General features: G+C 46.9%; 2 protein-coding genes across 2 annotated transcripts; one reads left to right on the forward strand and one right to left on the reverse strand.

Moving 5' to 3' along the window:
• Nucleotides 1-17,525: 17,525 nt before the first annotated feature.
• Nucleotides 17,526-52,770, forward strand: LOC139367387 (protein LKAAEAR1-like). The gene is made up of 4 exons (XM_071105582.1): nt 17,526-17,733; nt 37,931-38,292; nt 39,197-39,319; nt 52,632-52,770. Exons 1-4 carry the CDS (start codon nt 17,526-17,528, stop codon nt 52,689-52,691), a joined length of 753 nt encoding a protein of 250 aa, XP_070961683.1. The 3' UTR covers nt 52,692-52,770.
• Nucleotides 52,771-66,420: 13,650 nt separating this feature from the next.
• LOC139367796 (neuropeptides B/W receptor type 2-like) lies at nt 66,421-67,455 on the reverse strand. Its single transcript, XM_071106131.1, has one exon. It carries the CDS (start codon nt 67,453-67,455, stop codon nt 66,421-66,423), a length of 1,035 nt encoding a protein of 344 aa, XP_070962232.1.
• Nucleotides 67,456-72,089: the final 4,634 nt, after the last annotated feature.

Raw genomic sequence — 72,089 nt, forward strand, 5'->3', positions numbered from 1 at the left:
AACAACCAGTAGACCCTCTGATATAAAGGACACAACAACAACCAGTAGACCCTCTGATATAAAGGACACAACAACCAGTAGACCCTCTGATATAAAGGACACAACAACAACCAGTAGACCCTCTGATATAAAGGACACAACAACCAGTAGACCCTCTGATATAAAGGACACAACAACAACCAGTAGACCCTCTGATATAAAGGACACAACAACAACCAGTAGACCCTCTGATATAAAGGACACAACAACAACCAGTAGACCCTCTGATATAAAGGACACAACAACAACCAGTAGACCCTCTGATATAAAGGACACAACAACCAGTAGACCCTCTGATATAAAGGACACAACAACCAGTAGACCCTCTGATATAAAGGACACCACAACAACCAGTAGACCCTCTGATATAAAGGACACAACAACAACCAGTAGACCCTCTGATATAAAGGACACAACAACAACCAGTAGACCCTCTGATATAAAGGACACAACAACCAGTAGACCCTCTGATATAGAGGACACAACAACCAGTAGACCCTCTGATATAAAGGACACAACAACAACCAGTAGACCCTTTGATATAAAGGACACAACAACCAGTAGACCCTCTGATATAAAGGACACAACAACCAGTAGACCCTCTGATATAAAGGACACAACAACAACCAGTAGACTCTCTGATATAAAGGACACAACAACCAGTAGACCCTCTGATATAAAGGACACAACAACAACCAGTAGACCCTCTGATATAAAGGACACAACAACAACCAGTAGACCCTCTGATATAAAGGACACAACAACCAGTAGACCCTCTGATATAAAGGACACAACAACCAGTAGACCCTCTGATATAAAGGACACAACAACCAGTAGACCCTCTGATATAAAGGACACAACAACAACCAGTAGACCCTCTGATATAAAGGACACAACAACCAGTAGACCCTCTGATATAAAGGACACAACAACAACCAGTAGACCCTCTGATATAAAGGACACAACAACCAGTAGACCCTCTGATATAACTGACACAACAACAACCAGTAGACCCTCTGATATAAAGGACACAACAACCAGTAGACTCTCTGATATAAAGGACACAACAACCAGTAGACCCTCTGATATAAAGGACACAACAACCAGTAGACCCTCTGATATAAAGGACACAACAACAACCAGTAGACCCTCTGATATAAAGGACACAACAACAACCAGTAGACCCTCTGATATAAAGGACACAACAACAACCAGTAGACCCTCTGATATAAAGGACACAACAACAACCAGTAGACCCTCTGATATAAAGGACACAACAACCAGTAGACCCTCTGATATAAAGGACACAACAACCAGTAGACCCTCTGATATAAAGGACACAACAACCAGTAGACCCTCTGATATAAAGGACACAACAACCAGTAGACCCTCTGATATAAAGGACACAACAACCAGTAGACCCTCTGATATAACTGACACAACAACAACAACCAGTAGACCCTCTGATATAAAGGACACAACAACAACCAGTAGACCCTCTGATATAAAGGACACAACAACAACCCGTAGACCCTCTGATATAAAGGACACAACAACCAGTAGACCCTCTGATATAAAGGACACAACAACCAGTAGACCCTCTGATATAAAGGACACAACAACAACCAGTAGACCCTCTGATATAAAGGACACAACAACAACCAGTAGACCCTCTGATATAAAGGACACAACAACAACCAGTAGACCCTCTGATATAAAGGACACAACAACAACCAGTAGACCCTCTGATATAAAGGACACAACAACACAACAACAACAACCAGTAGACCCTCTGATATAAAGGACAACAACAACCAGTAGACCCTCTGATATAAAGGACAGACACAACAACCAGTAGACCCTCTGATATAAAGGACACAACAACAACCAGTAGACCCTCTGATATAAAGGACACAACAACCAGTAGACCCTCTGATATAAAGGACACACAACAACCAGTAGACCCTCTGATATAAAGGACACAACAACAACCAGTAGACCCTCTGATATAAAGGACACAACAACCAGTAGACCCTCTGATATAAAGGACACAACAACCAGTAGACCCTCTGATATAAAGGACACAACAACCAGTAGACCCTCTGATATAAAGGACACAACAACAACCAGTAGACCCTCTGATATAAAGGACACAACAACCAGTAGACCCTCTGATATAAAGGACAACAACAACCAGTAGACCCTCTGATATAAAGGACACAACAACAACCAGTAGACCCTCTGATATAAAGGACACAACAACCAGTAGACCCTCTGATATAAAGGACACAACAACCAGTAGACCCTCTGATATAAAGGACACAACAACAACCAGTAGACCCTCTGATATAAAGGACACAACAACAACCAGTAGACCCTCTGATATAAAGGACACAACAACCAGTAGACCCTCTGATATAAAGGACAACAACAACCAGTAGACCCTCTGATATAAAGGACACAACAACAACCAGTAGACCCTCTGATATAAAGGACACAACAACAACCAGTAGACCCTCTGATATAAAGGACACAACAACCAGTAGACCCTCTGATATAAAGGACACAACAACAACCAGTAGACCCTCTGATATAAAGGACACAACAACCAGTAGACCCTCTGATATAAAGGACACAACAACCAGTAGACCCTCTGATATAAAGGACACAACAACAACCAGTAGACACAACAACCAGTAGACCCTCTGATATAAAGGACACAACAACCAGTAGACCCTCTGATATAAAGGACACAACAACCAGTAGACCCTCTGATATAAAGGACACAACAACAACCAGTAGACCCTCTGATATAAAGGACACAACAACAACCAGTAGACCCTCTGATATAAAGGACACAACAACCAGTAGACCCTCTGATATAAAGGACACAACAACAACCAGTAGACCCTCTGATATAAAGGACACAACAACCAGTAGACCCTCTGATATAAAGGACACAACAACCAGTAGACCCTCTGATATAAAGGACAACAACAACCAGTAGACCCTCTGATATAAAGGACACAACAACCAGTAGACCCTCTGATATAAAGGTAGACCCTCTGATATAAAGGACACAACAACCAGTAGACCCTCTGATATAAAGGACACAACAACCAGTAGACCCTCTGATATAAAGGACACAACAACAACCAGTAGACCCTCTGATATAAAGGACACAACAACAACCAGTAGACCCTCTGATATAAAGGACACAACAACCAGTAGACCCTCTGATATAAAGGACACAACAACAACCAGTAGACCCTCTGATATAAAGGACACAACAACCAGTAGACCCTCTGATATAAAGGACACAACAACAACCAGTAGACCCTCTGATATAAAGGACACAACAACCAGTAGACCCTCTGATATAAAGGACACAACAACCAGTAGACCCTCTGATATAAAGGACACAACAACCAGTAGACCCTCTGATATAAAGGACACAACAACAACCAGTAGACCCTCTGATATAAAGGACACAACAACAACCAGTAGACCCTCTGATATAAAGGACACAACAACAACCAGTAGACCCTCTGATATAAAGGACACAACAACAACCAGTAGACCCTCTGATATAAAGGACACAACAACCAGTAGACCCTCTGATATAAAGGACACAACAACAACCAGTAGACCCTCTGATATAAAGGACACAACAACAACCAGTAGACCCTCTGATATAAAGGACACAACAACCAGTAGACCCTCTGATATAAAGGACACAACAACCAGTAGACCCTCTGATATAAAGGACACAACAACCAGTAGACCCTCTGATATAAAGGACACAACAACCAGTAGACCCTCTGATATAAAGGACACAACAACAACCAGTAGACCCTCTGATATAAAGGACACAACAACAACCAGTAGACCCTCTGATATAAAGGACACAACAACAACCAGTAGACCCTCTGATATAAAGGACACAACAACCAGTAGACCCTCTGATATAAAGGACACAACAACCAGTAGACCCTCTGATATAAAGGACACACAACAACCAGTAGACCCTCTGATATAAAGGACACAACAACAACCAGTAGACCCTCTGATATAAAGGACACAACAACCAGTAGACCCTCTGATATAAAGGACACAACAACAACCAGTAGACCCTCTGATATAAAGGACACAACAACCAGTAGACCCTCTGATATAAAGGACACAACAACCAGTAGACCCTCTGATATAAAGGACACAACAACCAGTAGACCCTCTGATATAAAGGACACAACAACAACCAGTAGACCCTCTGATATAAAGGACACAACAACAACTGATATAAAGGACACAGTAGACCCTCTGATATAAAGGACACAACAACCAGTAGACCCTCTGATATAAAGGACACAACAACAACCAGTAGACCCTCTGATATAAAGGACACAACAACAACCAGTAGACCCTCTGATATAAAGGACACACAACAACCAGTAGACCCTCTGATATAAAGGACACAACAACCAGTAGACCCTCTGATATAAAGGACACAACAACAACCAGTAGACCCTCTGATATAAAGGACACAACAACCAGTAGACCCTCTGATATAAAGGACACAACAACCAGTAGACCCTCTGATATAAAGGACACAACAACCAGTAGACCCTCTGATATAAAGGACACAACAACCAGTAGACCCTCTGATATAAAGGACACAACAACAACCAGTAGACCCTCTGATATAAAGGACACAACAACAACCAGTAGACCCTCTGATATAAAGGACACAACAACCAGTAGACCCTCTGATATAACTGACACAACAACAACCAGTAGACCCTCTGATATAAACCCCTCTGATATAAAGGACACACAACAACCAGTAGACCCTCTGATATAAAGGACACAACAACCAGTAGACCCTCTGATATAAAGGACACAACAACCAGTAGACCCTCTGATATAAAGGACACAACAACCAGTAGACCCTCTGATATAACTGACACAACAACAACCAGTAGACCCTCTGATATAAAGGACACAACAACCAGTAGACTCTCTGATATAAAGGACACAACAACCAGTAGACCCTCTGATATAAAGGACACAACAACCAGTAGACCCTCTGATATAAAGGACAGAACAACCCGTAGACCCTCTGATATAAAGGACACAACAACAACCAGTAGACCCTCTGATATAAAGGACACAACAACAACCAGTAGACCCTCTGATATAAAGGACACAACAACCAGTAGACCCTCTGATATAACTGACACAACAACAACAACCAGTAGACCCTCTGATATAAAGGACACAACAACAACCAGTAGACCCTCTGATATAAAGGACACAACAACAACCAGTAGACCCTCTGATATAAAGGACACAACAACAACCAGTAGACCCTCTGATATAAAGGACACAACAACCAGTAGACCCTCTGATATAAAGGACACAACAACCAGTAGACCCTCTGATATAAAGGACACAACAACCAGTAGACCCTCTGATATAAAGGACACAACAACAACCAGTAGACCCTCTGATATAAAGGACACAACAACAACCAGTAGACCCTCTGATATAAAGGACACAACAACCAGTAGACCCTCTGATATAAAGGACACAACAACAACCAGTAGACCCTCTGATATAAAGGACACAACAACCAGTAGACCCTCTGATATAAAGGACACAACAACAACCAGTAGACCCTCTGATATAAAGGACACAACAACCAGTAGACCCTCTGATATAAAGGACACAACAACCAGTAGACCCTCTGATATAAAGGACACAACAACCAGTAGACCCTCTGATATAAAGGACACAACAACCAGTAGACCCTCTGAACAACAACCAGTAGACCCTCTGAACAACAACCAGTAGACCCTCTGATATAAAGGACACAACAACAACCAGTAGACCCTCTGATATAAAGGACACAACAACAACCAGTAGACCCTCTGATATAAAGGACACCACAACAACCAGTAGACCCTCTGATATAAAGGACACAACAACAACCAGTAGACCCTCTGATATAAAGGACACAACAACCAGTAGACCCTCTGATATAAAGGACACAACAACCAGTAGACCCTCTGATATAAAGGACACAACAACCAGTAGACCCTCTGAACAACAACCAGTAGACCCTCTGATATAAAGGACACAACAACAACCAGTAGACCCTCTGATATAAAGGACACAACAACCAGTAGACCCTCTGATATAAAGGACACAACAACAACCAGTAGACCCTCTGATATAAAGGACACAACAACAACCAGTAGACCCTCTGATATAAAGGACACAACAACCAGTAGACCCTCTGATATAAAGGACACAACAACAACCAGTAGACCCTCTGATATAAAGGACACAACAACCAGTAGACCCTCTGATATAAAGGACACAACAACCAGTAGACCCTCTGATATAAAGGACACAACAACAACCAGTAGACCCTCTGATATAAAGGACACAACAACAACCAGTAGACCCTCTGATATAAAGGACACAACAACCAGTAGACCCTCTGATATAAAGGACACAACAACCAGTAGACCCTCTGATATAACTGACACAACAACAACCAGTAGACCCTCTGATATAAAGGACACAACAACAACCAGTAGACCCTCTGATATAAAGGACACAACAACAACCAGTAGACCCTCTGATATAAAGGACACAACAACAACCAGTAGACCCTCTGATATAAAGGACACAACAACCAGTAGACCCTCTGATATAAAGGACACAACAACCAGTAGACCCTCTGATATAAAGGACACAACAACAACCAGTAGACCCTCTGATATAAAGGACACAACAACCAGTAGACCCTCTGATATAAAGGACACAACAACCAGTAGACCCTCTGATATAAAGGACACAACAACCAGTAGACCCTCTGATATAAAGGACACAACAACCAGTAGACCCTCTGATATAAAGGACACTACAACCAGTAGACTCTCTGATATAAAGGACACAACAACAACCAGTAGACCCTCTGATATAAAGGACACAACAACCAGTAGACCCTCTGATATAAAGGACACAACAACCAGTAGACCCTCTGATATAAAGGACACAACAACCAGTAGACCCTCTGATATAAAGGACACAACAACAACCAGTAGACCCTCTGATATAAAGGACACAACAACCAGTAGACCCTCTGATATAAAGGACACAACAACCAGTAGACCCTCTGATATAAAGGACACAACAACCAGTAGACCCTCTGATATAAAGGACACAACAACAACCAGTAGACCCTCTGATATAAAGGACACAACAACCAGTAGACCCTCTGATATAAAGGACACAACAACCAGTAGACCCTCTGATATAAAGGACACAACAACCAGTAGACCCTCTGATATAAAGGACACAACAACCAGTAGACCCTCTGATATAAAGGACACAACAACCAGTAGACCCTCTGATATAAAGGACACAACAACAACCAGTAGACCCTCTGATATAAAGGACAGAACAACCAGTAGACCCTCTGATATAAAGGACACAACAACCAGTAGACCCTCTGATATAAAGGACACAACAACAACCAGTAGACCCTCTGATATAAAGGACACAACAACCAGTAGACCCTCTGATATAAAGGACACAACAACCAGTAGACCCTCTGATATAAAGGACACAACAACCAGTAGACCCTCTGATATAAAGGACACAACAACAACCAGTAGACCCTCTGATATAAAGGACAGAACAACCAGTAGACTCTCTGATATAAAGGACACAACAACCAGTAGACTCTCTGATATAAAGGACACAACAACCAGTAGACCCTCTGATATAAAGGACACAACAACAACCAGTAGACCCTCTGATATAAAGGACACAACAACCAGTAGACCCTCTGATATAAAGGACACAACAACCAGTAGACCCTCTGATATTGATGATATAAAGGACACAACAACCAGTAGACCCTCTGATATAAATGACACAACAACAACCAGTAGACCCTCTGATATAAAGGACACAACAACCAGTAGACCCTCTGATATAAAGGACACAACAACCAGTAGACCCTCTGATATAAAGGACACAACAACCAGTAGACCCTCTGAACAACAACCAGTAGACCCTCTGATATAAAGGACACAACAACAACCAGTAGACCCTCTGATATAAAGGACACAACAACAACCAGTAGACCCTCTGATATAAAGGACACCACAACAACCAGTAGACCCTCTGATATAAAGGACACAACAACAACCAGTAGACCCTCTGATATAAAGGACACAACAACCAGTAGACCCTCTGATATAAAGGACACAACAACCAGTAGACCCTCTGATATAAAGGACACAACAACCAGTAGACCCTCTGAACAACAACCAGTAGACCCTCTGATATAAAGGACACAACAACAACCAGTAGACTCTCTGATATAAAGGACACAACAACAACCAGTAGACCCTCTGATATAAAGGACACAACAACCAGTAGACTCTCTGATATAAAGGACACAACAACCAGTAGACTCTCTGATATAAAGGACACAACAACCAGTAGACCCTCTGATATAAAGGACACAACAACCAGTAGACCCTCTGATATAAAGGACACAACAACAACCAGTAGACCCTCTGAACAACAACCAGTAGACCCTCTGATATAAAGGACACAACAACAACCAGTAGACCCTCTGATATAAAGGACACCACAACAACCAGTAGACCCTCTGATATAAAGGACACAACAACCAGTAGACTCTCTGATATAAAGGACACAACAACAACCAGTAGACCCTCTGATATAAAGGACACAACAACCAGTAGACCCTCTGATATAAAGGACACAACAACCAGTAGACCCTTTGATATAAAGGACACAACAACAACCAGTAGACCCTCTGAACAACAACCAGTAGACCCTCTGAACAACAACCAGTAGACCCTCCACCCACACAGGCAAGATGGTGAAGAAGGCGCAGCAGCGCCTCTTCAACCTCAGGAGGCTGATGAAAATTCGGCTTGTCACCAAAAACACTCACAAACTTTTACAGATGCACAATCGAGAACATCCTGTCAGGCTGTATCACCGCCTGGTACGACAACAACACCGCCTGGTACTCCCCCCACAACCGTAAGGCTCTCCAGAGGGTAGTGTCGTGATGTTGTATTAGTTAATGTGACGACTGTTGCTCATCGAATGATTACAAGTTTGTAATTGCTTAATTAACTGAATCAAGCAATAATTATCTCATTAACCTGGGGCACCATGGGAAAATATGTTGTTGTAAAATATCGATTTAACAACAGCCGCTAATTAATCAGTTACCGCTACAGTCTTGTTCTGAACGTCGCATAATCTGGGAATCTGCATGGACCCGGGTCTCACCAATGAGTTCGGACCCGGGTCTCACCAATGTGTTCGGACCCGGGTCTCACCAATGAGTTCGGACCCGGGTCTCACCAATGAGTTCGGACCCGGGTCTCACCAATGAGTTCCACACCAATCTTAGTTGAGTATTTATTTACTAGAAAGCTAAAATGATGATCAAAGATACACATACACAAAAACACATTCTAGGCTACCGATTAGAACTTAGTATAACGGGCCAACACACTATGACGCGTGTTGCCCAAAATGGGGATTTAAAAGAGAGAGAAAAAGAGAAAGTACACGAGAGAAATATACATTTGGGTGCATTTGTCGGCTATGCTTATTCTAACCTTAGCCTTGCCCCAAACTGCCGCTCTTATGGGTCAGAATATAATGATGTAATTACATGAGGAAGTTCGCTGTGGATCCTCCGCATGAACCGTTCAGGCTGCTCAATGACGCACTTCTCCTGCGCTCCTCTCTGGTCGTCCTCACGATGTCAGTGTCCTTTTGGCTTAGGAGTCTGTTCCCTTGCCCTTGTTCTGGAAGGGGTCTTCTGTAGCTCAGAGCTCACAGCGTAGGAATGAAACAGTGTAAATACCACAATTCAATGGGAGGTGGAGGCTAGGTGGTTCGACTTGAATTCACTCGCTTAGACACAGCTGCTCATCCGTAGCTTGGGTAGAAAAAGATGTCTTCAAACTTGTGTTGCGTTTTGGGTTCGTTGACTTTTTAGACTTCGGCTGCAGCTTGGGTCACGTAGTCTTATCTGGAAATTCTTTACTCACAGGTTTTATACCCTCGTGTCAGAAGTGGGCGTAACCGCCTTTAGGGCACTTCTCTGGGCCTACCAAGTTGTGGGCAAGGTCTAGATTTGACTCAAATCCAATGTTATTGGATGTTATCTATTAACCTTTAATAACAGAACAAAATGACAAACATTTTCATATTCCATCTATCGTCATGACCACCAAATGACATACATTTTCATATTCCATCTATCGTCATGACCACCAAATTACATACATTTTCATTTTCCATCTATCGTCATGACCACCAAATGACATACATTTTCATATTCCATCTATCGTCATGACCACCAAATGACATACATTTTCATATTCCATCTATCGTCATGACCACCAAATGAACATTTTCATATTCCATCTATCGTCATGACCACCAAATGACATACATTTTCATAGTCCATCTATCGTCATGACCACCAAATGACATACATTTTCATAGTCCATCTATCGTCATGACCTGTGGCTGACGGAAACCATTGTTCCAAAGTCCCTTTATTTCATGTTTAATGTTCTGAGGCTGGTTCTCCATAGTAACAGGACAAAGGAATGTGTCTGTGGCCTGAGATTTACCAGGGGCGTGAGGGGCCATAAAACCCCCACATCTTCAGACCCCTAGATCTCTCCTCCTCTGTTGGGGTTGAGAGATAATCTGTAGGGTTGTGGTCTCCTGTAACCTGACCTGATCAGGACAGTCATGACAGTAGTGAGGTCTGCACAACGCATCACCGGGGGCAAACTACGTGCCCTCCAGGACACCTACACCACCCGATGTCACAGGAAGGCCAAAAAGATCATCAAGGACAACAACCACCCGAGCCACTGCCTGTTCACCCCGATATCATCCAGAAGGCGAGGTCAGTACAGGTGCATCAAAGCTGGGACCGAGAGACTGTAAAACAGCTTCTATCTCAAGGCCATCAGACTGTTAAACAGCCATCAATAACATTGAGTGGCTTCTGCCAACATACTGACTCAATCTCGAGCCACTTTAATAATTAAAAATTGATGTAATAAATGTATCACTAGTCACTTTAAACAATGCCACTTCATATAATGTTTACATATCCTACATTACTCATCTCATATGTATATACTGTACTCTACACCATCTACTGCATCTTGCCTACGCCTCTCTGTACCATCACTCATTCATATATCTTTATGTACATATTCTTATTCATTCCTTTCCACTTGTGTGTATAAGGTAGTTGTTGTGAAATTGTTAGGTAAGATTTCTTGTTAGATATTACTGCACGGTCGGAACTAGAAGCACAAGCATTTCGCTACACTCGCTTAACATCTGCTAACCGTGTGTATGTGACAAATAAAATTGGATTTGATTTGATTTGAGAAGACCCCCAGTGGTATTAGTCAAGAGGACCCAGTGGTATTCATCAAAAGAGTAGTGGTAATTGTACAAGTGTGTGTGTGTGTGTGTGCGTGTGTGTACGTGTGTGCGTGCTTGTGTGTGTGTGTGTGTGTGCGTGCTTGTGTGTGTACGAGCTTGTGTGTGTGTGTGTGTGTGTGTGTATGCGTAGAAACCCGAAAGGTAATTGTCACAGAGGTGTCTCAGCTCTCCCACTCATATTAACAACAGTTTAACTGGTTCTGGTGGGAATCGGCCTGATACAGACTCTCCGTGACATTGCATTAACACAGCCATGGCATATCTCACTTCACCCGTTAAACCGTATGGCGCTGCTGTGTTTAATCAAGTCATCTCAGCCGTAGGCGACAGTTTTCAATAGAGTGGTGTTCTCGGGCATATCAAGGTATATTTGCTGGGAATTAACATCAAATTCAAGGACAGGAGGAGGTGTAAGGTTGAGGATATCGTAAAATAGACACTGCGGTAGTGACAGACATTTAGCAGTGACTAGTCATTCACTATGATGAGCAATTCCATGGGCATCATTTATAACCAGTAGCAATAACATGGGCCTCATTTATAACCTGTAGCAATACCATGGGCATCATTTATAACCAGTAGCAATACCATGGGCCTCATTTATAATCAATATCAATACCATGGGCCTCATATATAACCAACAGCAATACCAAGGGCCTCATTTATAACCAATAGCAATACCAAGGGCCTTATTTATAACCAATAGCAATACCAAGGGCCTTATTTCTAACCAATAGCAATACCAAGGGCCTCATTTATAACCAATAGCAATACCAGGGGCCTCATTTATAACCAATAGCAATACCAGGGGCCTTATTTATAACCAATAGCAATACCAGGGGCCTCATTTATAACCAACAGCAATACCAGGGGCCTCATTTATAACCAATAGCAATACCAGGGGCCTCATTTATAACCAACAGCAATACCAGGGGCCTCATTTATAACCAATAGCAATACCAGGGGCCTCATTTATAACCAATAGCAATACCAGGGGCCTCATTTATAACCAATAGCAATACCAGGGGCCTCATTTATAACCAATAGCAATACCAGGGGCCTCATTTATAACCAATAGCAATACCAGGGGCCTCATTTATAACCAACAGCAATACCAGGGGCCTCATTTATAACCAACAGCAATACCAGGGGCCTCATTTATAACCAATAGCAATACCAGGGGCCTCATTTATAACCAATGCGTACATTTCTCAAAACAATTCACACAAAGGTGAGGAATTTATTCTGCAGTGGTTCAATAAAATAAAATAAATCATTTCCTCAGAACACCCTCATCAGCCCACTTCCTGTTGTTTACGAAGCATTTGGCAAATACATTTGATTTGACTAAAGGTGATTGGTTTGGGAATTCAACCAGTGATCAGGAGATCCGGTGCTGTTTTCAGGTAAGCTACGCTACGTCAGGTCAGTGGGATAGGTAGGAGTTTACGTAGAAATAAGAACGAGCACAATACTCACAATACTCACTATATGCTGATGACTGCAGCCCCAGGACTCACACTATTTAACACAGAGGTGGAATACCTGCTATATGCTGATGACTTGGTACTTATATCACCAACCAAAGAAGGTCTTCAACAGAACATTAATATTCTGGAGCAATACTGCCATAATTGTTCCCTGGCAATACATTTCCAAAAAACAAAAATCATGATTCCTCCCCCCCCATCCAGGGGGTGTAGTTGTGTATCAAGGGGTAAGGCCCTGTGATACGCTAGTGTCCAGGGGGTGATGTTGTGTATCAAGGGGTAAGGCCCTGTGATACGCTAGTGTCCAGGGGGTGATGTTGTGTATCAAGGGGTAAGGCCATGTGATACGCTAGTGTCCAGGGGGTGATGTTGTGTATCAAGGGGTAAGGCCCTGTGATACGCTAGTGTCCAGGGGGTGATGTTGTGTATCAAGGGGTAAGGCCCTGTGATACGCTAGTGTTCAAGGGGTGTAGTTGTGTATCAAGGGGTAAGGCCCTGTGATACGCTAGTGTTCAAGGGGTGTAGTTGTGTATCAAGGGGTAAGGCCCTGTGATACGCTAGTGTTCAAGGGGTGTAGTTGTGTATCAAGGGGTAAGGCCCTGTGATACGCTAGTGTCCAGGGGGTGTAGTTGTGTATCAAGGGGTAAGGCCCTGTGATACGCTAGTGTCCAGGGGGTGATGTTGTGTATCAAGGGGTAAGGCCCTGTGATACGCTAGTGTCCAGGGGGTGATGTTGTGTATCAAGGGGTAAGGCCATGTGATACGCTAGTGTCCAGGGGGTGATGTTGTGTATCAAGGGGTAAGGCCCTGTGATACGCTAGTGTCCAGGGGGTGATGTTGTGTATCAAGGGGTAAGGTCCTGTGATACGCTAGTGTCTAGGGGGTGATGTTGTGTATCAAGGGGTAAGGCCCTGTGATACGCTAGTGTCTAGGGGGTGATGTTGTGTATCAAGGGGTAAGGCCCTGTGATACGCTAGTGTCTAGGGGGTGATGTTGTGTATCAAGGGGTAAGGCCCTGTGATACGCTAGTGTCTAGGGGGTGTAGTTGTGTATCAAGGGGTAAGGCCCTGTGATACGTTAGTGTCTAGGGGGTGTAGTTGTGTATCAAGGGGTAAGGCCCTGTGATACGCTAGTGTCTAGGGGGTGATGTTGTGTATCAAGGGGTAAGGCCCTGTGATACGCTAGTGTCTAGGGGGTGATGTTGTGTATCAAGGGGTAAGGCCCTGTGATACGCTAGTGTCTAGGGGGTGTAGTTGTGTATCAAGGGGTAAGGCCCTGTGATACGCTAGTGTCTAGGGGGTGTAGTTGTGTATCAAGGGGTAAGGCCCTGTGATACGCTAGTGTCTAGGGGGTGATGTTGTGTATCAAGGGGTAAGGCCCTGTGATACGCTAGTGTCTAGGGGGTGTAGTTGTGTATCAAGGGGTAAGGCCCTGTGATACGCTAGTGTCTAGGGGGTGTAGTTGTGTATCAAGGGGTAAGGCCCTGTGATACGCTAGTGTCTAGGGGGTGTAGTTGTGTATCAAGGGGTAAGGCCCTGTGATACGCTAGTGTCTAGGGGGTGTAGTTGTGTATCAAGGGGTAAGGCCCTGTGATACGCTAGTGTCTAGGGGGTGTAGTTGTGTATCAAGGGGTAAGGCCCTGTGATACGCTAGTGTCTAGGGGGTGTAGTTGTGTATCAAGGGGTAAGGCCCTGTGATACGCTAGTGTCTAGGGGGTGTAGTTGTGTATCAAGGGGTAAGGCCCTGTGATACGCTAGTGTCCAGGGGGTGATGTTGTGTATCAAGGGGTAAGGCCCTGTGATACGCTAGTGTTTAGGGGGTGTAGTTGTGTATCAAGGGGTAAGGCCCTGTGATACGCTAGTGTCTAAGGGGTGTAGTTGTGCATCAAGGGGTAAGGCCCTGTGATACACTAGTGTCCAGGGGGTGTAGTTGTGCATCAAGGGGTAAGGCCCTGTGATACGCTAGTGTCTAGGGGGTGTAGTTGTGTATCAAGGGGTAAGGCCCTGTGATACGCTAGTGTCTAGGGGGTGTAGTTGTGCATCAAGGGGTAAGGCCCTGTGATACACTAGTGTCCAGGGGGTGTAGTTGTGCATCAAGGGGTAAGGCCCTGTGATACACTAGTGTCCAGGGGGTGTAGTTGTGCATCAAGGGGTAAGGCCCTGTGATACACTAGTGTCCAGGGGGTGTAATTGTGCATCAAGGGGTAAGGCCCTGTGATACACTAGTGCCCAGGGGGTGTAGTTGTGTATCAAGGGGTAAGGCCCTGTGATACACTAGTGTTCAAGGGGTGTAGTTGTGTATCAAGGGGTAAGGCCCTGTGATACGCTAGTGTCCAGGGAGTGTAGTTGTGTATCAAGGGGTAAGGCCCTGTGATACGCTAGTGTCCAGGGAGTGTAGTTGTGTATCAAGGGGTAAGGCCCTGTGATACACTAGTGTCCAGGGAGTGTAGTCGTGTATCAAGGGGTAAGGCCTTGCGATACACTAGTGTCCAGGGGGTGTAGTCGTGTATCAAGGGGTAAGGCCTTGCGATAAATTAGTCTCCAGGGGGTGTAGTTGTGCATCAAGGGGTAAGGCCCTGTGATACACTAGTGTCCAGGGGATGTAGTTGTGCATCAAGGGGTAAGGCCCTGTGATACGCTAGTGTCCAGGGGGTGTAGTCATGCATCAAGGGGTAAGGCCTTGCGATACACTAGTGTCCAGGGGGTGTAGTCGTGTATCAAGGGGTAAGGCCTTGCGATAAACTAGTCTCCAGGGGGTGTAGTTGTGCATCAAGGGGTAAGGCCCTGTGATACACTAGTGTCCAGGGGATGTAGTTGTGTATCAAGGGGTAAGGCCTTGCGATACACTAGTCTCCAGGGGATGTAGTTGTGCATCAAGGGGTAAGGCCCTGTGATACACTAGTGTCCAGGGGGTGTAGTTGTGCATCAAGGGGTAAGGCCCTGTGATACACTAGTGTCCAGGGGGTGTAGTCATGCATCAAGCTGTTTCCTACATATCCTCAGACAGTATAAAACTGACTGGAAATATGCATCCATCAAAAACAGATATGCAAATGTTGTTTTATCAATGTGGCTCGTACGTTAAGAGAACGGAGATCAATCCATTGGTCACAGACGTCTAATTCCACGTTGGTTCAACATAAGTTTGTTTAAATGACGTGGATACGACATTGCTTCCACCAGTGTGTGTGTCCATTTGGAAGAGAGTCAATTCAACTTTCTAACAGACTAAACAGACTGTGTGTGTGTGTGTGTGTGTGTTTTGTGTGTGTGTGTTTTGTGTGTGTGTACGTGTGCGTGTGTGTATCAGTCTGTCTGATGTGATGTGCCAATGACTTGTGAGCAGTGAGCTGTGAGCAAATCCAATTGATTGATCTGTGGGCTGAAGGAAACAGACTGATGATCTAACAGCACCAATCTGACACGGTTCATCCATCACGTATAGACTGTTTCCCCAGCCGATACGGCCTAGACGTCAGCCTTGGAGCGTGTCAAATCCTGGTCACGTCGAAGACCATTCTAAAGTTCCTCCAACAGTATCCAAGAACACTATGCACCAACGGACAGAAAAAAAAACCTACCAAGTCTGAACCAACTCTGTACACCAACCACAGAGAAAACAAACAAGAACTGTTCTAATAGAACATTCAAGAACTATTCTAATAGAACATTCAAGAACTCTTCTAGTAGAACATTCAAGAACTCTTCTAGTAGAACATTGAAGAAGTATTCTAGTAGAACATAGAACATACAGGAACTCTCCTCTAATAGAACATTCAAGAACTCTTCTAGTAGAACATTCAAGAACTCTTCCAGTAGAACTTTCAAGAACTCTTCTAGTAGAACGTTCAAGAACTCTTCTAATAGAAGGTTCAAGAACTCTTCTAGTAGAACATTCAAGAACTCTTCTAATAGAACATTCAAGAACTCTTCTAGTAGAACATTCAAGAACTCTTCTAGTAGAACATTCAAGAACTATTCTAATAGAACATTCAAGAACTCTTCTAGTAGAACATTCAAGAACTCTTCTAGTAGAACGTTCAAGAACTCTTCTAGTAGAACATTCAAGAACTCTTCTAGTAGAACATTCAAGAACTCTTCCAGTAGAACTTTCAAGAACTCTTCTAATAGAACATACAGGAACTCTCCTCTAATGGAACATACAAGAACACTTCTAATAGAACATACAGGAACTCTCCTCTAATGGAACATACAAGAACTCTTCTAATAGAACATACAGGAACTCTCCTCTAATGGAACATACAAGAACACTTCTAATAGAACATACAGGAACACAAGGTATACACTACGGGAATATCAAAGTTCCAGAATGAGATGGATGTAGGATTTTCTAGAACCTCATTCATTGCCTCCACAAGGCAATCAAACAAGCGAAATGCCGCTATATATATGTATAGGCACAAAGTGGAGTCGTAATTCAATGGCTCAGACACGAGGCGTATGTGGCAGGGTCTACAGGAAATCACGGAACTACAAAAAGAAAACCAGCCATGTCACGGACACCAAAGTCATGCTTTCAGACAAACTAAACACTTTCTTTGCCCGCTTTGAGGATAACACAGTGCCACCCCCGCGGCCCGCTAAGAAGGACTGCGCCCCCCCCCCCACTCCCTTTTCTAGTGGCCGACGTGAGTAAAACATTTAAACGTTCTAACCCTCGCAAGGCCGCTGGTCCAGACGACATCACTAGCCACGTCCTCAGAGCATGCGCAGACCATGTTTACGGACTTATTCAATCTCTCCCTATCCCAGTCTGCTGTCCCCACATGCTTCAAAATGGCTACCATTGTTCCTTTACCTTTACTAAATGACTACCGCCCAGTAGCACTCACTTCTGTCATCATGTAGTGCTTTGAGAGACTAGTCAAGGATCACCTCCACCCTACCGGCCACTCTAGACCCACTTCAGTTTGCATACCGCCCCAACAGGTCCACAGACGATGCAATCACCATCACACTGCCCTATCCCATCTGGACAAGAGGAATACCTATGTAAGAATGCTGTTCATTGACTAAACCTCAGCATTCAACGCCATAGTAGAATTCAACACCATAGTAATCCTCCAAGCTTATCATCAAGCTGGAGACCCTGGGTCTCAACCTCGCCCTCTACAATTGGGTCCTGGCCATTCTGATGGGCCACCCCCAGGTGGTGAAAGTAGGAAACAACATCTCCACTTCGCTGACCCTCAACACTGGGGCCCCACAAAGGTGCGTGCTCAGCCCCCTCACGAGGGAGCGTGCTCAGCCCCCTCCTGCACTCCCTGTTCACCCACGACTGTGGCCATGCACGCCTCCAACTCAATCATCAAGTTTGCAGACGACACAACAGCCTGGGGCGTCAGGGTAGCCTAGTGGTTAGAGCGTTGGACTAGTTGCAAGGTTGCAAGTTCAAATCCCCGAGCTGACAAGGTTCAAATCTGTCGTTCTGCCCCTGAAGAGGCAGTTAACCCACTGTTCCTAGTCCGTCATTGTAAATAAGAATTTGTTCTTAACTGACTTACCTGGTTAAAAAAATATAATAATTACCAACAATGACGAGACAGCCTACAAGGAGGAGGTGAGGGCACTCGGAGTGTGGTGTCAGGAAAACAACCTCTCACTCAACGTCAACAAAACAAAGGTGATGATTGTGGACTTCAGGAAACAGCAGAGGGAGCAGCCCCTTATCCACATCGACGGGACAGCAGTGGAGAAGGTAGAACGTTTTTCAACCTCAAGAGGCTGAAGAAATGTGTCTTGTCAACCAAAACGCTGACAAACTTTTACAGATGCGCAATCGAGAGCATCCTGTCAGCCTGTATCACAGCCTGGTACGGCAGCTGCACTGCCCACAACCGCAAGGCTCTCCAGAGGGTAGTGAGGTCTGCACAGCGCATCACCGGGGGCAAACTACCTTCCCTCCAGGACACCTACACCACCCGATGTCACAGGAAGGCCAAAAAGATCAGCAAGGACAACAACCACCCGAGCTACTGCCTGTTCACAGCGCTACCATCCAGAAGGCGAAGTCAGTACAGGTGCATCAAAGTTGGGACCGAGAGACTTAAAAACAACTTTTATCTCAAGGCCATCAGACCGTAAACAGCCATCAATAACTCAGAGAGGCTGCTGCCTACATTGAGACCCAATCACTGGCCACTTGAATAAATGGATCACTAGTCCCTTTAAACAATGCCACTTTAAATAATGCCACTTTAATAATGTTTACACATCTTATTTATGCATATCGCGGCACCTCCTCTGCAGTGCAGGGGCGGTTCCTCCTGCAGGCAGAGGAGGGTCGTTAGTGATTGGCGTCACCTGGGATCAGAGTATTTCATCTCTCTCTCTCTCTCTCTCTCTCTCTCTCTCTTCCTCCAGGTATGAACCTGTTTTGTTTGTTCTGTTGTAGTTTTCACTCAGTCATTCACACACACAGATTCACGCATCCCTGCACTTTACATACACCTTACATTATGATACTTCCACACCTCATTCCTTTTTCTTACTTTAAAGTTAATCGTTTTTGTTACAATAAAGAACATGTTTTGATTGGCTGATGTTTGATGTTTTGATATACCTGTTGTTCGCCTCCCCTCATTTTTGCCACAGGCTATGAGCCAGCCTGTGACAATATGTATATACTGTATTTTATACCATCTATTGCACCTTGCCTATGCCACTCGGCCATCGCTCATCCATATATTTATATGTACATATTCTCATTCCATCCCTTTAGATTTGTGTGTATTAGGTAGTTGTTGGGAAAATGTTAGATAACTTGTTAGATATTACTGCACTGTCGGAACTAGAAGCACAAGCATTTCACAAGAATCGCATTAAAAATCTGCTAACCATGTGTACGTGACCAATAGAATTTGATTTGATGTGATTTGACTGTGTAGACTGTGTAAGACAAAACCCACAAAGAGACAACAGGCAAATACATACGAGGTCTCAATGTCTACACAGCGACAGCAGGGCGAGTTCAAACCGCAGTAGGATGGCTCTTCTCACAGGTGAGTGAATCAGCTGAGCGCATGTTTGTGAATAATAATAATATTAACCCATTTTATGTGGCGGAGGCCTGTCAGGGTCCTCAAAGGCCTACATACAGTATGAGCCCAGTGCAGTACGTCAGGAGGCCTACATACAGTATGAGCCCAGTGCAGTACGTCAGGAGGTCTACATACAGTATGAGCCCAGTGCAGTACGTCAGGAGGCCTACATACAGTATGAGCCCAGTGCAGTACGTCAGGAGGCCTACATACAGTATGAGCCCAGTGCAGTACGTCAGGAGTCCTACATACAGTATGAGCCCAGTGCAGTACGTCAGGAGTCCTACATACAGTATGAGCCCAGTGCAGTACATAAGATCATTCCATCAATTTCATCAATCAAAGTCAAATTTGATTCAAAGGACCAGACAAAACAGGACAGATAAAAAGAGGATGGGGGGGGGGGGTAGAGGATACAAACCTGGTTTAGGGTAGAGGTTACAAACTGGTTTAGGGTAGAGGATACAAACTGGTTTAGGGTAGAGGATACAAACTGGTTTAGGGTAGAGGTTACAAACTGGTTTAGGGTAGAGGTTACAAACTGGTTTAGGGTAGAGGATACAAACTGGTTTAGGGTAAAGGTTACAAACCTGGTTTAGGGTAGAGGATACAAACTGGTTTAGGGTAGAGGTTACAAACCTGGTTTAGGGTAAAGGTTACTAACCTGGTTTAGGGTAGAGGATACAAACCTGGTTTAGGGTAGAGGTTCAAGTGTTGGGGTTGGGATATGAACCTGGTTTGGGGTAAATGTTTAGGTGGTGGGGTTGGGATATGAACCTGGTTTGGGGTAAATGTTTAGGTGGTGGGGTTGGGATATGAACCTGGTTTGGGGTAAATGTTTAGGTGGTGGGGTTGGGATATGAACCTGGTTTGGGGTAAATGTTTAGGTGGTGGGGTTGGGATATGAACCTGGTTTGGGGTAAATGTTTAGGTGGTGGGGTTGGGATATGAACCTGGTTTAGGGTAAATGTTTAGGTGGTGGGGTTGGGATATGAACCTGGTTTGGGGTAAATGTTTAGGTGGTGGGGTTGGGATATGAACCTGGTTTGGGGTAAATGTTTAGGTGGTGGGGTTGGGATATGAACCTGGTTTGGGGTAAATGTTTAGGTGGTGGGGTTGGGATATGAACCTGGTTTGGGGTAAATGTTTAGGTGGTGGGGTTGGGATATGAACCTGTTTTAGGGTAAATGTTTAGGTGGTGGGGTTGGGATATGAACCTGTTTTAGGGTAAATGTTTAGGTGGTGGGGTTGGGATATGAACCTGGTTTAGGGTAAATGTTTAGGTGGTGGGGTTGGGATATGAACCTGGTTTGGGGTAAATGTTTAGGTGGTGGGGTTGGGATATGAACCTGGTTTAGGGTAAATGTTTAGGTGGTGGGGTTGGGATATGAACCTGGTTTAGGGGTAAATGTTTAGGTGGTGGGGTTGGGATATGAACCTGGTTTAGGGTAAATGTTTAGGTGGTGGGGTTGGGATATGAACCTGGTTTGGGGTAAATGTTTAGGTGGTGGGGTTGGGATATGAACCTGGTTTGGGGTAAATGTTTAGGTGGTGGGGTTGGGATATGAACCTGGTTTAGGGTAAATGTTTAGGTGGTGGGGTTGGGATATGAACCTGGTTTGGGGTAAATGTTTAGGTGGTGGGGTTGGGATATGAACCTGTTTTAGGGTAAATGTTTAGGTGGTGGGGTTGGGATATGAACCTGGTTTGGGGTAAATGTTTAGGTGGTGGGGTTGGGATATGAACCTGGTTTGGGGTAAATGTTTAGGTGGTGGGGTTGGGATATGAACCTGGTTTGGGGTAAATGTTTAGGTGGTGGGGTTGGGATATGAACCTGGTTTAGGGGTAAATGTTTAGGTGGTGGGGTTGGGATATGAACCTGGTTTGGGGTAAATGTTTAGGTGGTGGGGTTGGGATATGAACCTGGTTTAGGGTAAATGTTTAGGTGGTGGGGTTGGGATATGAACCTGGTTTAGGGGTAAATGTTTAGGTGGTGGGGTTGGGATATGAACCTGGTTTAGGGGTAAATGTTTAGGTGGTGGGGTTGGGATATGAACCTGGTTTAGGGTAAATGTTTAGGTGGTGGGGTTGGGATATGAACCTGGTTTAGGGTAAATGTTTAGGTGGTGGGGTTGGGATATGAACCTGGTTTAGGGGTAAATGTTTAGGTGGTGGGGTTGGGATATGAACCTGGTTTAGGGTAAATGTTTAGGTGGTGGGGTTGGGATATGAACCTGGTTTAGGGTAAATGTTTAGGTGGTGGGGTTGGGATATGAACCTGGTTTAGGGGTAAATGTTTAGGTGGTGGGGTTGGGATATGAACCTGGTTTAGGGTAAATGTTTAGGTGGTGGGGTTGGGATATGAACCTGGTTTAGGGTAAATGTTTAGGTGGTGGGGTTGGGATATGAACCTGGTTTAGGGTAAATGTTTAGGTGGTGGGGTTGGGATATGAACCTGGTTTAGGGTAAATGTTTAGGTGGTGGGGTTGGGATATGAACCTGGTTTAGGGTAAATGTTTAGGTGGTGGGGTTGGGATATGAACCTGGTTTAGGGGTAAATGTTTAGGTGGTGGGGTTGGGATAAGAACCTGGTTTAGGGGTAAATGTTTAGGTGGTGGGGTTGGGATATGAACCTGGTTTAGGGTAAATGTTTAGGTGGTGGGGTTGGGATATGAACCTGGTTTAGGGTAAATGTTTAGGTGGTGGGGTTGGGATATGAACCTGGTTTAGGGGTAAATGTTTAGGTGGTGGGGTTGGGATATGAACCTGGTTTAGGGTAAATGTTTAGGTGGTGGGGTTGGGATATGAACCTGGTTTAGGGTAAATGTTTAGGTGGTGGGGTTGGGATATGAACCTGGTTTAGGGGTAAATGTTTAGGTGGTGGGGTTGGGATATGAACCTGGTTTAGGGGTAAATGTTTAGGTGGTGGGGTTGGGATATGAACCTGGTTTAGGGGTAAATGTTTAGGTGGTGGGGTTGGGATATGAACCTGGTTTAGGGGTAAATGTTTAGGTGGTGGGGTTGGGATATGAACCTGGTTTAGGGGTAAATGTTTAGGTGGTGGGGTTGGGATATGAACCTGGTTTAGGGGTAAATGTTTAGGTGGTGGGGTTGGGATATGAACCTGGTTTAGGGGTAAATGTTTAGGTGGTGGGGTTGGGATATGAACCTGGTTTAGGGGTAAATGTTTAGGTGGTGGGGTTGGGATATGAACCTGGTTTAGGGGTAAATGTTTAGGTGGTGGGGTTGGGATATGAACCTGGTTTAGGGGTAAATGTTTAGGTGGTGGGGTTGGGATATGAACCTGGTTTAGGGGTAAATGTTTAGGTGGTGGGGTTGGGATATGAACCTGGTTTAGGGGTAAATGTTTAGGTGGTGGGGTTGGGATATGAACCTGGTTTAGGGGTAAATGTTTAGGTGGTGGGGTTGGGATATGAACCTGGTTTAGGGGTAAATGTTTAGGTGGTGGGGTTGGGATATGAACCTGGTTTAGGGGTAAATGTTTAGGTGGTGGGGTTGGGATATGAACCTGGTTTGGGGGTAAATGTTTAGGTGGTGGGGTTGGGATATGAACCTGGTTTAGGGGTAAATGTTTAGGTGGTGGGGTTGGGATATGAACCTGGTTTAGGGGTAAATGTTTAGGTGGTGGGGTTGGGATATGAACCTGGTTTAGGGGTAAATGTTTAGGTGGTGGGGTTGGGATATGAACCTGGTTTAGGGGTAAATGTTTAGGTGGTGGGGTTGGGATATGAACCTGGTTTAGGGGTAAATGTTTAGGTGGTGGGGTTGGGATATGAACCTGGTTTAGGGGTAAATGTTTAGGTGGTGGGGTTGGGATATGAACCTGGTTTAGGGGTAAATGTTTAGGTGGTGGGGTTGGGATATGAACCTGGTTTAGGGGTAAATGTTTAGGTGGTGGGGTTGGGATATGAACCTGGTTTAGGGGTAAATGTTTAGGTGGTGGGGTTGGGATATGAACCTGGTTTAGGGGTAAATGTTTAGGTGGTGGGGTTGGGATATGAACCTGGTTTAGGGGTAAATGTTTAGGTGGTGGGGTTGGGATATGAACCTGGTTTAGGGGTAAATGTTTAGGTGGTGGGGTTGGGATATGAACCTGGTTTAGGGGTAAATGTTTAGGTGGTGGGGTTGGGATATGAACCTGGTTTAGGGGTAAATGTTTAGGTGGTGGGGTTGGGATATGAACCTGGTTTAGGGGTAAATGTTTAGGTGGTGGGGTTGGGATATGAACCTGGTTTAGGGGTAAATGTTTAGGTGGTGGGGTTGGGATATGAACCTGGTTTAGGGGTAAATGTTTAGGTGGTGGGGTTGGGATATGAACCTGGTTTGGGGGTAAATGTTTAGGTGGTGGGGTTGGGATATGAACCTGGTTTGGGGTAAATGTTTAAGAAGAATGAATCAAATAAATCATCACAACAAAGGAATGTAGCTATTGAGCTAGAAATGAAATGAACATCCCGACAGTGTAAACAATGACAACACTTAGGATAGAGGCAGGGTGCTGGGCATCCTACAACACTTAGACTGACGGGGATAGAGGCAGGGTGCTGGGCATCCTACAACACTTAGACTGGCGGGGATAGAGGCAGGGTGCTGGGCATCCTACAACACTTAGATGGGCATCCTACGACACTTAGACTGGCGGGGATAGAGGCGGGGTGCTGGGCATCCTACAACACTTAGATGGGCATCCTACGACACTTAGACTGGCGGGGATAGAGGCGGGGTGCTGGGCATCCTACAACACTTAGACTGGCGGGGATGGAGGCGGGGTGCTGGGCATCCTACGACACTTAGACTGGCGGGGATAGAGGCGGGGTGCTGGGCATCCTACAACACTTAGACTGGCGGGGATGGAGGCGGGGTGCTGGGCATCCTACAACACTTAGACTGGCGGGGATAGAGGCAGGGTGCTGGGCATCCTACAACATTTAGACTGACGGGGATAGAGGCAGGGTGCTGGGCATCCTACAACACTTAGACTGGCGGGGATAGAGGCGGGGTGCTGGGCATCCTACAACACTTAGACTGGCGGGGATGGAGGCAGGGTGCTGGGCATCCTACAACACTTAGACTGACGGGGATGGAGGCAGGGTGCTGGGCATCCTACAACACTTAGACTGGCGGGGATGGAGGCAGGGTGCTGGGCATCCTACAACACTTAGACTGACGGGGATGGAGGCGGGGTGCTGGGCATCCTACAACATTTAGACTGACGGGGATAGAGGCAGGGTGCTGGGCATCCTACAACACTTAGACTGGCGGGGATAGAGGCGGGGTGCTGGGCATCCTACAACACTTAGACTGGCGGGGATGGAGGCAGGGTGCTGGGCATCCTACAACACTTAGACTGACGGGGATGGAGGCAGGGTGCTGGGCATCCTACGACACTTAGACTGACGGGGATAGAGGCAGGGTGCTGGGCATCCTACAACACTTAGACTGGCGGGGATAGAGGCGGGGTGCTGGGCATCCTACGACACTTAGACTGGCGGGGATAAAGGCAGGGTGCTGGGCATCCTACAACACTTAGACTGGCGGGGATAGAGGCAGGGTGCTGGGCATCCTACAACATTTAGACTGACGGGGATGGAGGCGGGGTGCTGGGCATCCTACGACACTTAGACTGGCGGGGATAGAGGCGGGGTGCTGGGCATCCTACAACACTTAGACTGATGGGGATAGAGGCAGGGTGCTGGGCATCCTACAACACTTAGACTGACGGGGATAGAGGCGGGGTGCTGGGCATCCTACGACACTTAGACTGGCGGGGATAGAGGCGGGGTGCTGGGCATCCTACAACATTTAGACTGACGGGGATGGAGGCGGGGTGCTGGGCATCCTACGACACTTAGACTGGCGGGGATAGAGGCAGGGTGCTGGGCATCCTACAACACTTAGACTGGCGGGGATAGAGGCAGGGTGCTGGGCATCCTACGACACTTAGACTGGCGGGGATAGAGGCAGGGTGCTGGGCATCCTACGACACTTAGACTGGCGGGGATAGAGGCAGGGTGCTGTGCATCCTACAACACTTAGACTGACGGGGATGGAGGCGGGGTGCTGGGCATCCTACAACACTTAGACTGGCGGGGATAGAGGCAGGGTGCTGGGCATCCTACAACACTTAGACTGACGGGGATGGAGGCAGGGTGCTGGGCATCCTACAACACTTAGACTGACGGGGATGGAGGCAGGGTGCTGGGCATCCTACAACACTTAGACTGACGGGGATGGAGGCAGGGTGCTGGGCATCCTACAACACTTAGACTGACGGGGATAGAGGCAGGGTGCTGGGCATCCTACAACACTTAGACTGACGGGGATGGAGGCAGGGTGCTGGGCATCCTACAACACTTAGACTGGCGGGGATAGAGGCAGGGTGCTGGGCATCCTACGACACTTAGACTGGTGGGGATGGAGGCGGGGTGCTGGGCATCCTACAACACTTAGACTGGCGGGGATAGAGGCAGGGTGCTGGGCATCCTACAACACTTAGACTGATGGGGATAGAGACAGGGTGCTGGGCATCCTACAACACTTAGACTGGCGGGGATGGAGGCGGGGTGCTGGGCATCCTACGACACTTAGACTGGCGGGGATAGAGGCAGGGTGCTGGGCATCCTACAACACTTAGACTGGTGGGGATGGAGGCGGGGTGCTGGGCATCCTACAACACTTAGACTGGCGGGGATAGAGGCAGGGTGCTGGGCATCCTACAACACTTAGACTGACGGGGATAGAGGCAGGGTGCTGGGCATCCTACAACACTTAGACTGGCGGGGATAGAGGCAGGGTGCTGTGCATCCTACAACACTTAGACTGACGGGGATAGAGGCGGGGTGCTGGGCATCCTACAACATTTAGACTGACGGGGATGGAGGCGGGGTGCTGGGCATCCTACAACACTTAGACTGGCGGGGATAGAGGCAGGGTGCTGTGCATCCTACAACACTTAGACTGGCGGGGATAGAGGCAGGGTGCTGGGCATCCTACAACACTTAGACTGGCGGGGATAGAGACAGGGTGCTGGGCATCCTACAACACTTAGACTGGCGGGGATAGAGGCAGGGTGCTGGGCATCCTACAACACTTAGACTGATGGGGATAGAGACAGGGTGCTGACATCAGCAAACCGCTCGCCCACACAACTCCATGCAAATGGTCCGCAGTTGTGAAGTACTGCCAAATCCTCAAAAATTATTTTCGGAGGCGGCTTATGGTAGAAAAATGAAATTTTGATTGACGTTCCTGCAGTCAGCGTGCCAATTGCACACTCCAGCAAAACTTGAGACATCTGTGGCATTGTGCTGTGTGACAAAACTACACATTTTAGAGTGGCCTTTTATTGTTCCCAGCACAAGGTGCACCTGTGTAATGATCGCTCTGTTTAATCAGCTTCTTGATATGCCACACCTGCACGGAGGATCTCAATTGCAAACATTATTTGTCACCTTATTACCGCTCCCTAAAAGATGCTTGCAAAGTATTTCAAGATATGTTCACCCTCTAGTTGGTATTGTCATCGCAACAACTTAGTCCTTTTTTTTAATAAACAGACTACGGCCGATGTATCTACTTGACAAGCATTCCTTTCAGTAGAAATAAAGAATTTCCTCGTTTAGCAAATCTACTGTGGCAATGTGCCCCACACTTTGTGTGAAAGGAAACTGTTGATGTAGAGGAGTGTCAAACTCTTTCCCACGGACGAGTGTCTGCAGGTGTTTGGTTTTTCCTTTCAATTAAGACCTAGACAACCAGGTGAGGGTAGTTGCTTACTAATTCGAGAGCTTAATTCAGCAATCAAGTACAAGGGTGGAGGGAAAACTCGTTACACTCAGCCTTCCGTGGAATGAGTTTGACATGTGGTATAGCCTCCTGTTATTATTTTATTAGTTTCCTATTTATGTTGTCAACAGTGTCTGGTGTGCTCTCTTCATATTAAGATCATGGGTAAAATATCCCTGGACTGTCCATGTTTAAAATGTCTAACTACATAATGTCAATCGGGGGATTGAGTTATTTTGCCAGAAAGGTGTGGGCTGGAACCTACTGTGAGGGTTGGTAATATGCTTGGCCTATCATGAGGGTGTCTGTGTGTGCTGGAAGTAGCATTTTGCAACATAATGTGTGACTAGCGGGAAGGCTATGGCTAACCTTGGGTGTAGGCAGTTCTCATGAGTTGTGGGGGACACATACATAACGTAGTGTAGCAAACAAAAGACTGTCTTTTGTTAGAACTCAAACTTGGCTATAACGGGAAACAGAGGTGTGGGCTCATAAGATATTCTGCCCAGCAACAACTACACCTGCCAACGGGAGCGCCTGGGGGCTGGGACCAGCCTGTGTGTGCGAACGATAGGCTGAGTGAGTCTAAACCACGCCCAGTCTCTACTCTGATAGGCTCAGAAGCGGGAACTACTTCTGTCAGAGTACATTAGAAGAACTAGTTAGTTCTCTGTTCTGCCCTGCGTGGTGTTACAGTGAACCCGTATATACGAAAATGGCATTCACCATTTATTGCTTACATAATAAAGAAGTTATAGTATACAATCGATGATTAATTAGCATTTTGTTCTGATACCAGATTCGAATTAACGCAACCTTAACACTACACAGTAGCTCTATATATGTGGGCTGGAACCTACACAGTAGCTCTATATATGTGGTCTGGAACCTACACAGTAGTTCTATATATGTGGGCTGGAACCTACACAGTAGCTCTATATAAACTCAGCAAAAAAATAAATGTCCTCTCACTGTCAACTGAGTTTATTTTCAGCAAACTTAACATGTGCAAATATTTGTATGAACATAACAAGATTCAACAACTGAGACATAAACTGAACAAGTTCCACAGACACGCCGACTAACAGAAATTGAATAATGTGTCCCTGAACAAAAGGGGGGTCAAAATCAAAAGTAACAGTCAGTATCTGGTGTGGCCACCAGCTGCATTAAGTACTACAGTGCATCTCCTCCTCATGGACTACACCAGATTTGTCAGTTCTTGCTGTGAGATGTTACCCCACTCTTCCACCAAGGCACTTATAAGTTCGCAGAAAATTTCTGAAGGGAATGGCCCTAGTCCTCACCCTCCGATCCAACATGAGGGAGGAGGATGTCTTCCCTGTAACGCACAGCGTTGAGATTTCCTGCAATGACAACATGCTCAATCCGATGATGCAGTGACACAAAGATTCCCCATAAAAATAAGTCGGTTTAAGATAGAGAGATAAAGTTTATTTTGCATTGGATGCATCCACCGCATCCACCAATGTCACCCTTTCGTGTCTGCATTGAAAGGTGACAGAGCTAAAGCAGTATTTGTCAGACCGTGAGACATTCCCGAAAATTGGTCTTCTCACAGAATTGTCTGTAGCGTCCCCTCTATGGAAAGATGAGACTCTCACGATGATGTTCTCCATTTTGTTCTACGACCCACACAAGTGTCTTGGGACTCATCTGAATTCGGTACAGCCGATCTACCAACTTCTCTGTATGTAGCGTCTGAACAGTTTGGGCTACACACGAATATGTGAGACTCTCATTAAGACCTGCATGTCGGTTGTTTTGCTCTAGGATGCCCACAGGCCTCACAACCACCCACATATTGTCGTTTTGCTGTAGGACGCCCACAGGCCTCACAACCACCCACATATTGTCGTTTTGCTCTAGGACGCCCACAGGCCTCACAACCACCCACATATTGTCGTTTTGCTGTAGGACGCCCACAGGCCTCACAAGACTTGTCTGAAGGTCCCCTGGTACCAGTTGAAATAATGAATGAAGGTATGGAGACTGTTTATTGACATAATCATGTTACGGTGCGTGAATGAGGACCCAAAAGCGAATTAACGTAAACAGAACTTCTTTAATAACAAAACATAGGTAGGCTCAGATGGACCGGCAGATTCCGACAGGACAGGACAAGGTTGCAGCAAACATGACGATAGTCTGGTTCAGGCATGACAAACACAAACAAGAATCCGACAAAGACAGGAACAAAAACAGAGAGAGATATAGAGGACTAATCAGAGGGAAAAAGGGAACAGGTGGGAAAAGGGGTGACGAGGTAGTTAGGAGGAGACAAGGAACAGCTGGGGGAAAGAGGGGGAGAAAAGGTAACCTAATAACGACCAGCAGAGGGAGACAGGGTGAAGGGAAAGGACAGAAACAAGACACAACATGACAATACATGACAGTACCCCCCCACTCACCGAGCGCCTCCTGGCGCACTCGAGGAGGAAACCTGGCGGCAACGGAGGAAATCATCGATCAGCGCACGGTCCAGCACGTCCCGAGAGGGAACCCAACTCCTCTCCTCAGGACCGTACCCCTCCCAATCTACTAGGTACTGATGACCACGGCCCCGAGGACGCATGTCCAAAATCCTACGGACCCTGTAGATGGGTGCGCCCTCGACAAGGATGGGGGGGGGGGGGAAGACGAGCGGGGGCGCGAAGAACGGGCTTGACACAGGAGACATGGAAGACCGGGTGGACGCGACGAAGATATCGCGGAAGAAGAAGTCGCACTGCGGCAGGATTAATGATCCGAGAAATACGGAACGGACCAATGAACCGCGGGGTCAACTTGCGAGAAGCGGTCTTAAGGGGAAGGTTCTGAGTGGAGAGCCAAACTCTCTGACCGCGACAATATCTAGGACTCTTAGTTCTACGCTTATTAGCAGCTCTCACAGTCTGCGCCCTATAACGGCAAAGTGCAGACCTGACCCTCTTCCAGGTGCGCTCGCAACGTTGGACAAAAGCCTGAGCGGAGGGGACGCTGGATTCGGCGAACTGAGATGAGAACAGCGGAGGCTGGTACCCGAGGCTACTCTGAAAAGGAGATAGCCCGGTCGCAGACGAAGGAAGCGAGTTGTGGGCGTATTCTGCCCAGGGGAGCTGTTCTGACCAAGACGCAGGGTTGCGAAAAGAAAGACTGCGTAAGATGCGACCAATAGTCTAATTGGCCCGTTCTGCTTGACCGTTAGACTGGGGGTGAAAGCCGGAAGAGAGACTGACGGAAGCCCCAATCAAACGGCAAAACTCCCTCCAAAATTGAGACGTGAATTGCGGACCTCTGTCCGAAACGACGTCTGACGGAAGGCCATGAATTCTGAAAACATTCTCGATGATGATTTGTGCCGTCTCTTTAGCAGAAGGAAGCTTAGCAAGGGGAATAAAATGAGCCGCCTTAGAGAACCTGTCGACAACCGTAAGAATAACAGTCTTCCCCGCTGACGAAGGCAGTCCGGTGACAAAATCTAAGGCGATGTGAGACCACGGTCGAGAGGGAATGGGAAGCGGCCTGAGACGGCCGGCAGGAGGGGAGTTACCGGACTTAGTCTGCGCGCAGACCGAACAAGCAGCCACGAAGCGACGCGTGTCATGCTCCCGGGTGGGCCACCAAAAACGCTGGCGAATGGAAGCAAGCGTACCCCGAACGCCAGGATGGCCGGCTAACTTGGCAGAGTGAGCCCACTGAAGAACGGCCAGACGAGTAGGAACGGGAACGAAAAGAAGGTTCCTAGGACAAGCGCGCGGCGACGGAGTTTGAGTGAGTGCTTGCTTTACCTGCCTCTCAATTCCCCAGACAGTCAACCCGACAACACGCCCCTCAGGGAGAATCCCCTCGGGGTCAGTGGAGGCTACTGAAGAACTGAAGAGACGAGATAAAGCATCAGGCTTGGTGTTCTTAGAGCCCGGACGATAAGAAATCACGAACTCGAAACGAGCGAAAAACAGCGCCCAGCGCGCCTGACGCGCATTAAGTCGTTTGGCAGAACGGATGTACTCAAGGTTCCTATGGTCAGTCCAAACGACAAAAGGAACGGTCGCCCCCTCCAACCACTGTCGCCATTCGCCTAGGGCTAAGCGGATGGCGAGTAGTTCGCGGTTTCCCACATCATAGTTACGTTCCGACGGCGACAGGCGATGAGAAAAATACGCGCAAGGGTGGACCTTGTCGTCAGAGAGGGAGCGCTGAGAAAGAATGGCTCCCACGCCCACCTCTGACGCGTCAACCTCGACAACGAACTGTCTAGTGACGTCAGGTGTAACAAGGATAGGTGCGGATGTAAAACGATTCTTGAGGAGATCAAAAGCTCCCTGGGCGGAAACGGACCACTTAAAGCACGTCTTGACAGAAGTAAGGGCTGTGAGAGGAGCTGCCACCTGACCGAAATTACGGATGAAACGACGATAGAAGTTCGCGAAGCCGAGAAAGCGCTGCAGCTCGACGCGTGACTTAGGGACGGGCCAATCAATGACAGCTTGGACCTTAGCGGGATCCATCTTAATGCCTTCAGCGGAAATAACAGAACCGAGAAATGTGACGGAGGAGGCATGAAAAGAGCACTTCTCAGCCTTCACAAAAAGACAATTCTCTAAAAGGCGCTGGAGGACACGTCGAACGTGCTGAACATGAATCTGGAGTGACGGTGAAAAAATCAGGATATCGTCAAGGTAAACGAAAACAAAGATGTTCAGCATGTCTCTCAGGACATCATTGACTAATGCCTGAAAGACAGCTGGAGCGTTAGCGAGGCCGAAAGGAAGAACCCGGTATTCAAAGTGCCCTAACGGAGTGTTAAACGCCGTCTTCCACTCGTCCCCCTCCCTGATGCGCACGAGATGGTAAGCGTTACGAAGGTCCAACTTAGTGAAAAACCTGGCTCCCTGCAGGATCTCGAAGGCTGAAGACATAAGAGGAAGCGGATAACGATTCTTCACTGTTATGTCATTCAGCCCTCGATAATCCATGCAGGGGCGCAGGGACCCGTCCTTCTTCTTAACAAAAAAAAAACCCCGCTCCGGCGGGAGAGGAGGAGGGGACTATGGTACCGGCGGCAAGAGCTACAGACAAATAATCTTCGAGAGCCTTACGTTCGGGAGCCGACAGAGAGTATAGTCTACCCCGGGGGGGAGTGGTTCCCGGAAGGAGATCAATACTACAATCATACGACCGGTGTGGGGGAAGAGAGGTGGCCCTGGACCGACTGAACACCGTGCGCAGATCGTGATATTCCTCCGGCACCCCTGTCAAATCGCCAGGCTCCTCCTGTGAAGAAGAGACAGAGGAAACAGGAGGGATAGCAGACATTAAACATTTCACATGACAAGAGACGTTCCAGGAGAGGATAGAATTACTAGACCAATTAATGGAAGGATTATGACAAACTAGCCAGGGATGGCCCAAAACAACAGGTGTAAAAGGTGAACGAAAAATTAAAAAAGAAATGGTTTCGCTATGATTACCAGAAACAGTGAGGGTTAAAGGTAGCGTCTCACGCTGAATCCTGGGGAGAGGACTACCATCCAGGGCGAACAAGGCCGTGGACTCCCTTAACTGTCTGAGAGGAATGTCATGTTCCCGAGCCCAGGTCTCGTCCATAAAACAGCCCTCCGCCCCAGAGTCTATTAAGGCACTGCAGGAAGCTGACGAACCGGTCCAGCGTAGATGGACCGACAAGGTAGTGCAGGATCTTGAAGGAGAGACAGGAGTAGTAGCGCTCACCAGTAGCCCTCCACTTACTGATGAGCTCTGGCTTTTACTGGACATGAAGTGACAAAATGACCAGCAGAACCGCAATAGAGACAGAGGCGGTTGGTGATTCTCCGTTCCCTCTCCTTAGTCGAGATGCGGATACCTCCCAGCTGCATAGGCTCAGCACCCGAGCCGGCAGAGGAAGATGGTAGTGATGCGGAGAGGGGGGCAACGGAGAACGCGAGCTCCTTTCCACGAGCTCGGTGACGAAGATCAACCCGTCGCTCAATGCGAATAGCGAGTTCAATCAAGGAATCCACGCTGGAAGGAACCTCCCGGGAGAGAATCTCATCCTTTACCTCTGCGCGGAGACCCTCCAGAAAACGAGCGAGCAAAGCCGGCTCGTTCCAGCCACTGGAGGCAGCAAGAGTGCGAAACTCAATAGAGTAGTCTGTTATGGATCGATTACCTTGACATAGGGAAGACAGGGCCCTGGAAGCCTCCTCCCAAAAACAGATCGATCAAAAACCTGTATCATCTCCTCCTTAAAGTCCTGATACTGGTTAGTACACTCAGCCCTTGCCTCCCAGATTGCCGTGCCCCACTCACGAGCCCGTCCAGTAAGGAGAGATATGACGTAGGCGACACGAGCAGTGCTCCTGGAGTAAGTGTTGGGCTGGAGAGAAAACACAATATCACACTGGGTGAGGAACGAGCGGCATTCAGTGGGCTCCCCAGAGTAACACGGCGGGTTATTGATTCTGGGCTCCGGAGATTCGAAAGCCCTGGAAGTGGCCGGTGGATCGAGGCGGAGATGGTGAACCTGTTCTGTGAGGTTGGAGACTTGGGTGGCCAGGGTCTCAACGGCATGTCGAGCAGCAGACAATTCCTGCTCGTGTCTGCCTAGCATCGCTCCCTGGATCTCGACGGCTGAGTGGAGAGGATCCGAAGTCGCTGGGTCCATTCTTGGTCGGATTCTTCTGTTACGGTGCGTGAATGAGGACCCAAAAGCGAATTAACGTAAACAGAACTTCTTTAATAACAAAACATAGGTAGGCTCAGATGGACCGGCAGATTCCGACAGGACAGGACAAGGTTGCAGCAAACATGACGATAGTCTGGTTCAGGCATGACAAACACAAACAAGAATCCGACAAAGACAGGAACAAAAACAGAGAGAGATATAGAGGACTAATCAGAGGGAAAAAGGGAACAGGTGGGAAAAGGGGTGACGAGGTAGTTAGGAGGAGACAAGGAACAGCTGGGGGAAAGAGGGGGAGAAAAGGTAACCTAATAACGACCAGCAGAGGGAGACAGGGTGAAGGGAAAGGACAGAAACAAGACACAACATGACAATACATGACAAATCAAGGGGTTATTAAATACATGTCAACATTTGAAAACGTACAATTGTTTTCTAATCTTTCTCATACCTCTAAGATGTAGGACAGACACTTCAGAACAAACTTAATTTAGATGATCTGTTGTACCATGTAGTGACTCTTGTTATTCAATGCGTTTCTATGGTTTAACGTGACTTTCAGTCAAAACCTTTTTGTTGAAGGTACTACACAGCGCAGAGACCCCCCTCGTGCACTCAACGTTGTGGAGATATGTCGAGTTTCCTCGTAGGTCTATTTTGGCAGAGAAACTGAAGCTCTATAGCCTACTGTCTGTTTCTTTTTTTTCAAGTATTTTAATTAAAGAATGTGAAACATTATGTCTGTTTGCTGTTTTCATTAAATCACACATAGTTGTTATTTTATAATGGCCTAAATTAAATCTGTTCATATGGACAGTTTTATAGCAGACCGAATTTTGATCAGTTATGAAAAATAAACATTTCACCTGGGGGAAAAAAAATGATATAGTAATCGGCCAACAATTGGGCTTTTAATTGAACAAAAAGACTCTTTGTCACATGACTACAGAAATGTAAACAGTGTGATATAACCATAACCTCTGATGACCTCTGATGAAAGGGTTAGGTTATACTGGGTCCTCATCACCATTAGCATTATTCACATTCTAATTCAATCAAGTCACAATTATCAGCTTTGCTGTTGACAACAGTGAGCAGTGGGTTTTCCGAGTGAGGAGAGACACATGGGTAGGTCTACCAACTGAAAAACGAAAATGATTATGAAATTCAAACCACAGAAATACAATGTTTACCTAACATTTATACAGACTCTACACACACATACAATCTTCATTTACGCTGCCGCTACTCTGTTTATCATGCATCCTGACGCCTAGTCACCTTACCCCTATACATATCTACCTCCATCACTCCAGTATCCCTGTCACCTTACCCCTATACATATCTACCTCCATCACTCCAGTATCCCTGTCCCCTTACCACTATACATATCTACCTCTATCACTCCAGTATCCCTGTCCCCTTACCCCTATACATATCTACCTCCATCACTCCAGTATCCCTGTACATTGTTAATATGGTACTGACCCTGTATGTAGTCACCTTCCCCCTATACATATCTACCTCCATCACTCCAGTATCCCTGTCCCCTTACCACTATACATATCTACCTCTATCAGTCCAGTATCCCTGTCCCCTTACCACTATACATATATACCTCTATCACTCCAGTATCCCTGTCCCCTTACCCCTCTACATATCTACCTCCATCACTCCAGTATCCCTGTCTCCTTACCCCTCTACATATCTACCTCAATCACTCCAGTATCCCTGCACATTGTCAGTATGGTACTGACCCTGTATATAGTCACCTTACCCCTCTTCTTATCTTCCTCTATCAGTCCAGTATCCCTGTCCATTGTCAGTATGGTACTGACCCTGTATATAGTCACCTTACCCCTCTACTTATCTACCTCCATCACTCCAGTATCCCTGTCCATTGTCAGTATGGTACTGACCCTGTATATAGTCACCTTACCCCTCTACTTATCTACCTCCATCACTCCAGTATCCCTGCACATTGTCAGTATGGTGTTGGAACTGACCCTGTATGTAGCTTCTTACTTTCTGTGTTGTTCTTATTTCTTATTTGTATTTTTTGTGTTTTAGAATTGTATTTACAGTTGTAGAATTTTAGCTAAAGCAAAACCTAATCCTAACCCTTTTCCTAACCTAATTATCTTAACCTGCCTTTTTAATTTTCCTAAACTGCTACTTTAATTTGCCTAACCTTCTACTTAAATTATCCTAACCTGCTATATTAATTCTCCTAACCTGTTGTTAATTCTCCTAACCTGCTTCATTAATTATCCTAACTGTTATGTTAATTCTCCTAACCTGCTATGTTAATTTTCCTAAACTGTTATCTTAATTATCCTAACCTTCTACGTTAATTATCCCAACCTGCTATGTTGATTATCCTAATCTGCTATGTTAATTACCCTAACATGTTATGTTAATTTTCCTAACCTGATGCGTTAAGTAATTATTCTAAACTGCTATGTTAATTATCCTAATATGCTATGTTAACTTGTTATGTTAATTGTCCTAACTTGCTGCATTAATTATCCTAACCTGCTATGTTAATTATCCTAACCTGCTCTGTTAATTCTCCTCTTCTGTTATGTTAATTATCCTAACGTGTTTCGCTAATTATCCTAACCTGCCACGATAGTTATCATAAACCGCTACATAAAGTCATTCAATCAGTTCCGAGAAAACCCATCATTCATCACCACACCGGAATGCACCTCCACACTGTTACACACACACACAAAACGAGTCTAATTTCACTCCAAAGGTGCGTTCACACAACAGACACAAGAAGAAAAGCGAATAGATCAATCATATTGTCATGGCAACAACAACAATTTTTTTGTTGTTGACTTTATCCTAAGTCCATATCAGCGTCCGATGGGCACCAGTTCCGCGCAGCAGCGGCGCGGCACGCAATGCGGAAGTGGTCAGCCGTAGCGTGCTTCAGCCGTAGCGTGCTTCTATGACAACGGCAGTAAACAACATGGCGTCGTGTGTGTGATCTCAACTTCATCACCTCCCCCCCATCTCTCTCTGAAAAGTAGAACAACATTCAATACTTTTCTTGGAAATGCGTTGATGAAATTAGTGTATCTCCCGTTTTTTTTTAACTGAATTTACGTGATGATAAATGTTTGACATTGAGTGCAGTTTTGTGATTGCTACTGTTGTTGACTGACTGCATGCTACTGTATCATCAGTTTGCTGTTTTTTTTTAAATATGCAACATTTCAAAAAGTAGCTAACAACCTGTCAAAGTTGTATTTGGTAAGATATACCTATTCATTTTGAAACCAGGAAGGCCTATCGATATGTCGTCAAAAAGTGACAACAAGCTCAGCACCTGTGGCAACCGGAGGAGATCGAGCGCGACTAAAGAGGATGTGAAGCGGATGTGTCCGCAGCAGCGGGCCCGGTACCTGGCCTACGAGGAGCCGCCGAAAGAGGCGAAGACCTGGATGGCGATGTCTCGGCAGCGGGTGTCCGCCTGGGAGTCTTCCGGGGCTGGGGGGAAGAGACATACAACTGTCGGTCATCATCACTGCGACGAGAGGGACGAGGAAGAGAAGAAACGGCAAGACCTGATCATAGGACAGCTGAAGGCCGCGGAAGCCCGCAACAGAGTTCGACAGATGAGACTGCAGTATCGGAGTATGAGGGTAAGGATATCCTCCCCCTCGTTCTGTTCCAAAACGGCACCGTATTCTATATATGTATGTATGTATATATATATATATATATATATATAGCATGATATAAAATGCCCCTTATTTCGGCAATATTTTGACAATATTTCTATGGGCCCCTGATCAAAAGTTGTCTCGTACACAGAATGATAGTGAATAGGGTGCCGTCTGTCTCCATATGCACACATAGGTTTTTAAATAATTCACATGGATGTAACTGCTTCTTGGCGAGCTTTGACTGTTCACACAGTGATAACAAGCCTACCTTTAAATCCACTTTAGAAGTTCCTGTGGTAAGAAGTCAAATTAGCTTCTATTTTTTTCTCTCTCTCTTCCTCTTCCTCTGCCATCCCTCTTAATTATGATGTCAATTACTGGGCCTGAACCACATTAATAATTGGCTTCCGCTCCATGAGGTCTGAATAATATGTTTCCCCGTCTGTGCATATCTCCATCCATCCCTCCGTGCAGACCGAGGAAATCAATCTAATTTGGGAAGCACCTCTTGTCATCATATTCACAGTATTTTTTAATTTATTTTTAAATTAAGATGAATTGAACTGCTCCATGATCATTTGCCCAGGCTATAATTCCCCTCTGCACACAATAACAATGAACGTAGCCTACATGTAAGCCTATTATCCTATTCTATTGTAATTGTTTGTTTACACTTCCTCTGCCCTCCCTCTTCATCAGAGTGGTATTATCAATCATTATGATGTCAATTACTGGGCCTGAACCACGATACTTCAAGGTCTCTGCTCCATGGACCTGAATACCATGTTTCCTTGTTTGTGCATATCTCCCTCCCTCCATCGATCCGTCCCTCCATCCCCCCCACCCATCCATCCCTCCATCCGTCTATCTGTCCATGCAGACCCAGGAAATCAATCTAATGATTTCGTGCCAGTCCAGCGCCCAGACCGCCGTCCGTCTTGAGTTGCTGCTGCCAACGGAGGAAAGCAAGATAAATACCATCGATTGTCTGGACAAACTGCAGGTGGGTTAAACAGCCCCTCCCTCCCAACCCTCTTCCCTCCATATCTCCCTCCCTCCTTTCCCTTGGAAATATAACTGTGTGTGTGTGTGTGTCGATGTACTGTCTGTGTGTGTATATCTGTGTGTGTGTGTGTGTGTCTGTGTGTGTGTCTATATGTGTGTGTGTGTGTGTCTATGTGTGTGTGTGTGTCTGTGTGTGTGTGTGTGTGTGACGCTCAATATGGAAGTGGACAGATGAAGTGAATGCTACGCTACAGGACTGTTTTGCAGCACAGACTGGAATAAGTGTGTGTGTGTCGATGTACTGTATGTGTGTGTATATCTGTGTGTGTGTGTCTGTGTGTGTGTGTGTGTTTCTATGTGTGTGTGTGTGTGTCTATCTATGTGTGTATATCTATGTGTATCTATCTATTAGAGGTTGACTGACTATGATTTTTCAACACCGATACCGATTATTGGAGGACCAAAAAAAGCCGATACCGATCAATCGGACAATTTGTTTTATTTATTTGTAATAATGACAATTACAACAATACTGAATGAACACTTATTTTAACTTAATATAATACATCAATAAAATCAATTTAGCCTCAAATAAATAATGAAACATGTTCAATTTGGTTTAAATAATGCAAAAACAAAGTGTTGGAGAAGAAAGTAAAAGTGCAATATGTGCCATGTAAAAAAGCTAACGTTTAAGTTTCTTGCTCAGAATATGAGAACATATGAAAGCTGGTGGTTCCTTTTAACATGAGTCTTCAATATTCCCAGGTAAGAAGTTTTAGGTTGTAGTTATTATAGGAATTATAATACTATTTCTCTCTATACGATTTGTATTTCTTATACCTTTGACTATTGGATGTTCTTATAGGCACTTTAGTATTGCCAGTGTAACAGTATAGCTTCCGTCCCTCTCCTCGCCCCTACCTGGGCTCGAACCAGGAACACAACGACAACAGCCACCCTCGAAGCAGCGTTACCCATGCAGAGCAAGGGGAACAACCACTCCACTAACTAACTAGCTCCACTAACCACCCCGCTAACTAGCTAGCCATTTCACATCGGTTACACCAGCCTAATCTCGGGGGTTGATAGGCTTCAAGTCATAGCAATGCGTGAAGAATTGCGATGAGCTGCTGGCATTCGCACGAAAGTGCTGTTTGAATGAATGCTTACGAGCCTGCTGCTGCCTACCATCACTCAGTCAGACTTCTCTATCAAATATCAAATCATAGACTTAATTATAACATAATAACACACAGAAATACGAGCCTTTGGTCATTAATATGGTCGAATCCGGAAACTATCATTTCAAAAGCAAAACGTTTATTCTTTCAGTGAAATATGGATCCGTTCCGTATTTTATCTAACGGGTGGCAACCCTAAGTCTAAATATTGCTGTTACATTGCACAACCTTCAATGTTATGTCATAATTATGTACAATTCTGGCAAATTTATTACGGCCTTTGTTAGGAAGAAATGGTCTTCACACAGTTTGCAACGAGCCAGACGGCCCAAACTGCTGCATATACTGCTTGCACGAAACGCAAGATAGGTGACACAATTTCCCTAGTTATAAGAAATTAATGTTAGCAGGCAATATTAACTAAATATGCAGGTTTAAAAATATATACTTATGTATTGATTTTAAAGAAAGGCATTGATGTTTATGGTTTGGTGCAACAACAGTGCTAAATCATCACCCGTTTGCTAAGGTAGGCTGTGATTGGATGAAAAATTAACATGCACCGCATCGATTATATACAACGCAGGACAAGCTAGTTAAACTAGTAATATCATCAACCATGTGTAGTTAACTAGTGATTATGTTAAGATTGATTGTTTTTTATAAGATAAGTTTAATGCTAGCTAGCAACTTACCTTGGCTTCTTGTTGCCCTCGCGTAACAGGTAGTCAGCCTGCCACTCAGGCTCCTCGTGGAGTGCAATGTAAGGCAGGTGGTTAGAGCGTTGGACTAGTAACCGGAAGGTTGCAAAAATAAATCCCCGAGCTGACAAGGTAAAAATCTGTCGTTCTGCCCCTGAACAAGGCAGTTAACCCACCGCTCCTAGGCCGTCATTGAAAATAAGAATGTGTTCTTAACTGACTTGCCTGGTTGAATAAATGTGTAAAAAATACGGAATACCGATTGTTATGAAAACTTGAAATCTGCCATAATTAATCGGCCATTCCGATTAATCGGTCGACCTCTACTATGTATGTGTGTGTGTGTGTCAGTGTGTGTGTCAGTGTGTGTGTCAGTGTGTGTGTCAGTGTGTATGTCTGTGTGTGTGTGTGTGTGTGTGTGTGTGTGTGTGTGTGTGTGTGTGTGTGTGTTTATGAGCTGCAGGAAGATGCCTCTGTGTGTTTAATACCTCTGACAGTCTAAGCCGTTGAGGGTACTACAGTGACATATGGAGTTGTTTTAAGATGGTCATACCATGGGTCATTTTGCTATTTGATTTAGTATTTTAGGACCCATTTGGGAATGAAAAAACATTTCAAAAAGACAGTCCCAAAAAACGATAATAAGGAATAAGGTTTTGAAGTGTCTGTCCTATATCTAGGAGATATAAGAATGATCAGGACATATTTTAGTTTGTTTGTACACGTATTTAACCCCTTATTTGTGTTGACACAAAACTACCTCCATGCTTCCATTTGTTTGTATGGGTCACCAAAATGAAGAACTACCTCCATGCTTCCATTTGTTTGTATGGGTTACCAAAACGGAGAACTACTGCCATGCTTCCATTCCTTTGTATGGGTCACCAAAATGGAGAACCACCTCCATGCTTCCATTTGTTTGTATGGGTTACCAAAACGGAGAACCACCCCCGTGCTTCCATTCCTTTGTATGGGTCACCAAAACAGAGAACTTCCTCCATGCTTCCATTTGTTTGTATGGGTTACCAAAACGGAGAACCACCTCCATGCTTCCATTCGTTTGTATGGGTCACCAAAACGGAGAACTTCCTCCATGCTTCCATTTGTTTGTATGGGTTACAAAAACGGAGAACCACCTCCATGCTTCCATTTGTTTGTATGGGTCACCAAAACGGAGAACTACTTCCATGATTCCATTCATTTGTATGGGATACCAAAACGGAGAACCACCTCCATGCTTCCATTTGTTTGTATGGGATACCAAAACGGAGAACCACCTCCATGCTTCCATTCCTTCGTATGGGTCACCAAAATGGAGAACCACCTCCATGCTTCCATTTGTTTGTATGGGTTACCACAACGGAGAACCACCCCCGTGCTTCCATTCCTTTGTATGGGTCACCAAAACGGAGAACTTCCTCCATGCTTCGATTTGTTTGTATGGGTTACCAAAACGGAGAACCACCTCCATGCTTCCATTCATTTGTATGGGATACCAAAACGGAGAACCACCTCCATGCTTCCATTCGTTTGTATGGGTCACCAAAACGGAGAACCACCTCCATGCTTCCATTTGTTTGTATGGGATACCAAAACGGAGAACCACCTCCATGCTTCCATTCCTTTGTATGGGTCACCAAAATGGAGAACCACCTCCATGCTTCCATTCGTTTGTATGGGTCACCAAAACGGAGAACTACCTCCATGATTCCATTCATTTGTATGGGATACCAAAACGGAGAACCACCTCCATGCTTCCATTTGTTTGTATGGGTCACCAAAACAGAGAACCACCTCCATGCTTCCATTTGTTTGTATGGGTCACCAAAACGGAGAACTTCCTCCATGCTTCCATTTGTTTGTATGGGTTACCAAAACGGAGAACCACCTCCATGCTTCCATTTGTTTGTATGGGTCACCAAAACGGAGAACTACTTCCATGATTCCATTCGTTTGTATGGGTCACCAAAACGGAGAACCACCTCCATGCTTCCATTTGTTTGTATGGGATACCAAAACGGAGAACCACCTCCATGATTCCATTCATTTGTATGGGATACCAAAACGGAGAACCACCTCCATGCTTCCATTTGTTTGTATGGGTCACCAAAACGGAGAACCACCTCCATGCTTCCATTCGTTTGCATGGGTCACCAAAACGGAGAACCACCTCCATGCTTCCATTTGTTTGCGGACGTCTTACATCGGTGGATGGATTGAGACACATCCAATGAAAAAAGATGTCTCTGGCTTAAACTGACACATTTTTATTGCCACTTTGTTATTATGTTACTTAGATTGACATACTCTTTTTTAACTGAATTCCCTCGTCTTGTCTTTTTGATGATTTGAGGTACACATGTCTGTCTGGGAAGATTACATCAAGTCAAATGAGGTACACATGTCTGTCTGGTAAGATTACATCAAGTTATATTTTCCTTTCGTGATGTTTGTTATTTCTGTTCTGTCGCAGTGTTGATATGATAAGTGATATACAGACATACACACAGCGCACTGGAGGCTACACCTGGGTTGACAGTCTTTTTAATGAGTCACAACACTATTGATGCTACCGACCAAATGCCTTCCACCACTGTCAGGGGTGTAAATACCAGGAGAGACAGAGGGTGAGATGAAGAGAGAGAGAGGAGGGACGGGGTGAGTCAGAGAGACAGAGGGTGAGACAGAGAGAGAGGTGGGACAGCAGGTGAGATGGAAAGAGAGGAGGGACGGGGTGAGTCGGAGAGAGAGAGAGAGAGGAGGGACGGAGAGAGACAGAGGGTGAGACAAAGAGAAAGGAGGGACAGAGGGTGCGACAGAAATAGAGAGGAGGGCCAGAGGGTGAGACAAAGAGAGAGAGAGAGAGAGAGAGGGGGGACGGAGAGAGACAGAGGGTGAGACAAAGAGAAAGGAGGGACAGAGGGTGCGACAGAGATAGAGAGGAGGGCCAGAGGGTGAGACAGAGAGAGAGAGGCGGGACAGAGGGTGAGACAGAGAGAGAGAGAGGAGAGACAGTGGGTGAGACAGAGAGAGAGAGGAGGGACAGTGGGTGAGACAGAGAGAGAGGAGAGAGAGAGAGAGGCGGGACAGAGGGTGAGACAGAGAGAGAGAGGAGGGACAGTGGGTGAGACAGAGAGAGAGAGAGAGAGAGAGAGGAGGGACAGTGGGTGAGACAGAGAGAGAGGAGAGAGAGAGAGAGGCGGGACAGAGGGTGAGACAGAGAGAGAGAGAGAGAGAGAGGAGGGACAGCAGGTAAGATGGAGAGAGAGGAGGGACAGGGGTTGAGACGGAGAGAGAGAGGAGGGACGGAGGGTGAGACAGAGAGAGAGGAGGGACAGAAGGTGAATTGAAGAGAGAGAGAGGAGGGACGGGGTGATGAAGAGAGAGAGAGGAGGGACGGGGTGAGTCAGAGAGAGAGAGGAGGGACGGAGAGAGACAGAGGGTGAGACAGAGAGAGAGAGAGGTGGGACAGAGAGAGAGAGAGGCGGGACAGAGGGTGAGTCAGAGAGAGAGAGAGGTGGGACAGAGGGTGAGAGAGAGAGAGGAGGGACAGTGGGTGAGACAGAGAGAGAGAGAGGAGGGACAGTGGGTGAGACAGAGAGAGAGAGAGGAGGGACAGTGGGTGAGACAGAGAGAGAGAGAGGAGGGACAGTGGGTGAGACAGAGAGAGAGGAGTGACAGGGGTTGAGACGGAGAGAGAGAGGAGGGACGGAGGGTGAGGGAGAGGGAGAGGAGGGACGGAGGGTGAGACAGAGAGAGAGGAGGGACAGAAGGTGAGATGGAGAGAGAGAGGAGGGACGGGGGTTGAGACGGAGAGAGAGAGGAGGGACGGAGGGTGAGACAGAGAGAGAGGAGGGACAGAAGGTGAGATGGAGAGAAAGAGGAGGGACGGGGGTTGAGATGGGGAGAGAGAGGAGGGATGGAGGGTGAGACAGAGAGAGAGGAGGGACAGAAGGTGAGATGAAGAGAGAGAGAGGAGGGACGGGGTGAGTCAGAGAGAGAGAGAGGAGGGACAGAGAGAGACAGAGAGAGAGAGAGAGGTGGGACAGAGGGTGAGACAGAGAGAGAGAGAGAGGTGGGACAGAGGGTGAGACAGAGAGAGAGAGAGGAGGGACAGTGGGTGAGACAGAGAGAGGGAGAGAGAGAGGAGGGACAGAGAGAGGAGGGACAGTGGGTGAGACGGAGAGAGAGAGAGAGAGGAGGGACAGAGGGTGAGACAGAGAGAGAGAGGAGGGAAAGTGGCTGAGACAGAGAAAGGAGAGACAGGGAAAGGAGAGACAGGGAAAGGAGAGACAGGGAAAGGAGAGACAGAGAAAGGAGAGACAGGGAAAGGAGAGACAGGGAAAGGAGAGACAGGGAAAGGAGAGACAGGGAAAGGAGAGACAGGGAAAGGAGAGACAGGGAAAGGAGAGACAGGGAAAGGAGAGACAAGGAAAGGAGAGACAGAGAGAAGAGGTGACAGAGAAAGGAGAGACAGAGAAAGTAGAGACAGAGAAAGGAGAGACAGAGAAAGGAGAGACAGAGAAAGGAGAGACAGAATGGAGAGACAGGGAAAGGAGAGACAGAGAAAGGAGAAACAAAGAGAAGAGGTGAGAGAGAAAGGAGAGACACCTCTTCTCTCTCTCTCCTTTCTCTGTCACCTCTTCTCTCTATCTCTCCTCTCTCTGTCACCTCTTCTCTCTGTCACTTCTTCTCTCTGTCACCTCTTCTCTCTGTCACCTCTTCTCTCTGTCACCACTTCTCTCTATCTCTCCTTTCTCTGTCACCTCTTCTCTCTGTCACCTCTTCTCTCTGTCACCTCTTCTCTCTGTCACCTCTTCTCTCTATCTCTCCTTTCTCTGTCACCTCTTCTCGCTGTCACCTCTTCTCTCTGTCACCTCTTCTCTCTGTCACCTCTTCTCTCTATCTCTCCTTTCTCTGTCACCTCTTCTCTCTGTCACCTCTTCTCTCTATCACCTCTTCTCTCTATTTCTCCTTTCTCTGTCACCTCTTCTCTCTGTCACCTCTTCTCTCTGTCACCTCTTCTCTCTATCTCTCCTTTCTCTGTCACCTCTTCTCTCTGTCACCTCTTCTCTCTGTCACCTCTTCTCTCTGTCACCTCTTCTCTCTGTCACCTCTTCTCTCTGTCACCTCTTCTCTCTGTCTCAGCTCAGCAGGTGAAGGGAAGGGAATGTGAATGACTTTGATTTGAATGTGAATAACTATGATTTGTTCCACAGACAGAGCCGAGGCACTTCAGAAAATGTAAATAAGTTATTGAACAGCGACAGACAGGTGGACCTCGGCAGCCTGCTGACCACATTTCACTGACATACAGAGACATTAGTCACACAGGTGCTTCAACAAGGACTGTGTGTGTGTGTGTGTGTGTGTGTGTGTGTGTGTGTGTGTGTGTGTGTGTGTGTGTGTGTGTGTGTGTGTATGTATGTATGTATGTATGTATGTATGTATATATGGTTGGTTTGCCAGTCTCTCTATACAGCTATTACACTCTGTATAAGACAAATGGCATTTGACACGAAGTACATGGAATGTTACAGAGAACTAGTGTTTATGTGTGGAGAGGGTGTACGTGTGGCTGTGTGGGGAGGGTGTACGTGTGGCTGTGTGGGGAGGGTGTACGTGTGGCTGTGTGGGGAGGGTGTACGTGTGGCTGTGTGGGGAGGGTGTACGTGTGGCTGTGTGGGGAGGGTGTACGTGTGGCTGTGTGGGGAGGGTGTACGTGTGGCTGTGTGGGGAGGGTGTACGTGTGGCTGTGTGGGGAGGGTGTACGTGTGGCTGTGTGGGGAGGGTGTACGTGTGGCTGTGTGGGGAGGGTGGACGTGTGGCTGTGTGGGGAGGGTGTACGTGTGGCTGTGTGGGGAGGGTGGACGTGTGGCTGTGTGGGGAGTGTGGCTGTGTGGGGAGGGTGTACGTGTGGCTGTGTGGAGAGGGTGTACGTGTGGCTGTGTGGGGAGGGTGTACGTGTGGCTGTGTGGGGAGTGTGGCTGTGTGGGGAGGGTGTACGTGTGGCTGTGTGGGGAGGGTGTACGTGTGGCTGTGTGGGGAGTGTGGCTGTGTGGGGAGGGTGTACGTGTGGCTGTGTGGGGAGTGTGGCTGTGTGGGGAGGGTGTACGTGTGGCTGTGTGGAGAGGGTGTACGTGTGGCTGTGTGGGGAGTGTGGCTGTGTGGGGAGGGTGTACGTGTGGCTGTGTGGAGAGGGTGTACGTGTGGCTGTGTGGGGAGGGTGTACGTGTGGCTGTGTGGGGAGTGTGGCTGTGTGGGGAGGGTGTACGTGTGGCTGTGTGGGGAGTGTGGCTGTGTGGGGAGGGTGTACGTGTGGCTGTGTGGAGAGGGTGTACGTGTGGCTGTGTGGGGAGTGTGGCTGTGTGGGGAGGGTGTACGTGTGGCTGTGTGGAGAGGGTGTACGTGTGGCTGTGTGGAGAGGGTGTACGTGTGGCTGTGTGGGGAGGGTGTACGTGTGGCTGTGTGGGGAGGGTGTACGTGTGGCTGTGTGGAGAGGGTGTACGTGTGGCTGTGTGGGGAGGGTGTACGTGTGGCTGTGTGGGGAGGGTGTACGTGTGGCTGTGTGGGGAGGGTGTACGTGTGGCTGTGTGGGGAGGGTGTACGTGTGGCTGTGTGGAGAGGGTGTACGTGTGGCTGTGTGGGGAGGGTGTACGTGTGGCTGTGTGGGGAGGGTGGACGTGTGGCTGTGTGGGGAGGGTGTACGTGTGGCTGTGTGGGGAGGGTGTACGTGTGGCTGTGTGGGGAGGGTGTACGTGTGGCTGTGTGGGGAGGGTGGACGTGTGGCTGTGTGGGGAGGGTGTACGTGTGGCTGTGTGGGGAGGGTGGACGTGTGGCTGTGTGGGGAGTGTGGCTGTGTGGGGAGGGTGTACGTGTGGCTGTGTGGAGAGGGTGTACGTGTGGCTGTGTGGGGAGGGTGTACGTGTGGCTGTGTGGGGAGTGTGGCTGTGTGGGGAGGGTGTACGTGTGGCTGTGTGGGGAGGGTGTACGTGTGGCTGTGTGGGGAGTGTGGCTGTGTGGGGAGGGTGTACGTGTGGCTGTGTGGGGAGTGTGGCTGTGTGGGGAGGGTGTACGTGTGGCTGTGTGGAGAGGGTGTACGTGTGGCTGTGTGGGGAGTGTGGCTGTGTGGGGAGGGTGTACGTGTGGCTGTGTGGAGAGGGTGTACGTGTGGCTGTGTGGGGAGGGTGTACGTGTGGCTGTGTGGGGAGTGTGGCTGTGTGGGGAGGGTGTACGTGTGGCTGTGTGGGGAGTGTGGCTGTGTGGGGAGGGTGTACGTGTGGCTGTGTGGAGAGGGTGTACGTGTGGCTGTGTGGGGAGTGTGGCTGTGTGGGGAGGGTGTACGTGTGGCTGTGTGGAGAGGGTGTACGTGTGGCTGTGTGGAGAGGGTGTACGTGTGGCTGTGTGGGGAGGGTGTACGTGTGGCTGTGTGGGGAGGGTGTACGTGTGGCTGTGTGGAGAGGGTGTACGTGTGGCTGTGTGGGGAGGGTGTACGTGTGGCTGTGTGGGGAGGGTGTACGTGTGGCTGTGTGGGGAGGGTGTCCGTGTGGCTGTGTGGGGAGGGTGTACGTGTGGCTGTGTGGAGAGGGTGTACGTGTGGCTGTGTGGGGAGGGTGTACGTGTGGCTGTGTGGGGAGGGTGTACGTGTGGCTGTGTGGGGAGGGTGGCTGTGTGGGGAGGGTGTACGTGTGGCTGTGTGGGGAGGGTGTACGTGTGGCTGTGTGGGGAGGGTGGCTGTGTGGGGAGGGTGTACGTGTGGCTGTGTGGGGAGGGTGTACGTGTGGCTGTGTGGGGAGGGTGGACGTGTGGCTGTGTGGGGAGGGTGGACGTGTGGCTGTGTGGGGAGGGTGTACGTGTGGCTGTGTGGGGAGTGTGGCTGTGTGGGGAGGGTGTACGTGTGGCTGTGTGGGGAGGGTGTACGTGTGGCTGTGTGGGGAGTGTGGCTGTGTGGGGAGGGTGTACGTGTGGCTGTGTGGGGAGTGTGGCTGTGTGGGGAGGGTGTACGTGTGGCTGTGTGGAGAGGGTGTACGTGTGGCTGTGTGGGGAGTGTGGCTGTGTGGGGAGGGTGTACGTGTGGCTGTGTGGAGAGGGTGTACGTGTGGCTGTGTGGGGAGGGTGTACGTGTGGCTGTGTGGGGAGTGTGGCTGTGTGGGGAGGGTGTACGTGTGGCTGTGTGGGGAGTGTGGCTGTGTGGGGAGGGTGTACGTGTGGCTGTGTGGGGAGGGTGTACGTGTGGCTGTGTGGGGAGTGTGGCTGTGTGGGGAGGGTGTACGTGTGGCTGTGTGGGGAGTGTGGCTGTGTGGGGAGGGTGTACGTGTGGCTGTGTGGAGAGGGTGTACGTGTGGCTGTGTGGGGAGTGTGGCTGTGTGGGGAGGGTGTACGTGTGGCTGTGTGGAGAGGGTGTACGTGTGGCTGTGTGGGGAGGGTGTACGTGTGGCTGTGTGGGGAGTGTGGCTGTGTGGGGAGGGTGTACGTGTGGCTGTGTGGGGAGTGTGGCTGTGTGGGGAGGGTGTACGTGTGGCTGTGTGGAGAGGGTGTACGTGTGGCTGTGTGGGGAGTGTGGCTGTGTGGGGAGGGTGTACGTGTGGCTGTGTGGAGAGGGTGTACGTGTGGCTGTGTGGAGAGGGTGTACGTGTGGCTGTGTGGGGAGGGTGTACGTGTGGCTGTGTGGGGAGGGTGTACGTGTGGCTGTGTGGAGAGGGTGTACGTGTGGCTGTGTGGGGAGGGTGTACGTGTGGCTGTGTGGGGAGGGTGGCTGTGTGGGGAGGGTGTACGTGTGGCTGTGTGGGGAGGGTGTACGTGTGGCTGTGTGGGGAGGGTGGCTGTGTGGGGAGGGTGTACGTGTGGCTGTGTGGGGAGGGTGGACGTGTGGCTGTGTGGGGAGGGTGGACGTGTGGCTGTGTGGGGAGGGTGTACGTGTGGCTGTGTGGGGAGGGTGTACGTGTGGCTGTGTGGGGAGGGTGGACGTGTGGCTGTGTGGGGAGGGTGGACGTGTGGGGAGGGTGTACGTGTGGGGAGGGTGTACGTGTGGCTGTGTGGGGAGGGTGTACGTGTGGCTGTGTGGGGAGGGTGGCTGTGTGGGGAGGGTGTACGTGTGGGGAGGGTGTACGTGTGGCTGTGTGGGGAGGGTGTACGTGTGGCTGTGTGGGGAGGGTGTACGTGTGGCTGTGTGGGGAGGGTGTACGTGTGGCTGTGTGGGGAGGGTGTACGTGTGGCTGTGTGGGGAGGGTGGACGTGTGGCTGTGTGGGGAGGGTGGACGTGTGGGGAGGGTGTACGTGTGGGTAGGGTGTACGTGTGGCTGTGTGGGGAGGGTGTACGTGTGGCTGTGTGGGGAGGGTGGCTGTGTGGGGAGGGTGTACGTGTGGGGAGGGTGTACGTGTGGCTGTGTGGGGAGGGTGTACGTGTGGCTGTGTGGGGAGGGTGGCTGTGTGGGGAGGGTGTACGTGTGGCTGTGTGGGGAGGGCGGACGTGTGGCTGTGTGGGGAGGGTGTACGTGTGGCTGTGTGGGGAGGGTGTACGTGTGGCTGTGTGGGGAGGGTGTACGTGTGGCTGTGTGGGGAGGGTGGACGTGTGGCTGTGTGGGGAGGGTGGACGTGTGGCTGTGTGGGGAGGGTGGACGTGTGGCTGTGTGGGGAGGGTGGACGTGTTTAACTATTCTTTGAGGAGAGAGGGGAGGGAGAGAGAGAGGGGAGGGAGAGAGAGAGGAGGGAGGAGAGGAGAGGGGAAGGAGAGGGGAGAGGGGGGTTCTGTGACAGCAAGTCCTGTGTGGAGGGAGGAGGAGAGGCAGACGGAGGGAAAGCCTGTTTTCTTCCTAGGTTCCTGAATGGGAATGGAATGGGGAGGAGCAGAGGGGAATGGGGAGGAGTAGGAGAGGGGAATGTGGAGGAGGAGAGGGGAATGTGGAGGAGGAGGAGAGGGGAATGTGGAGGAGGAGGAGGAGAGGGGAATGTGGAGGAGGAGGAGAGGGGAATGGGGAGGAGAGGGGAATGTGGAGGAGTAGGAGAGTGGAATGTGGAGGAGGAGAGGGGAATGTGGAGGAGGAGGAGAGTGGAATGGGGAGGAGGAGGAGAGGGGAATGGGGAGGAGGAGGAGAGGGGAATGGAATGGGGAGGAGCAGAGGGGAATGGGGAGGAGAGGGGAATGTGGAGGAGTAGGAGAAGGGAATGTGGAGGAGGAGGAGAGGGGAATGTGGAGGAGGAGGAGAGTGGAATGGGGTGGAGGAGGAGAGGGGAATGGGGAGGAGGAGGAGAGGGGAATGTGGAGGAGGAGGAGAGGGGAATGTGGAGGAGGAGGAGAGGGGAATGTGGATTAGGAGAGGGGAATGTGGAGGAGGAGAGGGGAATGGGGAGGAGGAGAGGGGAATGGGGAGGAGTAGGAGAGGGGAATGTGGAGGAGGAGAGGGGAATGTGGAGGAGGAGGAGAGGGGAATGGAGAGGAGGAGGAGAGGGGAATGGAATGGGGAGGAGCAGAGGGGAATGTGGAGGATTAGGAGAGGGGAATGTGGAGGAAGAGAGGGGCATGGGGAGGAGGAGGAGAGTGGAATGGGGAGGAGGAGGAGAGTGGAATGGGGAGAAGGAGGAGAGGGGGAGAGGGGAATGTGGAGGAGGAGAGGGGAATGGGGAGGAGTAGGAGAGGGGAATGGGGAGGAGTAGGAGAGGGGAATGTGGAGGAGGAGAGGGGAATGTGGAGGAGGAGGAGAGGGGAATGGAGAGGAGGAGGAGAGGGGAATGGAATGGGGAGGAGCAGAGGGGAATGTGGAGGATTAGGAGAGGGGAATGTGGAGGAAGAGAGGGGCATGGGGAGGAGGAGGAGAGTGGAATGGGGAGGAGGAGGAGAGTGGAATGGGGAGGAGGAGGAGAGTGGAATGGGGAGAAGGAGGAGAGGGGGAGAGGGGAATGGGGAGGAGGAGAGGGGAATGAGGAGGAGGAGAGGGGAATGGGGAGGAGGAGAGGGGAATGTGGGGGAGGAGGAGAGGGGAATGTGGGGGAGGAGGAGAGGGGAATGGGAGGAGGAGAGGGGAATGGGGAGGAGCAGAGGGGAATGGGGATACTATGACAACAAGGCCAGAGAAGCCTGTGTGGCAGGATGTTTTGAGCACTACGAACTCATCATTAAGGGTTGTCCGCCGTCTCGCTCTCTCTCTCTCCCTCTCATTTTCTTTCTCTCTCTCTCTCTCACTCTCTCTCTCTCGCGCTCTCTCTCTCTCCCCCCCCCCTCTCTCTCTCTCTCTATCTTTCCTGTTGATTTTTGGTTTGGCGCAGTGCATCCCCTCATCCCCTCTCTCTCTCTACCGCTGTCTCTCTCGCTGTGTCTCTCGCTCTCCCTCCCTCTACCTCTCACTCGCTCTCTCTTTCTTCTCTCTCTCTCTCTCTCTCTCTGCCTGGTAGTTCTTCCCATCTTCATATTATTTTTGTCTCTACACAGAGAAAGCGAGTCGAGGAGATCCTGGACGACGAGAAAGGATTGACGATAACCCGCCGTTGAGAGTCGAGACCTGCCGTCCTCCTGCTTTGTAACTGTCCTCCTGCTTTGTAACTGTCCTCCTGCTTTGTAACTGTCCTCCTGCTGTGTAACCGTCCTCCTGCTGTGTAACCGTCCTCCTGCTTTGTAACTGTCCTCCTGCTTTGTAACTGTCCTCCTGCTTTGTAACTGTCCTCCTGCTTTGTAACTGTCCTCCTGCTTTGTAACTGTCCTCCTGCTGTGTAACTGTCCTCCTGCTGTGTAACCGTCCTCCTGCTGTGTAACCGTCCTCCTGCTTTGTAACTGTCCTCCTGCTTTGTAACTGTCCTCCTGCTTTGTAACTGTCCTCCTGCTTTGTAACTGTCCTCCTGCTGTGTAACTGTCCTCCTGCTGTGTAACCGTCCTCCTGCTGTGTAACCGTCCTCCTGCTTTGTAACTGTCCTCCTGCTTTGTAACTGTCCTCCTGCTGTGTAAATGTCCTCCTGCTGTGTAACTGTCCTCCTGTGTAACAAAAAGGGAACTGTCTATTTCACTGCTCTGGCTTCATAGAAACTCTACTGTACATTTTCTTACAGTTTCAAAAGTCTCCGTAACTACTAGTACTGCAGTTGGGTCCCCTGCTGCACTCATCGAACAAGCACCTAGAAGTTTCTAAACAGCTCTTCCTCCATTACTGCTGCAGTTAGGTCCCCTGCTGCACTCATCGAACAAGCACCTAGAAGTTACCATTACTGCTGCAGTTGGTTTGCTTCTGCTATAAACGGCTGGCTGTGGAAGCCTCCTGGAGAACATTGTCCCTCAACTGGCCCCCAATTCCCTTTATAGTGCCCTACTTTAGACCAGGACCCATAGGGGTAGTGCACTACTATAGACCAGGACCCATAGGTGTACTGCACTACTTTAGACCAGGGTCCATAGAGGTACTGCACTACTTTAGGTCAGGGTCCATAGAGGTACTGCACTACTTTAGGTCAGGGTCCATAGAGGTAGTGCACTACTTTAGACCAGGGCCCATAGGGGTAGTGCACTACTTTAGACCAGGGTCCATAGAGGTAGTGCACTACTTTAGACCAGGGCCCATAGGGGTAGTGCCCTACTTTAGACCAGGGCCAATAGGACTCTGTGGTAGTGCACTACTTTAGACCAGGACCCATAGGTGTAGTGCACTACTTTAGACCAGGGTCAATAGGACTCTGTGGTAGTGCACTATATAGGGAATAGGGTGCCATGTGGGACTTAACTGTTGAGGAGACCTCATGTCCACTAGAGCCTCTCTCTCTTCTCTCTCTCTCTCTCTCTCTCTCTCTCTCTCTCTCTCTCTCTCTCTCTTCTTTCTCTCTCTCTCTCCATCTCTCTCAATTCAATTCAAGGGGCTTTATTGGCATGGGAAACATATGTTAACATTGCCAAAGCAAGTGAGGTAGATAATATACAAAAGTGAAATAAACAATAAAAATTAACAGTAAACATTACACATACAGAAATTTCAGAACAATAAAGACATTACAAATGTCATATTATATATTATATATATACAGTGTTGTAACTATGTACAAATGGTTAAAGTACACAAGGGAAAATAAATATGGGTCGTATTTACAATGGTGTTTGTTCTTCACTGGTTGCCCTTGTCTTGTGGCAACAGGTCACAAATCTTGCTGCTGTGATGTGACACTGTGGAATTTCACCCAGTAGTTATGGGAGTTTATCAAAATCGGGTTTATATTCAAACTCTTTGTGGGTCTGTGTAATCTGAGGGAAATATGTATCTCTAATATGGTCATACATTGGGCAGGAGGTTAGGAAGTGCAGCTCAGTTTCCACCTCATTTTGTGGGCAGTGAGCACATAGCCTGTCTTCTCTTGAGAGCCATGTCTGCCTACGGAGGCCTTTCTCAATAGCAAGGCAATGCTCACTGAGTCTGTACATAGTCAAAGCTTTCCTTAATTTTGGGTCAGTCACAGTGGTCAGGTATTCTGCCGCTGTGTACTCTCTCTCTCTCCCTCTCTCTGTTTCCTCTCTCTCTCTCTCTCTCCCTCTCGCTCTCTCTCACTCCCTCTCTCTGTCTCCTCTCTCTCTGTCTCTCTGTCTCTCCCTCTCCCTCTCTCTGTCTCCTCTCTCTCTGTCTCTCTCTCTCTCTCTCTCTTCCTCTCGCTCTCTCTCTCTCCCTCTCTCTGTCTCCTCTCTCTCTGTCTCTCTCTCTCTTTCTCTCTCTCTCTCTCTCTCTCTCTCTCTCTCTCTCTCTCTCTCTCTCTCTCTCTCTCTCTCTCTCTCTCTCTCTCTCCTCTCTCTGCGTACAGACCTAATCATTACCTTAATTTCTATTGATTCGGTGGAGATTAGAAATGTGATGATATCGTAATGGTTGTCTGCATGGCTGAAGAGAGGAAGCCAAACATTAAATCATAGACAGGATACATAACATGAGAGACAGAACATACACACACACACACACACACACACACACTCACAAACAGGCATACAAGTGCCATCTAGTGTTTGACTTTGATAGTAATACTCCTGTCTGCTTTTAGCCCTGAAGCCAACATGGAGTTATATTGCTCCCTGGTGGTAGTACTGAGTACTGCATGGAGTTATACTGCTCCCTGGTGGTAGCACTAAGTACTGCATGGAGTTATACTGCTCCCTGGGGGTTGTACTAAGTACTGCATGGTGTTATACTGCTCCCTGGTGGTAGTACTGAGTACCGCATGGAGTTATACTGCTCTCTGGTGGTAGTACTGAATACTGCATGGTGTTATACTGCTCTCTGGTGGTAGTACTGAGTACTGCATGGAGTTATACTGCTCTGTGGTAGTACTGAGTACTGCATGGAGTTATACTGCTCTGTGGTAGTACTGAGTACTGCATGGAGTTATACTGCTCTCTGGTGGTAGTACTGAGTACTGCATGGAATTATACTGCTCTCTGGTGGTAGTACTGAGTACTGCATGGAGTTATACTGCTCTGTGGTAGTACTGAGTACTGCATGGAGTTACACTGCTCTCTGGTAGTAGTACTGAGTACTGCATGGAGTTATACTGCTCTCTGGTGGTAGTACTAAGCACTGCATGGAATTATACTGCTCTCTGGTGTTAGTACTAAGTACTGCATGGAGTTATACTGCTCTCTGGTGGTAGTACTGAGTACTGCATGGAATTATACTGCTCTCTGGTGGTAGTACTGTGCAATTACAACACAGGAGTGAACTGTTGTGGATTTCTGTTTTATTTATTTACCAGTAAATTGTAAAAAAAATAAATGTATTATTTAAAATAAAGATTACTTCAAGAAGTAAGTTTATCTGTGAGTGTAATGTCTAATTCATATGAGCTGAGCCTGTCTCAGCAACACTGCTGGAAAACATCTAAACATTAAGTCGGTCTGGTCCCTATAAAGTCATCTATGTGCAGCTCTACAACAATCAACCTCATGTCATTTGTCTAAAGCAGATAAACAAGTTTTTGCTTAGCTTTGGTTTTAACAATGTTCTGAAGAAACTTGGCTCTCTTATACAGTTAGACAAGAATCCCCCGAGGGGAATTCACAGACCGCAGCGCCTTCCCAAAAACAGACTCTAGAACAAACTTGTTATAACTATGCTCCTGTTGGACTTGAACTCTCGCAAACACTCAAGAAGAGAATATGTTGAGGATTGTGTGGTAATAGTGTTTAATAGATAATTAAGAGAAATAACTTGTTTACAAATAGTGAAGGGGTAGAGATTATAGTGAGGTAGAGGTTATAGTGAGGTAGAGGTTATAGTGGGGTAGAGGTTATAGTGGGGTAGAGGTAGAGGTTATAGTGGGGTAGAGGTTATAGTGGGGTAGAGGTTATAGTGAGGTAGAGGTTATAGTGGGGTATAGGTAGAGGTTATAGTGGGGTATAGGTAGAGGTTATAGTGAAGTAGAGGTTATAGTGGGGTAGAGGTTATAGTGGGGTAGAGGTAGAGGTTATAGTGGGGTAGAGGTAGAGGTTATAGTGAGGTAGAGGTTATAGTGGGGTAGAGGTAGAGGTTATAGTGGGGTAGAGGTAGAGGTTATAGTGAGGTAGAGGTAGAGGTTATAGTGGGGTAGATTTTATAGTGGGGTAGAGGTAGAGGTTATAGTGGGGTAGAGGTAGAGGTTATAGTGAGGTAGAGGTTATAGTGAGGTAGAGGTTATAGTGGGGTAGAGGTAGAGGTTATAGTGAAGTAGAGGTAGAGGTTATAGTGAGGTAGAGGTAGAGGTTATAGTGGGGTATAGGTAGAGATTATAGTGGGGTAGAGGTAGAGATTATAGTGGGGTAGAGGTAGAGATTATAGTGGGGTAGAGGTAGAGATTATAGTGAGGTAGAGTTAGAGATTATAGTGAGGTAGAGGTTATAGTGAGGTAGAGGTTATAGTGGGGTAGAGGTAGAAGTTATTTTGGGGTAGAGGTTATAGTGGGGTAGAGGTAGAGGTTATAGTGGGGTAGAGGTTATAATGAGGTAGAGGTTATAGTGGGGTAGAGGTTATAGTGGGGTATAGGTAGTGTTTATAGTGAGGTAGAGGTTATAGTGGGGTAGAGGTAGAGGTTATAGTGAGGTAGTGGTTATAGTGGGGTACTACTTGTCTGTGAGGCTCCTCCTCCTCTATGTGGCTGTGAGGCTCCTCCTCCTCTATGTGGCTGTGAGGCTCCTCCTCCTTTGAGATGCTGTAAGGCTCCTTCTCCTCTATGTGGCTGTGAGGCTACTCCTCTATGTGGCTGTGAGATCATCTTCCACCGTTTCTGTGAGACTCCTCCTCCTCTATGTGGCTATGAGGCTCCTCCTCCTCTATGTGGCTGTGAGGCTCCTCCTCTTCCTCCTAGTGTTGCTGTGAGGCTCCTCCTCCTCTATGTGGCTGTGAGGCTCCTCCTCCTCCTCTATGTGGCTGTGAGGCTCCTCTTCCTCCTCTATCTGGCTCTGAGGCTCCTCCTCCTCTATGTGGCTGTGAGGCTTCTCCTTCTCCTCTATGCGGCTGTGAGGCTCATCCTCCTCTATGTGGCTGTGAGGCTCCTTCTCCTCTATCTGTCTGTGAGGCTCCTCCTCCACTGTTTCTGTTAGGCTCCTCCTACTCTATGTGGCTGTGAGGCTCCTCCTCCTCTATCTGGCTATGAGGCTCCTCCTCCTCTATCTGGGTGTGAGGCTCCTCCTCCTCTATGTGGGTGTGAGGCTCCTCCTCCTCTGATGCTGTGAGGCTCCTGCTCCTCCTCCTCTATGTGGGTGTGAGGCTCCTCCTCCTCTGATGCTGTGAGGCTCCTGCTCCTCCTCCTCTATGTGGGTGTGAGGCTCCTCCTCCTCTATGTGGGTGTGAGGCTCCTCCTCCTCTGATGCTGTGAGGCTCCTGCTCCTCTATGTGGCTCTATGTGGCTGTGAGGCTCCTCCTCCTCCTCCTCTATGTGGCTCTATGTTGCTGTGAGGCTCCTCCTCCTCCATGTGGATGTGAGGCTCCTCCTCTTTGTGGCTGTGAGGCTCCTCCTCCTCTATGTGGCTGTGAGGCTCCTCCTCCTCTATGGTTACTGCATTACGATGTGTTATTATCTATGCATAAATCACCTTAATAACTCTACCTACATATATATATATATATTACCTCACATTGACTCTGTACCGGTCCCCCCCCCCCATCCCTGTATATAGCCTCGCTATTGTGAATTTTACTGCTGCTCTTTAATTATTTGTTACTTTTATTTCTTTTTTTTTGTAAGGTATTTAATCTAAAAACTGCATTGTTGGTTAAGGGCTTGTAAGTAAGCATTTCACTGTAAGGCTCTACACTTGTTGTATTCAGCATTTCACTGTAAGGCTCTACACCTGTTGTATTCAGCATTTCACTGTAAGGCTCTACACCTGTTGTATTCAGCATTTCACTGTAAGGCTCTACACCTGTTGTATTCAGCATTTCACTGTAAGGCTCTACACTTGTTGTATTCTGCGCACGTGTCTATTTTTCTTAGTTTGTTTTGATTTAACATGACATTGTAACATTCTATGGTACCCATGTTAGCATTTCCATGAACACAACGTGTTAGCATTTCCATGAACACAACGTGTTAGCATTTCCATTAACACAACGTGTTAGCATTTCCATGAACACAACGTGTTAGCATTTCCATGAACACAACGTGTTAGCATTTCCATGAACACAACGTGTTAGCATTTCCATGAACACAACGTGTTAGCATTTCCATGAACACAACGTGTTAGCATTTCCATGAACACAACGTGTTAGCATTTCCATGAACACAACGTGTTAGCATTTCCATGAACACAACGTGTTAGCATTTCCATTAACACAACGTGTATGCATTTCCATTAACACAACGTGTTAGCATTTCCATTAACACAACGTGTTAGCATTTCCATTAACACAACGTGTTAGCATTTCCATTAACACAACGTGTTAGCATTTCCATTAACACAACGTGTTAGCATTTCCATGAACACAACGTGTTAGCATTTCCATGAACACAACGTGTTAGCATTTCCATGAACACAACGTGTTAGCATTTCCATGAACACAACGTGTTAGCATTTCCATGAACATAACGTGTTAGCATTTCCATGAACACAACGTGTTAGCATTTCCATTAACACAACGTGTTAGCATTTCCATGAACACAACGTGTTAGCATTTCCATTAACACAACGTGTTAGCATTTCCATGAACACAACGTGTTAGCATTTCCATTAACACAACGTGTTAGCATTTCCATGAACACAACGTGTTAGCATTTCCATGAACACAACGTGTTAGCATTTCCATGAACACAACGTGTTAGCATTTCCATGAACACAACGTGTTAGCATTTCCATGAACACAACGTGTTAGCATTTCCATGAACACAACGTGTTAGCATTTCCATGAACACAACGTGTTAGCATTTCCATTAAAACAACGTGTTAGCATTACCATTAACACAACGTGTTAGCATTTCCATTAACACAACGTGTTAGCATTTCCATTAACACAACGTGGGAATAGAATACATTTTCTATTATTTAAATCATGTTATGTAACTGAATGTCTAGCCTGGTTGCCAGTTTTTTTTAGATAACATTCCACTCCTTGTCATTGAGTAGGCCTACAAGGAGTGGAATGTTTTCTGAACAGACTGGCAACCAGGCTGGTCTACTGAATGTCTAGAGTTGGCTCAACTCACTAAATACACTATATGACTCTGGAGATATCTAGGTTAGCACAATGTATCATTGGACATGATTGTTTATTTTATTTTTTAATAAGAAATCATTTAGCTTACTGAACAGTGACTGCCTGGTAACATTTATACTGAACAAAAATATAAACGCAACATGTAAAGTTTTGGTCACATGTTTCATGAGCTGAAATTAAAGATCCCAGAAATGTTCCATTATGCACAAAAAGCTTATTTCTCTCATTTGTTTGCATCCCTGTTAGTGAGCATTTCTGCTTTGCCAAGATAATCCATCTACCTGACAGGTGTGGCATATCAAGAAGCTGATTAAACACCATGATCATTACACAGGTGCACCTTGTGCTGTGAACAATAAAAGGCCACTCTAAAATGTGCAGTTTTGTCACGCAACACAATTCCACAGATGTCTCAAGATTTGAGGGAGTGTGTAATTGGCATGCTGAATGCAGGAATGTCCACCAGAGCTGTTGCCAGATAATTTAATGTTCATTTCTCTACCATAAGCAGCTTCCAACGTCGTTTAAGAGAATTTGTCAGTACGTCAAACCAGACTCACAACCCCGTGAAACCACACCAGCCCAGGACCTCCACATCTGGCTTCTAAACCTGCAGAATCGTCTGAGACCAGCCACCTGTACACCTGACGACCAGCCACCTGGACACCTGACGACCAGCCAACTGGACACCTGACGACCAGCCACCTGGACACCTGACGACCAGCCACCTGGACACCTGACGACCAGCCACCTGGACACCTGACGACCAGCCACCTGGACACCTGTCGACCAGACACCTGGACACCTGTCGACCAGACACCTGGACACCTGTCGACCAGACACCTGGACACCTGTCGACCAGCCACCTGGACACCTGTCGACCAGACACCTGGACACCTGACGACCAGACACCTGATAAAACTGAGGAGTATTTATATCTGTAATAAAGCCCTTTTTGTGTGGAAAACTTGTTCTGATTGGCTGGGCCTCGCTCCCCCTATGGGTAAACGGGGTCTTCGGATTGTGAGTCTGGTTTGACGTACTGACAAATTCTCTAAAACGACGTCGGAAGCGGCTTATGGTAGAGAAATGAACATTCAACGGCTGCGCCCCTGCCCAGCTACGTGAAATCTTTAGATTAGGGCCTAATGAATTTATTATAAAATTGACTGATTTCCTTCTATGAACTGGAACCTCATTAAAGTCGTTGAAACTGTTACATGTTGCGTTTATATTTTTGGTTCTGTCACGTCCTGACCTTAGTTCCTTTATTATGTCTTTGTGTTAGTTTGGTCAGGGCTTGAGTTGTGGTGGGTAGTCTATGTTATTTTTTCTATGTTGTATTTCTGTGTTTGGCCTGGTATGGTTCTCAATCAGAGGCAGCTGTCGATCGTTGTCTCTGATTGAGAATCATACTTAGGTAGCCTGTTTTCCCCATTTTGGTTGTGGGTGATTTTTTGCTGTTTAGTGGTTTTCGTCACCTTACAGGACTGTTCGTTTTTTTTTGTTTTGTTCAGTGTTCAGCTGTTTTATAAAAAATAATGAACACTTACCACCCTGAACCTTGGTCCTCCTCTCTTTCTCCCGACGACAAGCGTTACAGGTTCTGTATATTTAAACATGACACCTGGACACCTGACGACCAGACACCTGGACACCTGACGACCAGACACCTGACGACCAGACACCTGGACACCTGACGACCAGACACCTGGACACCTGTTGTTTTGTTCCGAGTTCAGTTGGTTTATTAAAATAATGAACGCCTACCACCCTGCACCTTGGTCCTCCTCTCTTTCTCCAGATGACAATCGTTACAGGTTCTGTATATTTAAACATGACTGTACTTCTAGTATGTAAGGCTATGTGACAGTCAGCAGATAAATCATATCCACTGAGTAAGTAAAGTGTAAGAATAAATCTACTTGTACTGTAATGACTGCTGACATTTTTAAAGGATGGAATTAAACATTGCTTATATCTAACTGCATTATTCATTCATTTCAATGTATTAAAGCACATTTCTTTTTATACTGTATTTTGTTATTAAGTATATATTTACAATATAATTTTTTACGACCTTTTATTCAATATTTGTGAATATTATTTTTTTTAAGTGTACTGCACTGTTGAGAGCTTGTAAGTAAACATTTCACTGTCACCACCTGCACCCTTTATCCTATGAACGTGACGAAATAAACCGTGATTTGATTAGTTTGGTATTGATGCATACGGCTGGATCTACACATCACATGGCATGGAATGGGGTCGACAGGAGACCACACGGTGTGCTCTGTAAAGTCCATTATGAACTAGAGCCCCCCTACAAATAAACCAGTGTGTTCTCTCTCAGGTCCATTATGAACGAGAGCCCCCCTACAAATAAACCACTGTGTTCTCTCTCAGGTCCATTATGAACGAGAGCCCCCCTACAAATAAACCACTGTGTTCTCTCTCAGGTCCATTATGAACGAGAGCCCCCCTACAAATAAACCACAGTGTTCTCTCTCAGGTCCATTATGAACAAGAGCCCCCCTACAAATAAACCACTGTGTTCTCTCTCAGGTCCATTATGAACGAGAGCCCCCCTACAAATAAACCACAGTGTTCTCTCTCAGGTCCATTATGAATGAGAGCCCCCCTACAAATAAACCACAGTGTTCTCTCTCAGGTCCATTATGAATGAGAGCCCCCCTACAAATAAACCACAGTGTTCTCTCTCAGGTCCATTATGAACGAGAGCCCCCCTACAGATAAACCACTGTGTTCTCTCTAAGGTGCATTATGAACTAGAGCCCCCCTACAAATAAACCACTGTGTTCTCTCTAAGGTGCATTATGAACGAGAGCCCCCCTACAGATAAACCACTGTGTTCTCTCTAAGGTGCATTATGAACTAGAGCCCCCCTACAAATAAACCACTGTGTTCTCTCTAAGGTGCATTATGAACTAGAGCCCCCCTACAAATAAACCACTGTGTTCTCTCTAAGGTGCATTATGAACTAGAGCCCCCCTACAAATAAACCACTGTGTTCTCTCTAAGGTGCATTATGAACTAGAGCCCCCCTACAAATAAACCACAGTGTTCTCTCTAAGGTGCATTATGAACTAGAGCCCCCCTAAAAATAAACCACTGTGTTCTCTCTAAGGTGCATTAGGAACTAGAGCCCCCCTACAAATAAACCACTGTGTTCTCTCTAAGGTGCATTATGAACTAGAGCCCCCCTACAAATAAACCACAGTGTTCTCTCTAAGGTGCATTATGAACTAGAGCCCCCCTACAAATAAACCACAGTGTTCTCTCTAAGGTGCATTATGAACGAGAGCCCCCCTACAAATAAACCACAGTGTTCTCTCTAAGGTGCATTATGAACTAGAGCCCCCCTACAAATAAACCACTGTGTTCTCTCTCAGGTCCATTATGAACGAGAGCCCCCCTACAAATAAACCACAGTGTTCTCTCTCAGGTCCATTATGAACAAGAGCCCCCCTACAAATAAACCACTGTGTTCTCTCTCAGGTCCATTATGAACGAGAGCCCCCCTACAAATAAACCACAGTGTTCTCTCTCAGGTCCATTATGAATGAGAGCCCCCCTACAAATAAACCACAGTGTTCTCTCTCAGGTCCATTATGAATGAGAGCCCCCCTACAAATAAACCACAGTGTTCTCTCTCAGGTCCATTATGAACGAGAGCCCCCCTACAGATAAACCACTGTGTTCTCTCTAAGGTGCATTATGAACTAGAGCCCCCCTACAAATAAACCACTGTGTTCTCTCTAAGGTGCATTATGAACGAGAGCCCCCCTACAGATAAACCACTGTGTTCTCTCTAAGGTGCATTATGAACTAGAGCCCCCCTACAAATAAACCACTGTGTTCTCTCTAAGGTGCATTATGAACTAGAGCCCCCCTACAAATAAACCACTGTGTTCTCTCTAAGGTGCATTATGAACTAGAGCCCCCCTACAAATAAACCACTGTGTTCTCTCTAAGGTGCATTATGAACTAGAGCCCCCCTACAAATAAACCACAGTGTTCTCTCTAAGGTGCATTATGAACTAGAGCCCCCCTAAAAATAAACCACTGTGTTCTCTCTAAGGTGCATTAGGAACTAGAGCCCCCCTACAAATAAACCACTGTGTTCTCTCTAAGGTGCATTATGAACTAGAGCCCCCCTACAAATAAACCACAGTGTTCTCTCTAAGGTGCATTATGAACTAGAGCCCCCCTACAAATAAACCACAGTGTTCTCTCTAAGGTGCATTATGAACGAGAGCCCCCCTACAAATAAACCACAGTGTTCTCTCTAAGGTGCATTATGAACTAGAGCCCCCCTACAAATAAACCACTGTGTTCTCTCTAAGGTGCATTATGAACTAGAGCCCCCCTACAAATAAACCACAGTGTTCTCTCTAAGGTGCATTATGAACTAGAGCCCCCCTACAAATAAACCACTGTGTTCTCTCTAAGGTGCATTATGAACTAGAGCCCCCCTACAAATAAACCACTGTGTTCTCTCTCAGGTCCATTATGAACAAGAGCCCCCCTACAAATAAACCACTGTGTTCTCTCTCAGGTCCATTATGAACGAGAGCCCCCCTACAAATAAACCACAGTGTTCTCTCTCAGGTCCATTATGAATGAGAGCCCCCCTACAAATAAACCACTGTGTTCTCTCTCAGGTCCATTATGAATTAGAGCCCCCCTACAAATAAACCACAGTGTTCTCTCTCAGGTCCATTATGAACGAGAGCCCCCCTACAGATAAACCACTGTGTTCTCTCTAAGGTGCATTATGAACTAGAGCCCCCCTACAAATAAACCACTGTGTTCTCTCTAAGGTGCATTATGAACGAGAGCCCCCCTACAGATAAACCACTGTGTTCTCTCTAAGGTGCATTATGAACTAGAGCCCCCCTACAAATAAACCACTGTGTTCTCTCTAAGGTGCATTATGAACTAGAGCCCCCCTACAAATAAACCACTGTGTTCTCTCTAAGGTGCATTATGAACTAGAGCCCCCCTACAAATAAACCACTGTGTTCTCTCTAAGGTGCATTATGAACTAGAGCCCCCCTACAAATAAACCACAGTGTTCTCTCTAAGGTGCATTATGAACTAGAGCCCCCCTAAAAATAAACCACTGTGTTCTCTCTAAGGTGCATTAGGAACTAGAGCCCCCCTACAAATAAACCACTGTGTTCTCTCTAAGGTGCATTATGAACTAGAGCCCCCCTACAAATAAACCACAGTGTTCTCTCTAAGGTGCATTATGAACTAGAGCCCCCCTACAAATAAACCACAGTGTTCTCTCTAAGGTGCATTATGAACGAGAGCCCCCCTACAAATAAACCACAGTGTTCTCTCTAAGGTGCATTATGAACTAGAGCCCCCCTACAAATAAACCACTGTGTTCTCTCTAAGGTGCATTATGAACTAGAGCCCCCCTACAAATAAACCACAGTGTTCTCTCTAAGGTGCATTATGAACTAGAGCCCCCCTACAAATAAACCACTGTGTTCTCTCTAAGGTGCATTATGAACTAGAGCCCCCCTACAAATAAACCACAGTGTTCTCTCTAAGGTGCATTATGAACTAGAGCCCCCCTACAAATAAACCACAGTGTTCTCTCTAAGGTGCATTAGGAACTAGAGCCCCCCTACAAATAAACCACACAGTTGTTTGCTTATGTTTTATTTGTCATCAGATATAAAAATCAATGAATTGATGTCTGTATGATACAGCGTATATCTGCTACCTACGAACACAACATGTGGAGACTCTTGGTATCGGGGAAAAAAGCAACAAGTCATTTTCAAAGTGTGTCATGTCAACACAAACGATTACTTGAACTTGAACATGTAAATATATTGTCATTATTATCCGTAAGATAGACTGACTGAAAAGTAGAATTAGTTCACATCTTTAGTTGTATTAGGACTATGCACTATAGTTGACCCAGTTTGTCTATGGTTCACAATGACAGGCCAGAATAACGCCTATGTATTTACAGCAAAGTGTATAGGCTACATCACTGTTAAAGCCCCATGGTTTCACTACAGTGTAGGCTACCTGCCCTCACTACAGTGTAGGCTACCTGCCCTCACTACAGTGTAGGCTACCCACCCTCACTACAGTGTAGGCTACCCACCCTCACTACAGTGTAGCCTACCTGCCCTCACTACAGTGTAGGCTACCTGCCTTCTCACTACAGTGTAGGCTACCTGCCTTCTCACTACAGTGTAGGCTACCTGCCCTCACTACAGTGGAGGCTACCTGCCTTCTCACTACGGTGGAGGCTACCTGCCCTCTCAGGACACCAGGGGGAGACAAATGTCCATGAAAAAGAAATACTCCCCTCCAATCCTGGCCAGAATCCATATGATTCCATATGATTTATTCCATGTTATATATTCCATGTTAAATATTACATATTTAAGTCATACCATGGCAACAATGATAATCACCTAATGTAGATTCAAGCAAACATAAATAATATGATCATAGTTTATTTTTGAATGGCATCAACATTAACATACCATATTTGTATCCACTATCCACAAAGCCTGTAGGCTACTACATTCCTGCCGGTCTACATTCTAGCATCTTCTTGAAAGCCTTCCTGAAGCTGTCATCCAGGAAGGCATAAAGAAAAGGGTTAAGACAAGAGTTTGCGTAGCTAAGGCTGGTGATGAAGTAGGACAACCCGATGAGCAGCGGAGTGGTCCTCAGGTCGGTGGTGAGAGCCACTATGGTGCTGAGGTGAAACCCCGTCCAACAGAACAGACACACCGCTAAGACTATAAACACCATAATAGTTACTTTCTTTTTAGCCTTGTCCAGCGCCTTTGCGTTGGAGTTGAGGCGCATGTTCCGTAGTTTGTACAGCATCATGGTGTAGAGAATACAGATGGTCGACACCGGGATGGCAAAGCCGAGGATCAGGGTGTATATCCGGCTCGCCTTGAACCACAAACTCTCCGGGCTCGGGAAGCTGAGGACGCAGCTTTTCCGGTCCAAGTCATCGGGACTGATGTAGACCCCGGCGAATACAGTGAAAGGCATCACGATAAGAATCACGAGGATCCAGACGCACAGGCTCACTATCTTGGCCGCGCGGTACGTGCGGTACGGCATACGCTTGGAACGCACCGTCGCCAGAACGACCAGATAACGGTCCACACTCATGACCGTCAGGAAGTAGATGCTGGAGAAGATGTTATAGTGGTCTATGCTCAGGATGACCTTACACAGCACCTCTCCTAAGGGCCAGTAGTGGAGCAGGTGCTCGGCGATGTTGATGGGTAGGACCAGGGTAAACAGGTCGTCCGCTATCGCCAAGTTTAGGATAAACATATTGGTCACCGTCTTCATTTTAGGCGCTTTGAGGATAACGTAGATAACGGCCGTGTTCCCCGTTAAACCCACGGCGCATATTACCGAATAGATCACAGGCAGGACTATATAGAGGTCCGCGTAAAAGTAGAACTCTGATTGGGGCGTGCAGTTCAGATCTGTCCGGTTGGTCGCGCTCAGATAATAGTAGTCCGTGGATTCGTTACACACCACTGGAAATACCCTGCGGCTGTTCGAGATAGATATATTCTCCATCTTCTAAGTCTTCTAATGTTTTATTGCACGTAAGACTAGAGGAAAGCACGTCGTCCAGGATGCATGTTTGTTTAGAGGTAAAACAGGCATTGGCGAAGTGTCATTTTGGCTGTTGTGTAGGTCGGCTCTGTCTGATTTTACGCACGCATTCCGCGTCACGAAATCTACGAAGAGCAGAAATATGGAATACAAATGAAAAGCAGTACATCACAACAAACCTTTTCTGCTGTTAATAGTTTATTCACAACACATTATATCATTAATTTAACCCACATCTATCACAATGGATTGGATAAACACAACACCCACCTGTACGAATGGACCCACTTGGCACAGACGTCAATTCAACGTATATTCCCAGCCAGCTCCACGTTGGCTCAAAGTAATTGAATTGAAAATGATGTAGAAGCAACGTTGATTCAACCAGTGTGTGCCCGGTGGTGACGCACTGTTATTTGAGTTATAACCTGCAATAGGACCACAATTACAAATGTTTTTTTTAAAACTGAGAGTGCAGAAATACATTTTCAACAATAATAATATTTAAGTTTTTTAAATTTCTTTTCCAGACCATACACATGACATATCTCGTGGGCAATCATGCTTGTGCCATGTTTGTGCCACAATCAAAAGTAACAAAAACAAAAGCTCAATTAGGGGACTTACCGTGCTCGTGGAAGCTCGCTCCTTTTCCTTTCTGTCTTCTGTGCTGCGGTGAGCAGCAGCAGCAGCAGCAGCGAACTGGAGATGTCCACGTCCCAACCAGTTGGACCGGAGGAAAACACGGACGGGTGACGTCAGTCCACAGCACAGCGCGCAGTGAGGCACGGGGCACTCAGCTTGCTGTAGGTACCCAGAAGTGTTGCTATACTTCCTGTCCTGTGGTGAGGAATAACCAAGTGATGATATTACTCCTCTGTATAGACACTTGGTGTATTTATTGTAAAGCGTAACTGTTGGCATATTGCTGTGTGGTATGGCTGCTATGAGTGATTATCTTTTGTCTGTATGGATGGAGATCCTAGAGGTTGTTATTGCTCCTGGACTCTAAGTGTATGTGGGCAATATAATGTTATATTGATTGCCTTGGTGTTGTTACAGTGTGAACATTACAGTGTGAACATCACAGGTGTCTATGATAGGAACATCACAGGTGTCTATGATAGATACATTACATTGGTCTATGATAGATACTTTACAGTGGTCTATGATGGGACCATTACAGTGGTCTATGATGGGACCATTACAGTGGTCTATGATGGGAACATTACAGTGGTTTATGATGGGAACATTACAGTGGTCTATGATGGGAACATTACAGTGGTCTATGATGGGACCATTACAGTGGTCTATGATGGGACCATTACAGGTGTCTATGATGGGACCATTACAGTGGTCTATGATGGGAACATTACAGTGGTCTATGATGGGACCATTACAGTGGTCTATGATGGGACCATTACAGTGGTCTATGATAGATACATTACATTGGTCTATGATAGATACATTACATTGGTCTATGATGGGAACATTACAGGTGTCTATGATGGGAACATTACAGTGGTCTATGATGGGAACATTACAGTGGTCTATGATAGATACATTACATTGGTCTATGATGGGAACATTACAGTGGTCTATGATGGGAACATTACAGTGGTCTATGATGGGACCATTACAGTGGTCTATGATGGGAACATCACAGTGGTCTATGATGGGAACATTACAGTGGTCTATGATGGGACCATTACAGTGGTCTATGATGGGACCATTACAGTGGTCTATGATGGGAACATCACAGTGGTCTATGATGGGACCATTACAGTGGTCTATGATGGGGACATTACAGTGGTCTATGATGGGACCATTACAGTGGTCTATGATGGGAACATTACAGTGGTCTATGATGGGACCATTACAGTGGTCTATGATGGGGACATTACAGTGGTCTATGATGGGAACATTACAGGTGTCTATGATGTGAACATTACAGTGGTCTATGATGGGAACATTACAGTGGTCTATGATGGGACCATTACAGTAGTCTATGATGGGACCATTACAGGGGTCTATGATGGGAACATTACAGTGGTCTATGATGGGAACATTACAGTGGTCTATGATGGGAACATTACAGTGGTCTATGATGGGAACATTACAGTGGTCTATGATGGGAACATTACAGTGGTCTATGATGGGAACATTACAGTGGTCTATGATGGGAACACTACAGTGGTCTATGATAGGAACATTACAGGTGTCTATGATGGGACCACTACAGTGGTCTATGATGGGAACATTACAGTGGTCTATGATGGGAACATTACAGTGGTCTATGATGGGAACATTACAGTGGTCTATGATGGGAGGACACTTTTCATAACCCCTCTGTAATATATACTTATACATAATTTACATCTGTTAGTCACGGTACATGGCCTCAGACCTCTGGTGTTTCTGAGTTAGGGTGGTCTCTGTTTGGCTTGGTTGAAACATAGTAAATTCTAGGCTGTAGCTCAGTGGGCTAACACATTCTTGTGGGATTTAGCTCAGTGGGCTAACACAGTCTTGTGGGTCACAGATGAGCAAGAGCCACTTGGGTGGTCAGACCCTCAACCATTGATCATTCTAACCATGTGAGATGCTTCACGTGAATTCCGGGCTCTCTCTCTTTCTCTCAATTTGTGTCAAGCAAAGTTTGAGCCGCTTAGAAACCACTAGGAATGAACTTTCTTAGTGAAGTTTTACCTTGTTTTTCCCAAAGGTATTTTTATGTTTCCCTTAAATATTCCTATAATGTTTCCATTCCTCCCTGGCTTTCATCTCCAATCTCCTCCTTTACCTCTGTGACTGTCAACTCATATCCACTTTTCTACAATATGGTTCACTTTTTCAATTACCTCTTCCCCCTCTCCTCCCCTCATCCTCTCCTCCTCCTCCCCTCATCTTCGCTTCCTCACCTCCTCTCATTTAATAGTTTCATTCTGCATCCATAACGAGGCATCCACGTGTAGTGGGTGGCTAAGTGCTCTGCTACTGCCTTCCTAAGACCTAGAAGTACTGTTACCCAGGATACTGTACCAAGGATTCTCTTCAGCAGTACTGTTACCCAGGATACTGTTACCCAGGATACTGTTACCCAGGATACTGTACCAAGGATTCTCTTCAGCAGTACTGTTACCCAGTATACTGTTACCCAGGATACTGTTACCCAGGATACTGTACCAAGGATTCTCTTCAGCAGTACTGTTACCCAGGATACTGTTACCCAGGATACTGTTACCCAGGATACTGTTACCCAGGATACTGTACCAAGGATTCTCTTCAGCAGTACTGTTACCCAGGATACTGTTACCCAGGATTCTCTTCAGCAGTACTGTTACCCAGGATACTGTTACCCAGGATACTGTTACCCAGGACACTGTTACCCAGGATTCCTTTCAGCAGTACTGTTACCCAGGATACTGTTACCCAGGATAGTTACCCAGGATTCACTTCAGCAGTACTGTTACCCAGGATACTGTTACCCAGGTTACTGTTACCCAGGATACTGGTACTCAGAATTCTCTTCATGAGTACTGTTACCCAGGGTACTGTTACCCAGGATACTGTTACCCAGGATACTGTTACCCAGGATTATTTTAATCAGTACTGTTACCCAGGATACTGTTACCCAGGATACTGTTACCCAGGATACTGTTACCCTGGATTCTCTTCAGCAGTACTGTTACCCAGGATACTGTTACCCAGGATTATTTTCAGCAGTACTGTTACCCAGGATACTGTTACACAGGATACTGTTACCCAGGATACTGATACTCAGGATTATTTTCAGCAGTACTGTTACACAGGATACTGTTACCCAGGATACTGTTACCCAGGATTCTCTTCAGCAGTACTGCTATCCAGGATACTGTTTTCCAGGATACTGTTACCCAGGATACTGTTACACAGGATACTGTTACCCAGGATTCTTTTCAGCTGTACTGTTACCCAGGATACTGTTACCCAGGACACTGTTACCCAGGATTCTCTTCAGCAGTACTGCTATCCAGGATACTGTTTTCCAGGATACTGTTACCCAGGATACTGTTACCCAGGATTTTTTTCAGCAGTACCGTTACCCAGGATACTGTTACCCAGGATCCTGTTACCCAGAATTCTCTTCATGAGTACTGTTACCCAGGGTACTGTTACCCAGGATCCTGTTACCCAGGATACTGTTACACAGGATTCTTTTCAGCAGTACTGTTACCCAGGATACTGTTACCCAGGAAACTGTTACCCAGGATTTTTTTCAGCAGTATTGTTACCCAGGATACAGTTACCCAGGATACTGTTACCCAGGATAGTTACCCAGGATTCTCTTCAGCAGTACTGTTACCCAGGATACTGTTACCCAGGATACTGTTACCCAGGATTCTCATCAGCAGTACTGTTACCCAGGGCACTGTTACCCAGGATACTGTTACCCAGGATACTGTTACCCAGGATACTGTTACCCAGGATTCTTTTCAGCAGTACTGTTATCCAGGATACTGTTACCAAGGATACTGTTAGCCAGGATACGGATCCCCAGGAAACTGTTACGCATAGAAGTGTAGTGTACCATAGTGATGTGGTATTTACTATAG

This window comes from Oncorhynchus clarkii, chromosome 16 (genome assembly GCF_045791955.1).
Source record: "Oncorhynchus clarkii lewisi isolate Uvic-CL-2024 chromosome 16, UVic_Ocla_1.0, whole genome shotgun sequence".
NCBI classification, from domain to species: domain Eukaryota; kingdom Metazoa; phylum Chordata; class Actinopteri; order Salmoniformes; family Salmonidae; genus Oncorhynchus; species Oncorhynchus clarkii.

Coding starts and splice junctions, on each gene's coding strand:
- LOC139367796 (XM_071106131.1), bottom strand. CDS start 67,455: ATGGAGAATATATCTATCTCGAACAGCCGCAGGGTATTTCCAGTGGTG.
- LOC139367387 (XM_071105582.1), top strand. CDS start 17,526: ATGGCTCAGACACGAGGCGTATGTGGCAGGGTCTACAGGAAATCACGG. Junction 17,734..37,930: donor TCCCTTTTCTAGTGGCCGAC/GTGAGTAAAACA, acceptor TTTTGAAACCAG/GAAGGCCTATCGATATGTCG. Junction 39,320..52,631: donor ATTGTCTGGACAAACTGCAG/GTGGGTTAAACA, acceptor GTCTCTACACAG/AGAAAGCGAGTCGAGGAGAT.